This window comes from Bombina bombina, chromosome 5 (genome assembly GCF_027579735.1).
Source record: "Bombina bombina isolate aBomBom1 chromosome 5, aBomBom1.pri, whole genome shotgun sequence".
NCBI lineage: Eukaryota > Metazoa > Chordata > Amphibia > Anura > Bombinatoridae > Bombina > Bombina bombina.
Window position 1 is genome coordinate 44,008,932 of NC_069503.1, and position 72,089 is coordinate 44,081,020.

Genomic DNA, 72,089 nt, shown 5'->3' on the forward strand with positions numbered 1-72,089 from the left:
ACACCATTCCTTGAAAAAGCTCTTTTAGCGAAACGTACATCGGATACATTACTCTTTGGTGTCCTTCCAAGAATCTGCACACCAGTAAGGAGAGCAACATATACTGGACTCTTAAGGGGGAGGTTGTGTGGTTAAATTTCTGCACTCCTTACCACGGTCTCTGGTATTGTGTATAAGCTCAGTTTGAGAAAATACTCGATTGTATTGCCAATACTATTGTATTTGGTGGTCTTTGCAGCTCTTGTGGCGCTTTTTATATTTGTATTTTAAATAAATCTTTTTATTCAAAATCCTGTTCAAGCAACTGTTTACCCAACAGTATAACTTTGGGTGTGCGCATTAACCTGAGCTTGGCTATAGCTCCATCTCATGTGAGTAACCATTTGTACATACACATTCTGCATTGGAAAAAGATTACAGAGTTAAGCTATGTGGCATTTCTTCTTTCTTTTCATATGAGGATCGAAAGAAAAATAGAAGCGTGAAGATTTTGAAGAGAACACATATATCCTTATATGAACTTTTATAAGCATTTAGGCTTTACACATTACGTATATTTTATGATCACTTTTTTGTTTATTATTTCATCACATTTATTTCACATTTTTGCGTTTTTGTGATATTATGGTATTTGTTATCAGATACACTTATACATGCAGATACACAGACACTACATAGTATACACTTATACATGCAGACACACACACACACACACACACTACATAGCATACACTTATACATGCAGATACACACACACACTACATAGTATACACTTATACATGCAGATACACACACACTACATAGCATACACTTATACATGCAGATACACACACACTACATAGCATACACTTATACATGCAGATACACACTTATACATGCAGATACACACACACACTACATAGCATATACTTATACATGCAGATACACACACACTACATAGCATACAATTTTTTTTTTTTTAAATGCCTGGGGCAAATCGGGACAGATGGCTAGCAACTCGGGACAGAGGGCCAGACCCCTAAAATCGGGACTATCCCACGAAAATCGGGACAGTTGGGGGGTATGCAGTAGTTACCTTATAAATGACAATCAGCATAAACCACAGTGAGTGCACATTAAGAAGAACAAGAAAGCTGCACAATGTTTTGTTTTCAGAATGATTGTCTATAGGTTGTTTGTTACATTAAAGTTGATTAATAAAAAAAAAAAAGCTTTGAGTGTAGGTCATATGTTTCCTGTCTAGAGTGGAGCTCCAGTCTGCAGCTAGACTACTTTGCCCCTTTACACCCTCCATTCTGCCTGCTCCGCCCCTTCCTCTTTATAAAAAATGTTACTGCAAGGTGCACGCAGGGAAACATAACAGGAAATTACGTTTTTTAAGTAAAAATGAAACCAAAAATATTTCTTTCATGATTCAGATAGAGAATACGATTTTAAACAACATTCCAATTTACTTCTATTAAATAATTTGCTTCATTCTTTAGATATCCCTTGTTGAAGAAATAGCAATGCACATGGATGAGCCAATAACAAGAGGCATCTATGTGCAGCAACCAATCAGCAGATACTGAGCATATCTAGATATGCTTTTCAACCAACAATATCACGAGAATGAAGCAAGTTAGATAACAGAAGTAAATTGGAAAACTGTTTAAAATAGCATGCTCTTTCTAAAGCATGAAAGAAAGTTTTTGGCTAGAATGTCCCTTTAAGTAATAATGCATCCTCAGTGCAGCCAAGGGAACAGTGCTCACAGCAGCCCCCCAAAATGTCAGGCAGCCTCTGTGAACCCCTGTAGTCATGCTGCTGTGTAGGCTTGCTAGCCTAATTCAACAAACGTAGATCAATGATCATTGCCAGCAATATTTGTTTAACAAAAACACAACCTCACCTGTTGTTGCTCTGTCTGACTGCAGTGTTCAGTGCTGCCTGTGACTGTGAGTGCGTGTCTCTCTGCTGCAGCTGCCTGAGCCTCAGCCTGTGGTACTTTTCCCACCCGGCACCAAGAGGAAATTGTGTGCGCCAGCGCATGACATGCTCGTGTCCTCCCCCAATATGGACGCAGAGAAATAACAATGGGCCGGCCTCCTACTAAAAACGATCCTCTGGCTCTGACCCCTGTTGATGATCTGATCCCAAGTTTAGTCCGGCCGGGCCTGAATGATTATGTTTATACAACATATAATACTGGCCGGTATTACATGTTGCATAAACATAATAATTATAATATTCACAACAAATAATTTGGGCATTCGGCATGTGGGCGGGGCTAAGATGACCGGCGGCCCACCAGGCAAATGCACGGTATGCCCTATGGTCAGTCCGGGCCTGATGTCAGGTTTTGCATATTACCATTTAGCAGAAGCTCTGTAAGTATGAAGTCTCTCTGGTTCCTCCTGTGATATCACTGAGTGTTACACAGATATTTATACTAATGTGGGAGTGTCACCTTTCTCTGTGTGACTCACATGAGTACAACTTGTCAGTTGGGAGACAATGAGAGGGTCACACCTGGACTTTTGTTCTCATATAGATGTCTATTGTCCCCTCTGGTGTCACATGAATACAGAGTCCCTGCCTCCCCCTCAGGGTGTGATTATCATACGGATAAGTAAGGAGGAAACAAACTGTTTACTTAAATGTGAGAGATTTTTCTGTTGTGTCCTAAAATATCTCAGGATACAGCATTATATTATGTTTTTATTGATGGACATTGTTATTTAACAGAACTTAGTTGCAAACAGATGTATAATACTAACATGTTATTAGATACATATGAGATACAATGCTGAGTATTTCAATACTAATATTTTGACTTATTATTTGTTCACTAACTGTTTATCTAATCTTCCTTTTTTAATCTTTCTAGCATGAATTATATTTTTTCTGACTATATTTTATTCTACACATATAAATTGCTGTACCCTGCAACTAACTGTGAGATTTTGTTTTCATTGTGCTATATTTTATATGTAACATTTATTACCATACACATGCATATAATATATACATGTACACAAACCATATTGCTCTAAACAAATAAATCTAAATCCATACTTTGTATTAGCCTAAAAGCTAAAACTAAAGTTTCATATAAAATGTTAAGGGTTAGATTACAAGTGGAGCTATTTAGCATTTTAGCTATAGTAAAAACACAGCTAGAATTGTTATTTCTGCGCTAGTCAGATTGCACTGGTATTACAAGTTCATAGTAAACAGTTTTTCCTCTAGCAGTAACCTGACTAGAGTGGAAAATCTGAAGTTAGAATATCACGTGCGCGTTCATGTATTCCCATATAGAAGTCAATGGAGAAAACAATGAAACAAATATGAAAAACAAACCTAACACCCCAGTATCACGCAGACACAATCACATATTCACATTCCCTATAGAAGTCAATGGAGAAAACTATGAAAAAACTATATGAAAAACAAACCTAACACCCCAGTATTACGCAGACACAATCACATATTCCCATTCCCTATAGAAGCCAATGGAGAAAAAAATAAGCTGAAAAAACACCTGACTATCCTGAAAAGAACATAGCATATTCTCATTAGCGATAACCCGACAAGAATATAGGCATATTTTATATTACAATGTACTTTACATAAAGGAATATGTTCTATTTATACATAAATATTTATACATATATATGATGGTTTATTAAACACATATATATTTATACCAATATATATAGATGAGTATATAAAGATAAAGATATATATAGGAAAATCTATTTACAAATACATAGAATATATTCTGATATGTACAGAACATTGAAATGTGACATATTTACAGAAAAAAAACATGGTTAAAACCTTTATTTGTGTGTACATATATATGTGTTAATATGAGTATATATATTTGTGTGTACATATATATGTGTTAATATGAGTATATATATTTGTGTGTAAATATATATGTGTTAATATGAGTATATATATTTGTGTGTACATATATATATGTTAATATGAGTATATATATTTGTGTGTACATATATATATGTTAATATGTGTATATATATTTGTGTGTACATATATATGTGTTAATATGAGTATATATATTTGTGTGTAAATATATATGTGTTAATATGTGTATATATATTTGTGTGTACATATATATGTGTTAATATGAGTAAATATATTTGTAAATACATAATACACAAATAAACACATCCTGCCAAATGACCTGTTTTTGTGGTAACTGTACTCTTTCTAAGTCTCTCTATTGGTATGTGCCTGTAGTCTGTGAAATGTTATGTATTTTCTTTGCTGATATCTTGTCTTTAGCTATGTTATGATCAAACCTTGTAAATACCTGAGATCATTTCTAATTGTATAAGTTCACTAATGGTATAACTCCAGCCTCCTCCAAATTCTATTGTCTGTTTTTAACTTATTAGCCTTTTGACTGTCTTTGATCATGTCATTAACTAATTTATTGCAATCAGTTGAATGCTCTGGCCATTAAATGTGTTACTGCTATGGGGTAGCATTGCAGATTGCAGTATTGTAACATCATATGTTCAAATCCCTTAAAGGGACACTCATTTTCATATAACTGCATGTAACAGACACTACTATAAAGAATAAGATGCAGATACTGATACAAAAATCCAGTGTAAAACTGTTTAAAAATTTGCTTAGAAGCTCTCAGTTTAGCTCTGTTGAAAAGGTAGCTGGAAAGCCCACTGCAAGTGGGAAATAAGACACTCCCCCCCTCCCACTTCTTTTGCATATGAAAAGACCCTTTACATAAACAGGAGCAAGCTGGAGAAGGTAGCTGAAAGTATTCTCATAAAACTTTGGGGCTTGGTTAGGAGTCTGAAAATCAGAGCAATGCTATTTAAAAATAAGCAAAACTATACATTTTTAAAGAAAAAAAACTTTGTGGGCTATATAAATAGATCATCTACAAAACATTTATGCAAAGAAAAAAAGATTGTATAATGTCCCTTTAAGAACCTGTTGCTCATTGGATAACAGGAACAACCCCCACAAATGTATTATTGGACAGACCCCCTCAAGCTTGAAAATATGGTTTGGTTCTGCTACAAAAAATCATTTTACAGAATGTTATAAATCATTATGTATTAAATTAGCCTATTTAAATGAAAGAACTAAAAATTAAATGAATTAACACAGCATGAAAAAAAAATGCAGTGGCATTTTATATCAATTCAGTTTCTTATATGAAGTGACATATTTTATCTTTATCATAACAAAATACAGAACAACATTTTCTCATCATTATATAAAACACAACAGTGTGAGACTGTTAACCCTTTGAGTGCTAATGACGGCTCAGAGCAGTCATGAGCACTCTCCCACCTTGAGGGAGATCTGGGGGCTCCTTACTGCTCCTACCCCGGCGATCGTGCCTGTAGAGTGACAGACATCACCGGGGCTTCACGTGATGCGCAGTGACGTCAAGCGCAATTACGTGATGACGTCACAGCGTAACTTTATTTATACTTAACAATGTTAAGTATAGGAGGAGGGGGCATGCTGCTTAGAAGCCTGTTTATCTAAGCAGCTACAGACCCCCAAGACCCACTGTTGGAGAGGTAATAGCCTAACCTTTCCAACAGTGTAAGTCTTGGGGGTCTGTAAAAAAAAATCAAAAATTAAAATAAAATATTAGCACCCAGGTGGGAAATGGCTTAGCAGCCAAAGGGTTAATAAAGATTTATGTCAGGTTTGGCACATTACCGTTTAGCAGAAGCTCTGTAAGTATGAAGTCTCTCTGGTTCCTCCTGTGATATCACGGAGTGTTACACAGATATTTATACTAATGTGGGAGGGTCACCTTTCTCTGTGTGACTCACATGAGTACAACTTGTCAGTTGGGAGACAATGAGAGGGTCACACCTGGACTTTTGTTCTCATATAGATGTCTATTGTCCCCTCTGGTGTCACATGAATACAGAGTCCCTGCCTCCCCCTCAGGGTGTGATTATCATATGGATAAGTAAGGAGGAAGCAAACTGTTTATTTAAATGTAAGAGATTTTTCTGTTGTGTCCTAAAATATCTCAGGATACAGCATTATATTATGTTTTTATTGATGGGCATTGTTATTTTAACATAACTTAGTTGCAAACAGATGTATAATATTAACATGATATTAGATATATGTGAGATACAATACTGAGTATTTCAATACTAATATTTTGAGACTTATTATTTGTTCACTAACTGTTTATCTAATCTTCCTTTTTTTAATCTTTCTACCATGAATTATCTTTTTGTCGGACTATATTTTATTCTACACATATAAATTGTTGTACCCTGTAACTAATTGTGAGATTTTGTTTTCATTGTGCTATCCTGGCCCCCACAACTTCCTAGCCTTGCACCCCCATGTGTGCCTTTCAATAGACTTCAAAAACAAAATTCTGGTAACCTTAATCTCATTCCTCTTGCATCTAAAGCCACTGCCCCTTCACTTGTGCACTCTGGAACTCTCGCTCTGTTTGCAACAAGCTCACTTCTATCCATGACTTCTTTATCTCTCTCAATCTTCTGTCTCTCACAGAAACCTGACTCTCTCCTTCAGACACAGCTTCCTCAGGTGCACTGTACCATGGGGGTCTCCACTTCAGCCACACGCCTAGGTCTGATATACACATACACATATATACTGTATACCCTTTGGCGGGTTTATATTTCTAACACTCGAGAACGCATGCTGTGATAACTTTTGTGTGCAATATATTTTGTAATTTGACAGTGTTAATATGAGTGTAAGTGAACTTTATAATATAATTTTGAAGAGCTATCTGGAGTACACAGAGAGCTGCACAGTGTGTATTAACCCTTCACTAGCACAGAGCAGCACAGTGTGTATTAACCCCTTCACTAGCACAGAGAGCAGCACAGTGTGTATTAACCCTTCACTGGCACAGAGAGCAGCACAGTGTGTATTAACCCTTCACTGGCACAGAGAGCAGCACAGTGTGTATTAACCCTTCACTAGCACAGAGAGCTGCACAGTGTGTATTAACCCTTCACTAGCACAGTGTGTATTAACCCTTCACTAGCACAGAGATTTGCACAGTGTGTATTAACCCTTCACTAGCACAGTGTGTATTAACCCTTCACTAGAACAGAGAGCAGCACAGTGTGTATTAACCCTTCACTAGCACAGAGATTTGCACAGTGTGTATTAACCCTTCACTAGCACAGAGAGCAGAACAGTGTGTATTAACCCTTCACTAGCACAGAGAGCTGCACAGTGTGTATTAACCCTTCACTAGCACAGTGTGTATTAACCCTTCACTAGCACAGAGAGCAGCACAGTGTGTATTAACCCTTCACTAGCACAGTGTGTATTAACCCTTCACTAGTACAGAGAGCAGCACAGTGTGTATTAACCCTTCACTAGCACAGAGAGCAGCACATTGTGTATTAACCCTTCACTAGCACAGAGAGCTGCACAGTGTGTATTAACCCTTCACTAGCACAGAGAGCTGCACAGTGTGTATTAACCCTTCACTAGCACAGAGAGCAGCACAGTGTGTATTAACCCTTCACTAGCACAGAGAGCAGCACAGTGTGTATTAACTCTTCACTAGCACAGAGAGCAGCACAGTGTGTATTAACCCTTCACTAGCACAGAGAGCAGCACAGTGTGTATTAACCCTTCACTAGCACAGAGAGCTGCACAGTGTGTATTAACCCTTCACTAGCACAGAGAGCTGCACAGTGTGTATTAACCCTTCACTAGCACAGAGAGCAGCACAGTGAGTATTAACCCTTCACTAGCACAGAGAGCAGCACAGTGTGTATTAACCCTTCACTAGCACAAAGAGGAGCACAGTGTGTATTAACCCTTCACTGGCACAGAGCAGCACAGTGTGTATTAACCCTTCACTAGCACAGAGAGCAGCACAGTGTGTATTAACCCTTCACTGGCACAGAGAGCAGCACAGTGTGTATTAACCCTTCACTAGCACAGAGCAGCACAGTGTGTATTAACCCTTCACTAGCACAGAGCAGTACAGTGTGTATTAACCCTTCACTAGCACAGAGAGCAGCACAGTGTGTATTAACCCTTCACTAGCACAGAGAGCAGCACAGTGTGTATTAACCCTTCACTAGCACAGAGAGCAGCACAGTGTGTATTAACCCTTCACTAGCACAGAGAGCAGCACAGTGTGTATTAACCCTTCACTAGCACAGAGAGCAGCACAGTGTGTATTAACCCTTCACTAGCACAGAGAGCAGCACAGTGTGCATTAACCCTTCACTGGCACAGAGAGCAGCACAGTGTGTATTAACCCTTCACTAGCACAGAGAGCAGCACAGTGTGTATTAACCGTTCACTAGCACAGAGAGCAGCACAGTGTGTATTAACCCTTCACTGGCACAGAGAGCAGCACAGTGTGTATTAACCCTTCACTAGCACAGAGAGCAGCACAGTGTGTATTAACCCTTCACTGGCACAGAGAGCAGCACAGTGTGTATTAACCCTTCACTGGCACAGAGAGCAGCACAGTGTGTATTAACCCTTCACTAGCACAGAGCAGCACAGTGTGTATTAACCCTTCACTAGCACAGAGCAGCACAGTGTGTATTAACCCTTCACTAGCACAGAGAGCAGCACAGTGTGTATTAACCCTTCACTAGCACAGAGAGCAGCACAGTTTGTATTAACCCTTCACTAGCACAGAGCGCAGCACTTTTGTATTAACCCTTCACTAGCACAGAGAGCAACACAGTGAGTATTAACCCTTCACTAGTACAGAGGTCAACACAGTGTGTATTAACCCTTCACTAGCACAGAGAGCAGCACAGTGTGTATTAACCCTTCACTAGTACAGAGAGCAACACAGTGTGTATTAACCCTTCACTAGCACAGAGAAGCACAGTTTGTATTAACCCTTCACTAGCACAGAGAGCAGCACAGTGAGTATTAACCCATCACTAGCACAGAGAGCAGCACAGTGTGTATTCATCCCTTCACTAGCACAGAGAGCAGCACAGTGTGTATTAACCCTTCACTAGCACAGAGAGCAGCACAGTTTGTATTAACCCTTCACTGGCACAGAGAGCAGTACAGTTTGTATTAACCCTTCACTGGCACAAAGAGTAGCACAGTGTGTATTAACCCTTCACTAGCACAAAGAGTAGCACAGTGTGTATTAACCCTTCACTAGCACAGAGCAGCACAGTGTATATTAACCCTTCACTAGCACAGAGAACTGCACAGTGTGTATTAACCCTTCACTAGCACAGAGAGCAGCACAGTTTGTATTAACCCTTCACTAGCACAGAGAGCAGTACAGTTTGTATTAACCCTTCACTAGCACAGAGAGCAGTACAGTTTGCATTAACCCTTCACTAGCACAGAGAGTAGCACAGTGTGTATTAACCCTTCACTAGCAGAGAGCTGCACAATGTGTATTAATCCTTCACTAGCACTAACATTTAAACAGCAGTTACTATCTCATTGCCTGGCACAAGCAGGTAAATAACATGCACTAAAAGGACAACATTTATAAAAACTGATCATTTTTCAGCAGTTCAGAAATAAACACAAACTTATAATCACACAATACACACAGCCTGACTCACTCACCCAGCTGCAGCTGTACAGGAAGTAAGTAAGAGGAAGAATGCTATAAAACTACAACTCCCAGAATCTCCCTGAGAAGCCACATGTCAATCAGCAGCCAATCAGGCAAACAGAAAATGTGTCTCTATTTAAAAGACAGGTTGGATGTTTATTAAAATGTAAAGCTGCAAATTCATAAGAATGACAGAAACTGAGCACATTGTCCCTGTTATATTCTTCATTACCAGATAACAGTTACACAATATATATTATTAACACTAGCACATAACTACTACACAATATATATTATTAACACTAGCACATAACAGCTACACAATATATATTATTAACACTAGCACATAACTACTACACAATATATATTATTAACACTAGCACATAACAGCTACACAATATATATTATTAACACTAGCACATAACAGTTACACAATATATATTATTAACACTAGCGCATAACAGTTACACAATATATATTATTAACACTAGCGCATAACAGTTACACAATATATATTATTAACACTAGCAGATAACAGCTACACAATATATATTATTAACACTAGCAGATAACAGCTACACAATATATATTATTAACACTAGCACATAACAGCTACACAATATATATTATTAACACTAGCACATAACAGTTACACAATATATATTATTATTAACACTAGCGCATAACAGTTACACAATATATATTATTAACACTAGCACATAACAGTTACACAATATATATTATTAACACTAGCACATAACAGTTACACAATATATATTATTAACACTAGCACATAACAGTTACACAATATATATTATTAACATTAGCACATAACAGCTACACAATATATATTATTATCACTAGCACATAACAGCTACACAATATATATTATTAACACTAGCACATAACAGCTACACAATGTATATTATTAACACTAGCACATAACAGCTACACAATATATATTATTAACACTAGCACATAACAGCTACACAATATATATTATTAACACTAGCACATAACAGCTACACAATATATATTATTAACACTAGCACATAACAGTTACACAATATATATTATTAACACTAGCAGATAACAGTTACACAATATATATTATTAACACTAGCACATAACAGCTACACAATATATATTATTAACACTAGCACATAACAGCTACACAATATATATTATTAACACTAGCACATAACAGCTACACAATATATATTATTAACACTAGCACATAACAGCTACACAATATATATTATTAACACTAGCACATAACAGTTACACAATATATATTATTAACACTAGCACATAACAGCTACACAATATATATTATTAACACTAGCACATAACAGCTACACAATATATATTATTAACACTAGCACATAACAGCTACACAATATATATTATTAACACTAGCACATAACAGTTACACAATATATATTATTAACACTAGCAGATAACAGTTACACAATATATATTATTAACACTAGCACATAACAGCTACACAATATATATTATTAAAACTAGCACATAACAGCTACACAATATATATTATTAACACTTGCACATAACAGCTACACAATATATATTATTAACACTAGTACATAACTGTTACACAATATATATTATTAACACTAGCACATAACAGTGACACAATATATATTATTAACACTAGCACATAACAGTGACACATTATATATTATTAACACTAGCACATAACAGTTACACAATATATATTATTAACACTAGCACATAACAGTTACACAATATATATTACTAACACTAGCACATAACAGCTACACAATATATATTATTAACACTAGCACATAACAGTTACACAATATATATTATTAACACTAGCACATAACAGTTACACAATATATATATTATTAACACTAGCACATAACAGTTACACAATATTTATTATTAACACTAGCACATAACAGTTACACAATATATATTATTAACACTAGCACATAACAGCTACACAATATATATTATTAACACTAGCACATAACAGCTACACAATATATATTATTAACACTAGCACATAACAGTTACACAATATATATTATTAACACTAGCACATAACAGTTACACAATATATATTATTAACACTAGCACATAACAGCTACACAATATATATTATTAACACTAGCACATAACAGCTACACAATATATATTATTAACACTAGCACATAACAGTTACACAATATATATTATTAACACTAGCACATAACAGCTACACAATATATATTATTAACACTAGCACATAACAGCTACACAATATATATTATTAACACTAGCACATAACAGCTACACAATATATATTATTAACACTAGCACATAACAGCTACACAATATATATAATTAACACCAGCACATAACAGCTACACAATATATATTATTAACACTAGCACATAGCAGCTACACAATATATATTATTAACACTAGCACATAACAGTTACACAATATATATTATTAACACTAGCACATAACAGCTACACAATATATATTATTAACACTAGCACATAACAGCTACATGAAATATATTATTAACACTAGTACATAACTACTACACAATATATATTATTAACACTAGCACATAACAGCTATACAATATATATTATTAACACTAGCACATAACAGCTACACAATATATTATTAACACTAGCACATAACTACTACACAATATATATTATTAACACTAGCACATAACTACTACACAATATATATTATTAACACTAGCACATAACAGCTACACAATATATATTATTAACACTAGCACATAACAGTTACACAATATATATTATTAACACTAGCACATAACTACTACACAATATATATATTATTAACACTAGTATATAACAGCTACACAATATATATTATTAACACTAGCACATACCAGTTACACAATATATATTATTAACACTAGAACATAACAGCTACACAATATATATTAGTAACACTAGCACATAACACCTGCACAATATATATTATTAACACTAGCACATAACAGCAAAACTATATACAGAGTTTTACTAACCCTAGCACAACACAGCTGATATAACAATACTATTAGACATTAAATAGTGAGTGAGTGAAGTTATTTCTGTGTGTTTATTGAATTATTAGTCACTGTACGTCTGTGACACACAGTTAATATCCCGGCACACAGCTGATATAACAATACTATTAAACGTTAAATAGTGAGTGAGTGAAGTTACCTCTATGTGTTTATTGCATTATTAGTCACTGTACGTTTGTGACACACAGATAATATCCCAGCACACAGCTGATATAGCAATACTATTAGACATTAAATAGTGAGTGAGTGAAGTTATTTCTATGTGTTTATTGCATTATTAGTCACTGTACGTTTGTGACAAACAGATAATATCCCGGCACACAGCTGATATAACAATACTATTAGACATTAAATAGTGAGTGAGTGAAGTTATTTCTATGTGTTTATTGCATTATTAGTCACTGTACGTCTGTGACACACAGATAATATCCCGGCACACAGCTGATATAACAATACTATTAGACATTATATAGTGAGTGAGTGAAGTTATTTCTATGTGTTTATTGCATTATTAGTCACTGTACGTTTGTGACACACAGATAATATCCCGGCACACAGCTGATATAACAATACTATTAGACATTAAATAGTGAGTGAGTGAAGTTACCTCTATGTGTTTATTGCATTATTAGTCACTGTACGTCTGTGACACACACATAATATCCTGGCACACAGCTGATATAACAATACTATTAGACATTATATAGTGAGTGAGTGAAGTTATTTCTATGTGTTTATTGCATTATTAGTCACTGTACGTTTATGACACACAGATAATATCCCGGCACACAGCTGATATAACAATACTATTAGACATTAAATAGTGAGTGAGTGAAGTTACCTCTATGTGTTTATTGCATTATTAGTCACTGTACGTCTGTGACACACAGATAATATCCTGGCACACAGCTGATATAACAATACTATTAGACAATAAATAGTGAGTCAGTGACGTTATTTCTATGTGTTTATTGCATTATTAATCACTGTACGTCTGTGACACACAGATAATATCCGGGCACACAGCTGATATAACAATACTATTAGACATTATATAGTGAGTGAGTGAAGTTATTTCTATGTGTTTATTGCATTATTAGTCACTGTACGTTTGTGACACACAGATAATATCCCGGCACACAGCTGATATAACAATACTATTAGACATTAAATAGTGAGTGAGGGAAGTTATTTCTATGTGTTTATTGCATTATTAGTCACTGTATGTCTGTGACACACAGATAATATCCCGGCACACAGCTGATATAACAATACTATTAGACATTAAATAGTGAGTGAGTGAAGTTATCTCTATGTGTTTATTGCATTATTAGTCACTGTACGTTTGTGACACACAGATAATATCCTGGTACACAGCTGATATAACAATACTATTAGACATTAAATAGTGAGTGAAGTTATTTCTATGTGTTTATTGCATTATTAGTCACTGTACGTCTGTGACACACAGATAATATCCCAGCACACAGCTGATATAAAAATACTATTAGACATTAAATAGTGAGTGAGTGAAGTTATTTCTATGTGTTTATTGCATTGTTAGTCACTGTACGTCTGTGACACACAGATAATATCCTGGCACACAGCTGATATAACAATACTATTAGACAATGAAAGTATACGGTAAAGTTGTTTTCCTAGGAATAATTAGTCAGTTTATATTACAGTCTCAAGGTGTTTACTGTCCCTTTAGCCAGTTTTGCATAACCAGCACTGTTATATTAATATGTGTTTTACCTCTTTGATTAGCGTCATGTTCCTTGTGCTGAGAAGAAACGTGAGTGACATGACCTGGCTGGAACTGTTCTGGAGGAGGAGCAAAGCTGCGCCAGCATGCATGGGGGATTGAAGTGTTGCGGTGTGTAGAGCCGGCACTAGACACATGTTGTGGTGGGTGGGGGTTCCTTCCAAGTGTGAACACAGATCGGGGAAGCGAGCCGCCACTGTGCAGTTACCCTCAGTCATCATCTCACTCAAAATAAAAAAAACGGCTCAGAATAAAAAAACAAGCAAAATTTAAAAAATATGTCACACTGTTGTCAGACTGCCACGGCACACCTGAGGATCTCTTACGGCACACTAGTGTGCCGCAGCACACTGGTTGAAAAACACTGATCTATATGATACACATGAACTGGTACTGTCTAACTGTGAAAAACTTTCAAAATGCTCTGAGCTAGGAGGCGGTTTTAAACGGTTTAGAAATCAGTTTGAGCCTACCTAGGTTTAGCTTTTCAAAAATACCACCAAGGGAACAAAGCAAATTTATTGATAAAAGTCAATTGTAAAGTTGTTTAAAATCGCATGCCCTATCTGAGTCATTAAAGTTTAATTTTGACTGTCCCTTTAATGAAGATAACATTGTGACAAATCTAACAAGATATTTATTACCTAGAATATAATTTGTATTAATTATTTCTGTTATTAATTAAAGGGCTATAAAAAGATTATTAGATCAGTTTATTATTGTACCACTGATTGTATGTAACTATGATTTAGTTGAATAGTTGAAGTCAGCTTTATAAGAGACCCTAATTAGAGGTAGTATAAAAGGTTAATGGGGCATATATGTCAAGCCACTATGATCAGATAGTATATATCATCATATTTTTAAGGTCAGTGTATAAACTAGTATCAGGCAAATAGACTACATATAGTGACCAAATAAGGGATCTCTGGTTTATGTACACCCAAAATTGCTTCAAAGATTGCACTTGAAAAACTATCTCAAAAGAAATAGATAGAATACATATAAATGGCCAACTGAGGAAATTCTGGCTGATATACACCCAAAACTGCTCACGGATTTCACAATGATGCTATCTAAAAAGAGGATAAACCTCATACAAATTAAATCTCCCTAGTGCAATGCTGGAGCGGTGTAAATCAGTCAGAGTCCTAAGTAACGAGTGTCAATCAATAGTAACTATACCGGAATGTGAATAACTTGTTAAATGTATAAACAATAAATATAGAGAGAGGCAACCAGCTCTTAGACAAAGCGCCTGATGCACATTTTGCCACAAACTGGCTTTCTCAAAGGCAAACCCCACTTGGGGAAGCCTCACCGCTTATACATATGTCAAGAGCCAATCAGAGGTGTGAATTCTTACACACCCCAAGTATGAGCCAATCGTGTTAGTCCTCCTATCATTGGATAGATGCTGGTTACATGACCCAAATACTCAGCAACAAGGGGGCGTTTCACAAAGAACCGCAACAAGATAACTCCCATAATAATGTCACATACATTATAATATTAGGTGGCCGTGGTAAAGAACTATGGGGTATATTGAAATGAATATCAAATCAAAGCTAATCTGTATGCGCTGAGAATCGATCACGTGTTAAAAATAGAAACAGAAGATAGAGACAAATTACGTTGCATCAGAGGTTAAGCTTGAGACCTAATAGCATGACGTACATGGACACAAAAGTCATATGCCTTTATAATGAACGTGTTGTGTTAGAAACAGTCATAGTGATATCATGACATTTAATAAAGTATTTTGAGTTCAATATCAGAGTTTGTATATTCCACGAAAATTACATATCTATATCGAAATAAATGTGGACTATCGCATCCAAGATGTGATCCTGAAAGGGAAAAGATCAATGTGCAATACTAAGATGTAGATGTATTTTCACCAAGAGGAATATAATGAGTGAGTATAGTCAGGTACATTAATCTATATAAGATATTATACATAGAATGAGACTCTCAGTTAACAAAAGTTAATAAATAAAAAATATACAGACATGATTGTCACATCTAAATTCATTAAGCTTATTTTGTTACAAATGGTCATGATTGTACCATGTCATTTGGCTGATCGTATTAGGTAAATATCAAAGTTAGGTAACTAGAAGCAATATGTGTAAACAGCAATTTATGGGGACTATCACCCACACGGTACAATTCTGAAAAAGAGATAACAATATGTAACACCTAGGTATTAATATTACATACTAGCACAAAGAGAGAATGGGGTACATTCATCTATGCAAGATATTGTATAAAGGTCATTATCCTCAGTGGTGAAATATCCTGATTAGTTATACCAAATAGGCAAAGTAACAGAGTCTGTGTAAGACAATGTAAATTAATGCTGTTGTATTATGCGTTATGAATAACAAAATTATTTCTATAGCATATATTGGAGACACTTATAAGCATAATAAATAGATTATATGTTAATCTCCATATCTCGATTCCAATACATACGGTGATTGATTATTGGTGCAAAGGAAAGGTACCCATGAGAGTAAGTAGTATCTAGAATAAATAAGTAAAGACTACATATGGAAACGTTGTTTATGATACCAAACTAATCAAATCTCCGACCAAGGATCAAATATTACATGACAAGATAAATCATAAGAAGGAGTTATATCCATTTTGTTCATTCAGTCCAGATGGTGTTAGAGTGTTCAACCAAAAAATCCACCTGTATTCGGCTTGCAACAACATGGTTTCAACATTCCCACCTCTAATACCAAGTTTAATCACTTGTAGAACACAGACTTTAAGGTCTGGTTTGATTCCGTGTTTGCGAAGATAATGTCTGGCTACAGGAGTAAGGGACTTGTTCTTTTTGTGGTTATCAATGCAATTTTTGATACTAATATTGTGCTCTCCAAGTCTGACACGTAATTCACGTGCCGTGATCCCTATGTATCTCTTTCCACAGCCACATAGGAGGCAGTACACCACGTTTTTAGTTCTACAATTAGCAAAACAGAGCATTCTTTTCACACTACCTGTAAAGGTGGTAAATTATCTCTCATTGTGAATATACCTACAGAAACTGCAGGAACCACATGCATATGTTCCACATATATTCTTGTTACTTTGATTTTTCTTAGTAAAATGACTTTTAACTAATTTATTGCCAATTTTAGGAGCTCTTCTCCAACTGGTCTTTATTCTATCTCCAAGAAATTTGGATAGATCCTGATCCGACTTCAGAATATTACAATGACGATTCAGAATATCGTTGATCTTCACATGATCGGCATTAAAGGTAGTAACAAATCTAATTTCATTATTAGATTTTCTTAATTTCTTTTTCGGAGTTAATAAAGAGTCTCTTGGGGTTCTTTTCACTCTTTGGTATGCTTTACGGATCACCCTGCAAGTATAGCCTCGTTCTTTCAATCTTGCTTTCAGTTCTTTAGCTCTTTCATTGAAGATATTGAGATCAGTACAGTTCCTTCTTATTCTTAGGAATTCCCCTGTTGGGATCGCTTTTTTGGTCTCTATAGTATGGCAACTATCGCATTGCAATATCGAATTTGTCACTGTTTCTTTTCTATAGAGATCTGTTTTTAAGATGTTATCTTCCCCTTTGTAGATGGTCACGTCTAAAAAATCGACTTTAACTTTACTCAGATTGTATATAAGTTTAAGATTCATTTAATTGTTATTCAAAATGGAAATTAATTCCTTAAAGAGATCTTCACTGCCCGTCCATATTATGAAGAGATCATCTATATATCGACACCATAAGTTGACATGCTCAGTATAATTAGATAATTCTTCATTAACCCCTTAATGACAGAGGACGTACCAGGTACGTCATAGGAAAAACTCCCCTTAGTGACAATTGACGTACCTGGTACGTCCTCTGCCTTTTGAAGTGCTGGGAGCGATCATGATCTCTTCCAGCTGCTTACAAGGGATTGTAGTGATGTCTCAATATTGAGACATCACTTCAATCCCCTATATTACCCACCAATGCAGAAAGGGCCACTCTGTGGCCCTCTCTGCATCGGCCATTGATGGCTAAACATGTGTTCACGTTGGTGGGTGGGAGCAGCTTCCATTGGCATGTTATAGTGTTTGCCGTTGTAATATATTGCCTCTCTTACCGATCTTACATTGTCGGCGATTGTGGGCGGGTGCGGGCGGGGGGGTGTGTGCGAGCGCATGCAAAATGTGCATTTAAAGAACCCCAAAAACAATACAGATGAATGCTGATCTCTGTAGTTTAGTAAGGGATCTGGGAGGGGGAAGGATGTAGATTGTTGAGGGGGGCCAGCTACACTACAGAAAACAAATGCTTTATATAAAAAAGTTAAAAAAAAAAAATTTGGGGGGCAAATTGGGTACTGGCAGACAGCTGCCAGTACCCAAGATGGAGGCAAATATGTAGAGGGGGTCCAGGGGAGTGTTAGAGAAATGTATGGGGGGATCAGGGAGGTTGTGGGGTAAGGGGGGATCCATCACTGCAGACAGTATAAAAAAATAAAAAAAAAAGCTTTTTATTTCAGTACTGGCAAACTTTCTGCCAATACTTAAGATGGTGGTGACAATTGTGAGGTGGGGGAGGGAAGAGAGCTGTTTGAGGGGGGTCAGGGGGGATCAGGGGGTGGGATGTGTCAGGTGGGAGGCTGATCTCTACACTAAAGTTAAAAATTAACCCTACAAGCTACCTAATTAACCCCTAACTACTGGGCATATTACAAGTGTGGTGCGCAGCAGCATTTAACAGCCTTATTATTACCAAAAAGCAACGCCAAAGCCATATATGTCTGCTATTTCTGAACAAAGGGGATCCTAGAGAAGTATTTACAACCATTTGTGCCATAATTGCACAAGCTGTTTGTAAATAATTTCAGTGAGAAACCTAAAATTGTGATAAATTTAACAGTCTTTTTTTTTTATTTGATTGTATTTGGCGGTGAAATGGTGGCATGAAATATACCAAAATGGGCCAAGATCAATAATTTTGGTTGTCTACTACATACACTAAAGCTAAAATTAAACCTAAAAGCTCCTTACAAGCTCCCTAATTAACCCCTTCACTGCTGGGCATAATATACATGTGGTGTGCAGCAGCATTTAGCTGCCTTCTAATTACCAAAAAGCAACGCCAAATCCATATAAGTCTGCTATTTATGAACAAAGGGGATCCCAGAAAGGTATTTACAACCATTTATGCCATAATTGCATAAGTTGTTTGTAAATAAATTCAGTGAGAAACCTAAAGTTTGTGAAAAAATTTGTGAAAAAGTGAACAATTTATTTTATTTGATCGCATTTGGCGGTGAAATGGTGGCATTAAATATACCAAAATGGGCCTAGATCAATGCTTTGGGATGTCTTCTAAATAAAAATATATACATGTCAAGGGATATTCAGGGATTCCTGAAAGATATCAGTGTTCCAATGTAACTAGCGTTAATTTAAAAAAAAAAAGTGGTTTGGAAATAGCAAAGTGCTACTTGTATTTTTTGCCCTATAACTTGGAAAAAAAGCAAAGAGCATGTAAACATTGGGTATTTCTAAACTCGGGAAAAAATTTAGAAACTATTTATCATGGTTGTTTTTTGGTGGTTGTAGATGTGTAACAGATTTTGGGGGTCAAAGTTAGAAAAAGTGTGTTTTTTTTCAATTTTTTCCTCATATTTTATATATTTTTTAATAGTAAATTATAATATATGATGAAAATAATGGTATCTTTACAAAGTCCATTTAATGGTGAGAAAAACGGTATATAATATGTGTGGGTACAGTAAACGAGTAAGAGGAAAATTACAGCTAAACACAAACACTGCAGAAATTTAAAAATAGCCATTGTCATTAAGGGTATGAAAATTGAAAAATGGTCCGGTCATTAAGGGGTTAAATACAAACTCTCTCCCACCAGCCAAGATAAATATTGGCATAGGTGGGTGCACGGAAGACCCCATTGTGGTGCCTTGAATTTGAAGGTAAAACTTGTCATTGAAGACAAAGTAATTATGTCTCAATACAAATTTAAGCAAGTCGATAATAAATGCCTTCCAGTCAGATTTATCAGTAGATTGCATACTCAGAAAATATTTAACTGCTTCACATCCATATTCATGTTTTATTGATGTGTACAGCGATTCCACATCACAGGTGATTAATATTGTATCTTGTTCTAATGTTAGTTCATTGATCTTACTAAGGATGTCCATTGGATCTCTGGTATAAGAAGGTAAAGACCATACAATATCTCTTAAGTATAGGTCTAGAAATCTGCTTGCTTGTTCGCATAAGCTGTTGATACTTGATACAATCGGTCTGCCGGGTGGTGTCGTTTTGTTCTTATGAACTTTTGGTAGAAAGTATAATGTTGCTATTCTTGGGGCTTTGGCTTGAAGAAAATACCATTCTTTCTGACTGATTAAGTGGTTAGATTTGGCTTTATCAATCAAATTATTGTACTCCCTGGAGAACTGCATAGTGGGATTAGAGAATAAATGTTTAACATCTTATATCACTTAGTTGTCTCATAGCTTCTAAGATATATTTGTCTTTCTCCCAAATCACTATATTGTCCCCCTTATCCGATGGTTTAATGAGCACATCCTCCCAGGAATTGATTTCTTTAAGGGTCTCAGCTTCCATTTTGCTGATATTAGTAATTTCAAAAAATTCGACATCACCATTTTAAGAAAAATTTCAATTTGTGCAACTTTAGTCAAATATGGCATATACTATGATTTGAGTTTTATCTTTTTATCTAAAAAAGTTTCCATTCCAAAGTGCAATCAATGTGTCGAGAATCTGTAAGTCAGTCGTAGCACTGTCATCATGGGTGTTAAACATTTTCTTTAAGGCTAATTTTCTGCAAAAAAGATGTAAATCTTTTATCAATTTGAAGTTATCAATGGAAGGGGTAGGGGAGAAAGATAAACCTTTAGATAGAATTGTGTATATACTATCTGATCATAGTGGCTTGACATATATGCCCAATTAACCTTTTATACTGTCAATAATTGTAAGAAGAAAGGAGATTGCACCAATTCGTGCAGTCTCAAAGTCTAGGATAAAAAGCACATATAGAAGCAAAGACCAGCAGTTTAAATGCAAAAAGTATTTTATATTATATCACAAATTCATATACATTACATGTGCACACAATAAATAAAAACATCCGTACACACACATTCATTCATCCTAATGGGGTTCCCCCAATATGTAGCAGAGACTGAAGTGTAGGTGTGGTGCACCACAAAATAAGTCCAGAGGCTGTAGATCACAGAAGACACAAAAAGCAAATGTCAGATAGTAAGTTAGCGCAATGAATTGCGTAAGCAAAATGCAGATAAGCAAAGCTTTAGCGGATTATTCAAAAAGTTGCAAGCAAGATTTGGCAATGCAGTGAAATCGTGAGCTACAGTTCCAACCAGATATACTTGCTCTGTCAAAGGATTTTCTCAAAGTGGTGCATTCTATCACCAATATACACTTTTCCAAAATGAGAGTACACCAAGGCAAACACAAAGTCACTTGCAAGTCCCAACAAGATGGTGAATCAAGCAGGGTAGAAAAACACAGACAGGTAATCGGTAGAAAAACACAGACAGGTAATCACATACCAGCCGCAACGAGCGGCATACTTTGTTCCCAAAGCAGGGAAATCCTCATCCGTCTGTGTTACCGATTAGCATAATGGCAAGTGTTGTTTCATTTCCATGGGACTCTGCATACAACAGGGGGTCTTCCCAGCGGAGAGCAGTGGTGTAAGGTAGCGACCTACCAACGCGTCCCTGTGCGCGTTTCGTTCGGCTCTCGTGGTCGCTCGGAGCTTCTTCCGGGTCTGACGTCACTGCGGCAAACGAATCCATTTATTGGTTGTTCAAACCACATGATCTAGAGGCTTGTTTCATTAGCGTTACGTAGACGTATTCTATTGGTTGCAACAAACAGCAAAGTACAGCTGATAAGATATTAGGCAAATTCAGCTTATATTCTGTTATTTGGTAGATTCATGTAAACAAATACAGCCTCTGAAATAAATGATTATAAAGCTGCAGGACATACTATTACTACACCATTCGTTCAAAACAACATGCATTCATTTACCCTGCTAACCAACTGCAGGATATTATCACATATATTCACAGGAACTAATTAGTTACATAAGACAATTAGTTAAATGCTAAATGTAACCTAAGTTATTTAATAATTGATTATTGTACTTAGATCTCAGGTGGCCAATATCCCAAAATGTCACGGCTGTGAGCATACATTCTTTTAAATTTACAAAAAAGAAAATAGGAAACATAAAATAAAAATGATGAAAAATAATAAAAAAATTAAAAAATTAATGAAATGGAAGGAGAGTGTTAGCTCAAAAAGGAAGCAAACTATTTTTTCATTTAACCCATTTGGGGATAGGGTATTAAGATAATATATCCAGCGAGTTTCTGTAATAAAATTGTGTCAATGTCACCACCCCTCTTGCTGGCTTTTACCGTCTCAATCCCAATAAATTTTAAGCAATCTGTCCTAGACTGGTGATGCTGTGCAAAATGCCTAGCTATAGGACTGTCAATATTGAAATCTTTTACATCATCACGATGTTCAGTTATTCGAGAGCGGAACTCTCTATAAGTCTTTCCTACATAAAACAAAGGACAGGAGCATGACAACAGATATATAGCACCTGTTGTTGAACAGTTTACAAAAGATTTAATTTGGTAAGTTTTGTTGGTATTGCTTGCAAAGGTTTTTGTTCTTTTTACATATTGGCAACAAACACAATGATTACACGGGGAGCATCCCACAATTTTCTAAAAATGCGCCTCTAGCCAATTAGTGTTTCTAAAATGATTAAATTCACCCCTAACCAGAAAATCTTTCAAATTTCTAGCCCTTCGCGCTGTCAAGGGGATATTCTCCAACATGTTCTTTTAGAGCAGGGTCTAAAGAACGTAAGTGCCAATTTTTCTGTAAAATGTTTTTCCCCCAATGAGAGTTGTATCTCATGATGTATCTTATTTTATTGTCTGTTGTATCATTTTTAATCTCTTTATTTTGAAATAGGAGATCTCTTCTATTGGTATTCCTAGCTCTGAATAGAGCTCTTTTAACACATCTTCTAGAGTACCCTCTAGCATAGAATCTCTCAGCCATCTCACCAGCCTGCTTGCTGAAGATCCCTTCATCAGTACAAATTCGACGTAATCTTAAAAACTGCCCATAAGGGATGCTCTTTTTTAGATTTTTAGGGTGATGACTGGATCCCAGCAGCAGGCTGTTGGATGCAGTGGGTTTCCTGTAAACTTGGGTCACAATCAGATTCACCTTTCTGCCAACAAGTAGATCCAGAAAGCTTATTTCATTAGTATCATAACTGCAAGTTAGAAAGATATTTAGGTCATTCTGATTAAGGATAGAAACAAAGTCCAAAACCTCCTGTTCAGTACCATCCCATAAAATGAAAATATCGTCCACATAGCGGATCCAGAGGGCCACATGTGCATCAACCCACCCAGAGTGTTCACCAAACACAATGTTGTCTTCCCACCATCCAAGATGAAGGCAGGAGTAGGTTGGTGCACATGTTGCCCCCATGGCCGTACCGCGTTTCTGTTTGTAATATCTTCCATTAAAGAGAAAAATATTGTTGGTTAAAACAAACTCTAGAAGCTCAAAAACAAATTGGGTATGTTTCAGATATCCAGGCCCTCTGGTTGTCAAATATGACTTACAGGCTTCAATTCCAACTGAATGCGGAATGGATGAGTACAAAGACTCAACATCCAGGGATACAAGCAACATGCATGTGAGCTTTACTAACCGTTTTTTTTGTGTTTAACCTTTTATACTACCTCTAATTAGGGTCTCTTACACTCTGGTCTAGCTTTTTATTTGGGAACATATTTATTGAGGGATACCGATTACCTTCATTGCTCCAGTATTTCACTGACGGTCATATAATTGTACAAGGGTTTTTCTCCCCCTTCTCATTATAATTTTCTATAGTTCAATTTGTGAGCAGACTGGGTGTATATTAACCATTATTTCTCCTCTTGGCCTGACATATGTATCCCATTTACTTCGGGTGTTACTATACACTGTGAACCACTATATAATAGGTACATTAATTTCTAGGCATACCAGCTATTTTCCTACTAAGAGTTTTAATTTAAGTTTTAATACACTACACGGTTCGTTTCTACTTTTAATTTTACCCAATAAATGCTAAGTTTTATTACCTACTCGCCTTTGTCAATCCTCACCACGATATAGTTCCATTAATTGAATAATCTGAGTGCTCTGTGCTATCCATTTTCCTCTCTAATATTTTACCTATAGTAAAAAGCAGCATTACATGATATATGCACTCAATGGTATAAATATACCTAACACTTGTGCTCTTGATACAAAGGGATTTATCAGACATATAATGTTCAATTTATATATACAGTATGTGCTATTATCAGTTATTGTGGCTTTTAACTAACATGAAAACATCTAACAGACATAATATCAAGTTACAGAACATGACACACATATTACATACCCAGTATACATGTAGGTTATAGTAGCCATTTAAATTAAACTGATTATGATCACATATGTACTGGTTACTGATATTGTATCTCATTAAATAAAATCTGTTTCCCCTCTGTAATTCCTCTGGTATATAACATGTACAATACTAAGCATCTATAGCTATAAGAAAAGGTTTATCCACATGATGTGCACATTAAATATATCTCCCAGACATCAATCATTTGAGACTGATGTTCTTGTTTATATAATTCTCTAACACTTTATTCATTTAAAGACTCCTTTTTCTGTAAATGTAATTAATTTCTCCCCTATGTAAATCAAATGTACAACTCCAAACACTGGCATATTAATAAACAACACTGGGGGTGATTTGGTGGTGAATGGTTGTGTAAACTGGTCAGTATGAGGACAGATCTGTATATTTCTGTGTGGTGTTTGGATTCTATCACATTGATGTGAGAGAAACTGAGGTGCACATATATAGAGGAACAAAGGGCAGCAGGAGAGTACTTCCAATCTGGGGCTTTTATAACTGGGATTTAGAAAGTATTATTTACAATAGGATCCTTTTTGATGCTTCTATTTAGAGAGTTTGTACTCTTTAAGATAATTGTAAAATGGTTTGTACAATGTGTATATAAAATATATAAAACCCTTTTTTTCCCACTTTCTAAACATTTGAAAGGTTTCTTCCCTTGTGACTCCTTTCATGTTCTCTCAGATTACGCTTTTGTGTAAAACATTTCCCACACTCTGTACATGTGAAAGGCTTTTCCCCTGTGTGAATCCTTTCATGACTTTTCAGATCACTCTTTTGTGTACAACATTTCCCACACTCTGTACATGTGAATGGTTTTTCCCCTGTGTGAATCCTTTCATGCCTTTTCAGATCACTCTGTTGTGTAAAACATTTCCCACACTCTGTACATGTGAAAGGCTTTTCCCCTGTGTGAATCTTTTCATGAGTTTTCAGATTACTTATTTGTGTAAAACTTTTTTCACACTCTGTACATGTGAAAGGCTTTTCTCCCGTGTGAATCCTTTCATGAGTTTTTAGATCATTTATTTGTGTAAAACATTTTCCACACTCTGTACATGTGAAAGGCTTTTCCCCTGTGTGAATCCTTTCATGAGTTTTCAGATAACTCTTATGTGTAAAACTTTTTTCACACTCTGTACATGTGAAAGGCTTTTCACCTGTGTGAATAATTTCATGAGTTTTCAGATTACCCTTAAGTGCAAAACTTTTTCCACACTCTGTACATGTGAAAGGCTTTTTTCCTGTGTGACTCCTTTCATGATTTTTCAGAATACTCATATATGTAAAACATTTTCCACACTCTGTACAAGTGAAAGGCTTTTTTTCTGTGTGAATTCTTTCATGAGTTTTCAGACTATTTATTTGTGCAAAACTTTTTCCACACTCTGTACACGTGAAAGGTTTCTCCCCCGTGTGGGTCTTTTCATGAGATATGAGATTTCCCTTGGATGTGAAACGTTTCTCCCCTGTGTGGGTCTTTTTGTGACACTTAAGGCTTCCTTTAGATGTGAAACATCTCCCACATTCTGTACACATGTGAGGTTTCACAACTGTGTGAACTGTGTGGTGTTCAAGGAGATGCAAATTGCATGTGAATCTTTTCTCACATTCTGTACATTTGAAAGGTTTCTTATTTGTATGAATCATTTGGCTAGACTTAAGACTTTCCCCTTCTTTTAAATGTTTTGAAAACTCAGTAAATGTGTGTGGTTTATCCTCTGGGATAATCATTTCACTAGATAAGGCATAAATGTTGTCCTCTTGTTTGATGACTAAATTACTCTCTGTACATAATGATTGCTGCCCGGTTCCTGCCAATTCTCCATCTCCTTTAAATATCTGTTTTGATATCCCCAATGTTTGTGAATAGTCATTAGTGTCTAAGACTTTTGGAGTTTGTGGTATCATTCTGATGCTTCCTGTAGTGAAGGATGGGTATGAACTATTCAAGTGATTGTCTACATAAAAAGAAAAGGAATAAAGAAAGTTTATTCTTTAAAATGGAATCCATCGTCTTACACAAATCATATTATTTATTTACATTCCATAAAATGGCTTCTGTTTTGTATTTATTTTTGAATTGATTAACCTGTAAATCACAAATTTAAACAAAGAAAGACAAATAATGTAAATATTTCTACATTATAATAAACTAAACCACTGATTACCGATTAAAACAATTTATAGAGCCCCGTTAAATAAGGTGCAGGTGGATAATGTTCTTAGCCAGGGAAAAAAAATATATCTGTATTCTGGGCAAGATAGGTGGCATCTACCATCCTTATTTAACTTGCACAAGCAAATGCACATACAGCACTGCCCGGCTCATGCTCAACCAGTAGGGTCAGAATATGATGTCTTAATCATCACAGACTAATAATTAGTGTGAGATGTTTTAAAGGCTAAAGGAGCAGTGATCTTATGATACTTCTTCTTGTGGTTGCAGTTGTTTAATTTATATAATCAGCCAAAAATGTATTAGTTTAATAAGACTCACTGTGAAATTAAGCACACAAATCAGTGGCGGTTCTGGGGTGGGGAACACTTACTGGTGGAGTTCTGGGTGTTCCACATATGGGAACAAGGTAGGTGTAAGTGTAGTTATGGGTGTTCCATGAGTTGGGTCAGAGCAGAGGAAGGTAGAGTTGCAGGTGATCTGAGAGCCGGTGTTAAACATAGATATTGACGGCAGATAAGAGCCATAGGCCCAGCAGGTCTGCCCGACCTTACCTAACAGTATAAACTTATCTAGTTTGTAGGATAGCCTTATGCTTGTCCCATGCATTTTTAAAGTCCCCCACAGAGTTTGTTGAGGAAGTTTATTCCATTAATCAATCACTCTTTCTGTAAAGAAGTGCTTCCTCAAATTACTCCTGAATCTACTACCCTTTAGCTTGAGCTCATGACTCCTTGTTCTTGAATTTTCCATTTTATGTAAAATACCCACAGCCTCAGTTTTACTAAACCCTTTAATGTACTTGAAAGTTGCTATCATATCACCTCTTTCCCTTCTCTCCTCTAAGCTATACATATTTAGGTCATTGAGCCTATCCTGGTAAGTTTTATTTTTTAGACCATATACCATTTTGGTAGCCCTCCTTTGCACAGATTCAAGTTTTTAATATCCTTCTGAAGATATGGCCTCCAGAACTGCACACAATACTCAAGATGAGGCCTAACTAATGATCTATAAAGTGGCATAAGAACCTTACTATTTCTGCTGCAAATACCTCTACCAATACATCCAAGCATTCTGCTAGCCTTACTCGCTGCATTACTACATTGTTTACTAAGTTTTAAATCATCTGAAATAATAATTCCCAAGTCCTGTTCCTCATCTGTAACAGTCAGTAAAGTGTCATTGAGTCTGTAATTAACATTTGGATTTTTCTTCCCTAAATGCATTATTTTACACTTTGCTGTGTTAAACTTTAGATCCCAGTCGTTTGTCCAATCCTCCAATTGTTGTATATCACTTCTCATTTTGTCTACCCCCCCTGGAACATCCACTCTGTTACAAATTTTTGTATCATCTGCAAAGAGACATACTTTCCCCTATAGCCCTTTGCTGATATCGCAGATAAATATGTTAAACAAAACAGGCCTCAGAACTGACCCCTGAGGAACACCACTAGTAACAGCCCCCTCTGCTGAATGAACTCCATTTACTAAGACACTTTGTTTTCTGTCCTTAAGCCAGCATTCCACCCAGTTCACAATTTTTAAATCTAGACCAAGGAGATACAGTTTGTGAATTAGTTTATTGTGTGGGACGGTGTCAAATGCTTTGCTGAAATCTAGATATGCTACATCAACTGCTCCACCCTTGTCTAATAATTTTGTTACATAATCAAAGAAGTCAATTAGATTAGTCTGACTAAATTGTTTGTCTTTATGTAAGTCATAATTCTTTCTTTTAAGAGGCTTTCCATTAATTTCCCTACTACTGAAGTTAAACTAACTGGCCTGTAGTTGCCAGATTCTTCTCTACTGCACTTTTTATGAAGAGGTATTACATTTGCTCTCCAATCATCTGGGACAGTTCCTGTTAATAGTGACTGATTAAACAGATCAGTTAATGGGACAGTTAGCACTGATCGAAGTTCTTTTAAAACCCTTGGATGAATATTATCAGGACCCACTACCTTTTTAACATTTATTTTTGATAATGCTAACAAAACCTCATCCTCTGTAAAAAGATTACTGTTAAGCTTGTTTCTATTTTTCGTAGCATCCCTTATTGTAGACATTGTATCTTCACAATCTTTTGTGAAAACAGAACAGAAGTAATCATTGAGACAGTCTGCAATCTGCTTATCTCCTATTATTCTACCATCAACTGTTGACACAAATGTTCTTAAAAGGTGCAGATATAAATATAATAGTTTATATTTGTTTAATGAGTGATTTATTCTATTTTCCCAGTAATTAAAGTCAGCATAATATCTATTTTACTCACCTAACACATATGAGTTCATGCTGATAACAGGCTCCAATGTCTGTGCTCAGGAAGAAGGTTCCCTTATTAACTCCAGTTACATCAATACCTGATATCTCTCAGTGCTCTCGCCGTGTCTGTAAAAAGTATATTAAATGGTTTAGACAGATAATAATAAATAATGGTTCTGATTAACTGTACGTATGGTATAATTAAAGGCACACATAACAATTCATGTGATACAGATCAGCTGTTTAGGTTATTACATATGTGATGTTGATTCAGCACAAGCATTTAGTACAGTTAGCTCTGTGGGTGTTACAGTTGCACCTTAAATATTTATCTTTCCAGAACTTTACAAGTACAGTATAAGCTCAGGAGTAAACAATCTATTTATAAGTGGGAAATAACCACAACCTTACAAATATATTATAATCATTTTTTCCATTATTTATATCAAAGAGCAGCACTTACACAAATGTTAAATAAGAGTTGTTTATATGTAATTTAAATCTAATACTACAGTATTGATATTGTACTTTCTACAGATCCTCACTGTCAGACATTTTGTATTTACTAAAAATAAAATGTGTAACAAAAACCACACACAAATAGTGATAATAATACAGACCAATATGTAGTACCGACCAATATGTAGTAATATATCCAACGTGAAAAGAGTCTTTAATGGAGACAATACCACAAATACAAATAGTGATAATAATACAGACCAATATGTAGTACCGACCAATATGTAGTAATATATCCAACGTGAAGAGTCTTTAATGGAGACAGTACCACAAATACAAATAGTGATAATAATACAGACCAATATGTAGTACCAACCAATATGTAGTAATATATCCAATGTGAAAAGAGTCTTTAATGGAGACAATACCACAAATACAAATAGTGATAATAAATACAGACCAATATGTAGTACCGACCAATATGTAGTAATATATCCAACGTGAAAAGAGTCTTTAATGGAGACAATACCACAAATACAAATAGTCCATACGATGTTCCTCAGAAGGAAGAGAAAGAAACACACCATAGCATAATACTGTGTAATCTTCACTCCCCAGATGGAAGGCAGACCCAGAATACTCACATTAGTTAGAGCTTCAACAGCTCAAGATAATCAGGTTTATTGTGCAGACCCCAGGCAGACTGGATACAGACACAGACAAATGCTTAAAGGGACACTGAACCCAAAATTTTTGTTTTGTGATTCAAATAGAGCATGAAATTTTAAGCAACTTTCTAATTTACTCCTATTATCAAATTTTCTTAATTCTCTTAATATCTTTATTTGAAATGCAAGAATGTAAGTTTAGATGCCGGCTCATTTTTGGTGAACAACCAGGGTTGCTCTTGCTGATTGGTGGATAAATTCATCCACCAATAAAAAAATGCAGTCCAGAGTCTGAACCAAAAAAAAAGCTTAGATGCCTTTTTTACAAATTAAGGCCTAGATTTAGAGTTTGGCGGTAGCCGTGAAAACCAGCGTTAGAGGCTCCTAACGCTGGTTTTAGGCTACCTCCGGTATTTGGAGTCACTCAAAAAAGGGTCTAACGCTCACTTTTCTGCCGCGACTTTTCCATACCGCAGATCCCCTTACGTAAATTGCGTATCCTATCTTTTCAATGGGATTTTTCTAACTCCGGTATTTAGAGTCGTGGCTGAAGTGAGCGTTAGAATTCTAACGACAAAACTCCAGCCGCAGAAAAAAGTCAGTAGTTAAGAGCTTTCTGGGCTAACGCCGGTTCATAAAGCTCTTAACTACTGTGCTCTAAAGTACACTAACACCCATAAACTACCTATGTACCCCTAAACCGAGGCCCCCCCACATCGCCGACACTCGATTACATTTTTTTAACCCCTAATCTGCCGACCGCCACCTACGTTATCCTTATGTACCCCTAATCTGCTGCCCCTAACACCGCCGACCCCTATATTATATTTATTAACCCCTAATCTGCCCCCCACAACGTCGCCGCCAGCTACCTACACTTATTAACCCCTAATCTGCCGTCCGCATCCCACCGCCAGCTACATTATCCCTATGTACCCCTAATCTGCTGCCCTAACATCGCCGACCCCTATATTATATTTATTAACCCCTAACCTGCCCCCCACAACGTCGCCGCCACCTACCTACAATAATTAACCCCTAATCTGCCGACCGCAAAGAGCCGCCAGCTACATTATAGCTATGTACCCCTAATCTGCTGCCCCTAACACCGCCGACCCCTATATTATATTTATTAACCCCTAACCTGCCCTCCCTAACATCGCCGACACCTAACTTCAATTATTAACCCCTAATCTGCCGACCGAATCTCGCCGCTATTCTAATAAATGTATTAACCCCTAAAGCTAAGTCTAACCCTAACACTAACACCCCCCTAAGTTAAATATAATTTAAATCTAACTAAATTAATTAACTCTTATTAAATAAATTATTCCTATTTAAAGCTAAATACTTACCTGTAAAATAAATCCTAATATAGCTACAACATAAATTATAATTATATTATAGCTATTTTAGGATTAATATTTATTTTACAGGTAACTTTGTATTTATTTTAACCAGGTACAATAGCTATTAAATAGTTCATAACTATTTAATAGGTAAAATAGTTAAAATAATTACAAATTTACCTGTAAAATAAATCCTAACCTAAGTTACAATTAAACCTAACACTACACTATCATTAAATTAATTAAATAAAATATCTACAATTACCTACAATTAAACCTAACACTACACTATCAATACATTAATTAAATACAATATCTACAAATAACTACAATGAAATAAACTAACTAAAGTACAAAAAATAAAAAAGAACTAAGTTACAAAAAATAAAAAAATATTTACAAACATAAGGAAAATCTTACAACAATTTTAAACTAATTACACCTACTCTAAGCCCCCTAATAAAATAACAAAGCCCCCCAAAATAAAAAATGCCCTACCCTATTCTAAATTACTAAAGTTCAAAGTTCTTTTACCTTACCAGCCCTGAACAGGGCCCTTTGCGGGGCATGCCCCAAGAAGTTCAGCTCTTTTGCCTGTAAAAAAAAACATACAATACCCCCCCAACATTACAACCCACCACCCACATACCCCTAATCTAACCCAAACCCCCCTTAAATAAACCTAACACTAAGCCCCTGAAGATCATCCTACCTAGTCTTCACCATACCAGGTTCACCGATCCGTCCTGGGTCCAAAATCTTCATCCAACCCAAGCAGGGGCTGGCGATCCATCTTCCGGCGGCTGAAGAGGTCCAGAAGAGGCTCCAAAGTCTTCATCCTATCCGGGAAGAAGAGTAGATCCGGACCGGCAACCATCATCTTCCAAGCGGCATCTTCTATCTTCATCCGATGAGGACCGGCTCCATCCTGAAGACCTCCACCACGGACCCATCTTCATCCGGCGACGTCCAACTGAAGAATGACGGTTCCTTTAAGGGACGTCATCCAAGATGGCGTCCCTCGAATTCCGATTGGCTGATAGGATTCTATCAGCCAATCGGAATTAAGGTAGGAATATTCTGATTGGCTGATGGAATCAGCCAATCAGAATCAAGATCAATCCAATTGGCTGATCCAATCGGATTGAACTTGATTCTGATTGGCTGATTCCATCAGCCAATCAGAATATTCCTACCTTAATTCCGATTGGCTGATAGAATCCTATCAGCCAATCGGAATTCGAGGGACGCCATCTTGGATGACGTCCCTTAAAGGAACCGTCATTCTTCAGTTGGACGTCGCCGGATGAAGATGGGTCCGCGGTGGAGGTCTTCAGGATGGAGCCGGTCCTCATCGGATGAAGATAGAAGATGCCGCTTGGAAGATGATGGTTGCTGGTCCGGATCTACTCTTCTTCCCGGATAGGATGAAGACTTTGGAACCTGGATGGATCGGTGAACCTGGTATGGTGAAGACAAGGTAGGATGATCTTCAGGGGCTTAGTGTTAGGTTTATTTAAGGGGGGTTTGGGTTAGATTAGGGGTATGTGGGTGGTGGGTTGTAATGTTGGGGGGGGGGTATTGTATGTTTTTTTTTACAGGCAAAAGAGCTGAACTTCTTGGGGCATGCCCCGCAAAGGGCCCTGTTCAGGGCTGGTAAGGTAAAAGAGCTTTGAACTTTAGTAATTTAGAATAGGGTAGGGCATTTTTTATTTTGGGGGGCTTTGTTATTTTATTAGGGGGCTTAGAGTAGGTGTAATTAGTTTAAAATTGTTGTAAGATTTTCCTTATGTTTGTAAATATTTTTTTATTTTTTGTAACTTAGTTCTTTTTTATTTTTTGTACTTTAGTTAGTTTATTTCATTGTAGTTATTTTTAGATATTGTATTTAATTAATGTATTGATAGTGTAGTGTTAGGTTTAATTGTAGGTAATTGTAGATATTTTATTTTATTAATTTAATGATAGTGTAGTGTTAGGTTTAATTGTAACTTAGGTTAGGATTTATTTTACAGGTAATTTTGTTATTATTTTAACTAGGTAACTATTAAATAGTTATTAACTATTTAATAGCTATTGTACCTGGTTAAAATAATTACAAAGTTACCTGTAAAATAAATATTAATCCTAAAATAGCTATAATATAATTATAATTTATATTGTAGCTATATTAGGATTTATTTTACAGGTAAGTATTTAGCTTTAAATAGGAATAATTTATTTAATAAGAGATAATTAATTTCGTTAGATGTAAATTATATTTAATTAGGGTTAGGGTTAGACTTAGCTTTAGGGGTTAATACATTTATTAGAATAGCGGTGAGCTCCAGTCGGCAGATTAGGGGTTAATAATTGAAGTTAGGTGTCGGCGATGTTAGGGAGGGCAGATTAGGGGTTAATACTATTTATTATAGGGTTAGTGAGGCGGATTAGGGGTTAATAACTTTATTATAGTAGCGCTCAGGTCCGGTCGGCAGATTAGGGGTTAATAAGTGTAGGCAGGTGGAGGCGACGTTGTGGGGGGCAGATTAGGGGTTAATAAATATAATATAGGGGTCGGCGATGTTAGGGCAGCAGATTAGGGGTACATAGGGATAATGTAAGTAGCGGCGGTTTACGGAGCGGCAGATTAGGGGTTAATAATAATATGCAGGGGTCAGCGATAGCGGGGGCGGCAGATTAGGGGTTAATAAATGTATGGTTAGGGGTGTTTAGACTCGGGGTACATGTTAGAGTGTTAGGTGCAGACGTAGGAAGTGTTTCCGCATAGCAAACAATGGGGCTGCGTTAGGAGCTGAAAGCGGCTTTTTTGCAGGTGTTAGGTTTTTTTTCAGCTCAAACAGCCCCATTGTTTCCGATGGGGGAATCGTGCACGAGCACGTTTTTGAGGCTGGCCGCGTCCGTAAGCAACTCTGGTATCAAGAGTTGAAGCTGCGTTAAATATGCTCTACGCTCCTTTTTTGGAGCCTAACGCAGCCTTTATGTGGACTCTCAATACCAGAGTTATTTTTATGGTGCGGCCAGAAAAAAGCCGGCGTTAGCTACGCGGGTCCTTACCGACTGTAAGGTGTATAATCCCACGGGGGGGTGTCAGCGCAGGCCAAAGCCTGGGGCCTAGTGTACCACCTGAGGCATATGTAGATTATCTGATAAGGGCCCCTTAGAATGACTCAGACCACGCAGCATTATGATCGAAAGCCAATTCTGTTTATTGCACAGTGCAAGCCTTTCTTATAGTGACATACAGGGTTAAGGGGATGACACGTTAGGACCGCGTCATCTTACACAGTTATACAGAGCAATTTACAAGGAAAAACTGGAACATGAGTTTCTCATAACAATATTTACAGTCATAACAAACTACCATCTGCAGAGACAACCGAGTGTCTAAAGCCTCTTGTTTACATTATCTTATTCTATCTTACTTCTAGGCATTAGGCCAGGGTACATTGGCAAGGCCGAATAGCTAAAGAAACTCATAACATGCATATAATTCTCACTGCATAATACCCCAGTATAATAAAGTCTATTCATTACAAAATGGCTGCGAGGAACAAGATGGCTGCGAAGAACAAGATGGCTGCCATCAGGTTCATATTACCCCTAACACCGACAAAACTCTAAATCTAGCCGTAAGATAGCAAGAGAACGAAGAAAAATTGATAATAGGAGTAAATTAGAAAGTTGCTTAAAATTTCATGTTCTATCTGAATCACAAAATAAAAAATTTGGGTTCAGTGTCCCTTTAAGCAAATGAACAATTTATTAATAACAAAAGCTAAAGTTCTTGTAGATCACTAAGGGTAACAGGAACAAGCATACACAGATACTATGCGTGTGATAGTCCGTTGTTACAGACCGCATGAAGCTACACACTGTATCTGTAGTCTTTCTGTACCGGATAGGTACCCCTCCTTGTGACCAATTTGTACAATGCTTAACAGGCTCTACATTTTGCATTTGTCATGTGCTCCACCCCAGTCCTTTAAATTCTCTTGGTCAGTAGTGAGTTGTCTTAAATCACACTGCAAGGGGGTGGGGGGGGATTCAGAGAGACAGGCTTTAACTTTTAATTGTTTTCTAGGACAGAGATAAGAAAAGGAAGCCTTTGTGTTTACATAGATTGATAACATAATGAGATATGATCTCTCATCAAGCTCAGCCCATTTAAAATGTTCATAAAGTATATAATAACAAAATCAACAGATGCAAACTATCAATACAATTAGTGAGGCACCAACATGGAAATTCTGGATGTAATGTCCTTACATAGCAAACATTAACTCTTTATATGAATGATGCACTTGCAACTTCTAAATGTAAACTGGCACTTTATTTACTGGATGACATCAGGTGCTCCTGTAAGAAAAAATGGTTAAGCACATCTAATAAAAGCATATGTTTTTAAATGCACATATTGTGGAGTGCTGCCAAAGTGACCAAAATGTATATAATAATAAGAGCAGGTATTGGCGCACCTCAAGACACATGAGACCACAAATTATTTCACATATTTTAACTTTTTTCATTTTTTTCATTAATGCTGCAAAAATTGCCTTCTTAATATTTCATAATTTTTAAAAACATGTTTTTAAATAAAGATGGGATCTTAGTCACACAATATGGCCAGTCACCACTTTCAAGGTGTCCCAAAAGACTGGTCTTAACTCTAAAATTTTAGCCAAACTAACCTTAAAGGCCCACTAAACCCAAAATCTTTCTTTCATGATTCAGATAGAGAATAGAAATTTAAACAACATTACAATTTACTTCTATTACTTATTTTGCTTCATTTTTTAGATATCCTTAGTTGAAGAAAAAGCAATGCACATGGTGAGCCAATCACACAAGGCTTCTATGTGTAGCAACCAATCAGCAGCTACTGAGCATATCTAGATATGCTTTTCAGCAAAGAATATCAAGAGAATAAAACAAATTAGATAATAGAAGTAAATTAGAAAGATGTTTAAAATTGCATTCTCTTTCTAAATCATGAAAGAAAAAATGTGGGTCTCATGTCCCTTTAAGAATACAATTCTAATATATCAAAATAGAATTTCCAATCTCTCATCCAGACTGCATGGGATGAGGCTTTCTGGCTACATGTTATTACACATACTTCAAACTTGTTTCCCAATGCTGCAAAAAATGTCCTTTTCAACACCTCTTAACACTATGAAGTTAGCCAATAGAATTCTAATATACCAAAATAACATTCCAACATTACAATACTATACCTCTCATCCAGACTGCATGGGATGAGGTTTTCTGGCTTTATATACACACAGTTAAATATCTGTGTCAGGAACACACCTGAACTGGGTGGAGTGCTTTAAACCAAAGGGCTTTGGTCAGTGCTCCTGTAGATTTGCACACAGTAATATGGATAGATACACATATATAGTTCTTTTATAATGAATGGCTGCTGCACTCCTTATATTAGCAGTCCTGTACACTGTGTATGCAGCACTATAGTAATCCAGGGAAACTTATAACTGTATAACTGTAATATAACTTATAATGTGTAACTGACAGTTCTTACTCTTCCTGACTGGCTGATGCTGTATCCTCTGCAGTGATCTGTAGCTGACATTACACTTATTATTATTATTAGCACTTGTCAGATTCAGTCCTTGTACTTTATAACTGCATCACAAACTGTCACAAGATGGCTTCTCTGACTGTTCTGATTCTAAGCACAGCCCACTTGATGACATCATCTTTGTATGGAAGCCTCAATGTGCCATCTAACCAAACCAGGAAGTAAGCACAACACTACATGGACCGAAACCGAACCCGAAAATCCGGGATGCACTTGGCCGAAAACTGAAACCTATACCGAAAATTAAATTTATCAAATTATTTTCAAATATTTTTTTTTGCATAATTAGACTATTTAATGAAAAGCCCACGCTTTTATTGAAAGTAACACACTAAATTTGGACAAAAATATCTTAAAACAATAATATGCTACACAATAATTTTACCAGAATCAGATTTAACAGTTTTTTTACCAATTATCCAAAAAAAAAAAAATAGTCCTAGAAAACTCATTATATTCAAAACAGTAAGTCAAGTAATGAACTTTAACAGAAGCTCTAGGTTAGCATCAAATTTGAAACTTGTTACACAAAAATTTTACCAAAAATAACAGGCAAAAAAACCCGAAAACCGAAATAGCCAAAAAATGCCATTTTCGGCCGAAACGTTTCTGCGGCTGACATTTCGGTGCATCCCTAAATACAATGTAATAAAACGTACTATGAATTTCTAAAGAACAGTAGATTTATTACTGACATTTTGTTATGCACCTGTGTCATGTGACAGCGATCATTCACTATGGAAGCTCACAACACAGAGATTAACTACCTAGATGTTACATTGTTGGCTAACATAACTACCAACAGGATTGAGACTCGTACATATCGCAAGCCTATAGCGAAAAACAACCTTCTTCATAGTTCAAGTAACCACCCTAAAAATATGGCTAGAGCGATTGCCAAAGGGCAATTTATTCGAATGAAGCGTAATTGCTCAACAGAGGCTACTTACTATGAAGAATGTGAGAGACTAAGCAAAGATCAAATACAGAGAGGTTACAGTGCAAAGATTATCTCAAAAGCATGTAACGAAGTAGACTGTATTCCTAGACAGCAAACTCTAGAAGACAACATTAGAAATTGCCATCACATAACCAAAAGTAATAACCAGGTAACTTTTGTCACAAATTACAGTGACCAGTACTATGAGATCTGCAAAATTGTCAGAAAACATATGTCAATTCTGCTAGCTGACACAAAGCTTAAAGGAGTAGCTAACCTAGGATGTAGGTTTTCCTATCGGAAAGGAACCACTCTGGCTAATATTTTGTCACCTACAGTGCTCCCAAAAAGAAGTGGAGGTAGTAGCTGGCTTACACATAGAGATACTTTCAAGTGTTGAAGCACAAGATGTAAAGCTTGTGATTATATCTTAGTAACCCCCCATTTTGAATCATATAGAACAGGCAAAATATATAACACCTCACAATGTATAAATTGCAGCATGTCTTATATCGTCTACCTTATTTCATGCATTGAATGTAAATTGCAATACGTGGGCCTCACCACTAGGGAGGTGAGGTCCCGTATTCGTGAGCACCTAAGCAATATCAACTGTAAAAAAGAGTGCTCGGCATTGGCAACACATTTTATACATAGACATGGCCAGTCAGTCAATACCTTTAGATGGCAAGCAATCGAACTGGTTAAAAGTCCGAAGAGGGGAGGAGATAGATACAAAGAATTAATTCGTAGAGAAGCATTCTGGATATTCAAACTTGAAACCAGATATCCTGGGGAATTCAACTCTGTATATGATATCGTGAATCATTGGGAGAGATAAGAGATATTATTAAAGTGGTCTCATCACCAAAAGATATCATAACATATGGTTTAGCCCCACCTACATTAAGCTGAAAATTAGTAACATGTCCATTATTATGTACTAAAACTCACACATTTAAAAACTTGAGAACTTAAGACTAGCCAGCTAATATGTAGCCCAACCCCCCCCCCCTCTTCCCCTTGTATAAAATAATACATTCTATTTGTCAATTGATATATGGCTTCTACTAACAATACAATCTTTTCAGTTTTCAGCTCTCTGAAAATATTCTAAAAATACTCCAGAATAGGAGATTATAGAATAAGATGGTTGTCGAGTAGTCTCCACTTATTAACACATTCTCTCTGCACTCATGTTCTCTAAAAGTGTTAACTCACAGATGTAACTTATGGTTACAATATCCTGATATCTTTCATATATAAGTAGTCTCCGCTTATTAATACATCTTTTCTGCACTAATGTCTCCTAAAAGTGTAAACTCACACATGTAACTTAAGGTTACAACATGCTGAAATCTCTCATATAAAATAACACTATCCGGTTGTCTACAAATTCGCGTAATATAGTGAATTTAATTTGTAGTCTTAAGAAGTATTTATAGTTCTTAGTATTATTTTATGACATTGATAGTTTATTTTACCAATCTAAAATAAGACCCATATTTGGGTAGTATTCTTAGTAACTTACGAAGTTTTCAGCTTAATGTATGCAGTTTTACCTTATCGTCACAAAATATATGACAACGAGTTCATTATATAACTTACTTAGTATTCAAAGTTAGATAACATAAACCAATATGGAGTACATTGGAGTATAAAGCAATTGTATCACAGCATCTATACTGAGCAATACTATTATAGTTAATCCTATGCAGTTAATGCATCCTTTAATTTGTTGAGGCTCCCTTTAGAGTTAGTCCTATCATTGTCAACGAAATAGTGAAACATATCCCTGATCCCTGACAATGTATCTACAGCAAGTCTGTGTTTTATTTGTGTGCACACATAAATTTGGCATATTCAAAGATTTGAGTTAAGCAGTTGTAAAGACACATTGTAGTGATATATCAATCGCTACTTATTTACATAGCGTTGTTTCATTTCCAGCTAGAGTGCTAGTTAAGGCATATCAACTAATATAAATATTAACTAAAATGTACTCAAAGGGTAAAAATCCGTCTAACTTGCAAGACTTCAAATAATGGACAGGTGTAGCTTGTGCCTCTAACAACATAAGAGTGAACAGGATATCCCTCACAGTCATGTGTGAATACGGGGCAACCCGAAACGCGTCCTGTGAGGATGTGTGTCTAACCGTTCTATTTTTTTTTAACCTATTGTTCTAGTTGTGTTTGTACCAAACCCTCATTGGTGATATATTTTAAGCACATCTTCAAATAAAGGATTCTCTTTTTAGCCGCTCTAGCCTTTGCTGTTTGCTTTACCTGCCTGATTTTGGACGGCTAATGGGCTAATGGATCCGGTAAAGGTGTCAGGGCTCTGACAAGCATATTGTGGAAGCGGCATTGAAACACAGGGGAGGTATCATCTACACCCCCGACAAGAGCCAATCAGCAGAAGGAGTAAAACACAGAACGTGTGATCCAAGTAAGGTTTTCTGGCTGACCGGTAAACTGCATTATCGTAAGAAATGTGAGTGAACTTTCTATTTTTATTTTCTAAGTGTGCCGCTTACCAATAATGATAACACTGACCCTACTGTTATAAGACTGGGATCTATTTACAAGCGAAGGGGTATACTTTAGTGCTATGGCTCAGCATGTTTGCACTCAGCGATCAGCCAATAACAGACTCATATCTGTATATAATATAAACTTGTGCACATGCTAAGTAGCAGCTGGTGCCACATAACCTGTATCATGTGACAGTGATCAGCCAATAACAAACTCATATCTGTATATAATATAAACTCGTGCACATGCTAAGTAGCAGCTGGTGCCACATAACCTGTATCATGTGACAGCGATCAGCCAATAACAGACTCATATCTGTATATAATATAAACTCGTGCACATGCTAAGTAGCAGCTGGTGCCACATAATCTGTATTTTATAAATATTGTGTGCAATTTGTTCTGCACCTGTATCATGTGACAGCGATCAGCCAATAACAGACTCATATCTGTATATAATATAAACTCGTGCACATGCTAAGTAGCAGCTGGCGCCACATAACCTGTATCATGTGACAGTGATCAGCCAATAACAGACTCATATCTGTATATAATATAAACTCGTGCACATGCTAAGTAGCAGCTGGTGTCACATAACCTGTATTTTATAAACATTGTGTACAATTTGTTCTGCACCTGTATCATGTGACAGCGATCAGCCAATAACAGACTCGTATCTGTATATAATATAAACTCGTGCACATGCTAAGTAGCAGCTGGCGCCACATAACCTGTATCATGTGACAGTGATCAGCCAATAACAGACTCATATCTGTATATAATATAAACTCGTGCACATGCTAAGTAGCAGCTGGCGCCACATAACCTTTATCATGTGACAGTGATCAGCCAATAACAGACTCATATCTGTATATAATATAAACTCGTGCACATGCTAAGTAGCAGCTGGCGCCACATAACCTGTATTTTATTTTTTTATTTTTTTTAATAACTTTATTTATAGTAATAGGATCCATTACACTCAAACAATTGGTACAAAGAAATAACATGGATACATTTGGAACGATTTGATCTGATGAAGTATGCATACAATCAGTGTCCTTGTAAAACTATTCATAACATACATCACAGTCCAAACGTCCTTTTTGTTTCTGTTGTAGGAATCATAGTACAACAGGTAAGTATCAAAGAGCGGTCTGGATCCCTTTTTTTCAATTTTATCAAGAAAACAAACAAACAATGCAGAACATAAACAAAATTATAACTTACCCACAACAACCCCAGACCTTCCTCCGCAGACCAGGACCCGAGATAATAGTGTATGATTTATTTAGAGAGGGAGGTTAGTTAGAGCAGCTGGAGAGACACCAGTTACCTCTCAAATTTCCTTTAAGGATATAAAGGCTATTTCTAAAAGGATAGATTACTCTGTCTCTGACGGCTGTTGGTAAATTTAATAAATATGGTTCCCATTTATGCAGAAATCTTTTAATTCTCTTTTCTGGATCCCCCCTAACAGCTGCTTGTTCAATTAACATTTGGAGGTGATTTTTTTGTTTTAAATGTTGAAAGGGGGGAGATTTATTCTCTGCCCAACCAGACAAAAAACTGCCTTGCAAGGATAATAACTTTAGAAATGAAGTCGTCAGAACTGTGCTTCTGTCCCCCTGAAATTAGGAATATAATTTGCTGAGGAGAGAAACGTATCTGTGTCTTAACCAGTTTAGTTAACCAGAAGGCTATTTTGTTCCAAAAACTAGACAGCTTGGGACAACTGAAAAACAAATGAATCCAGTCTGGAGAGGGAAGACTACATTTCACACAGATGTCTCTGGCTTCTGGTATCCATTTAGAACGCAAATTGGGAGTTATGTATGCCTGTTGTATGATTTTTAAATGTGTTTCCCTCAGGATCGCTGAGATAGTTATAGACTGGATCTTGGTCAAGCTGGCCTCTATCCCTTCCTCATTTATTGCCAGATCTACATACCCCGACCACTTGGATATAATCCTTTGCTCTATATGGCCCTCACAGCGCTGGAGTAACAGATTATAAGTATTAGCAATAGTATAAGATCCCATCCTAGCCAAAACAAACAATTTATCTATGTTGGTCACGTCAGTGGTTAGCGTACCCTCGGATTTCAGCTTAAGTATGTAATGTCTACATTGAAAATAAGCAAAGCTGTCAGTGCTAAGGAGATTAAACATTTTCCGTAACTCCTGAAAGGGTATAATATCTAAAGTCAGCGGATTAATTAACTGTCTGAGTGTGATAAATCCTCTCTGCTGCCATATTCTAAATGCTTCTGTAGTGTACCCCGGGAGAAATTGTAGGTTACCTTGAGTTGGCAAGTATTTACTCACAGTCTTTTGTATACCACAGAATTTACAGATCCTATCCCAGGCTCTCAGGGGGTCCCGATACAAAATATGTGTCTGTATATATATTGGCAGGGAGGAGAGATCTGCATGTGGGATAAATTCGATGTTTATTGGATTGATTAGACATGCCTCAAGAGCAGGGATCGTAAAGTGATTGTTTCCCACAAGCCAGTCTATTGTTAGCTTAGTCAAAGTCGCCCAATTATACCATACAATATTTGGAAGCCTGAGTCCTCCTCTACCGAATGGCATGAAATGAAAGGATTTCCCTATTCTAGGCTTTTTCCCCTTCCAAATGAAGCGTCCCATAGCAGCCTGTAGGGAATTAGCATCTCGACGCGTGATGAGAAGAGGAAGCATCTGCAACTGGTATAAAAGCTTAGGGAACGCCACCATTTTAAAAAGCTGAACTCTGCCTGAGAGGGAGATTGGCAACTTCGCCCATCCAACAAGCATCTGGATAACCCGTTTAACAGTGTCCCCGTAATTTAGTTGGTATATTTTGTTAGGATTAATATGTATGCAGATGCCTAAATATTTTAAAGAGCCATCCATAACTCCAAGGCCTCCATATTAAATTGCAGTATTTTGTAAGTTTTGCAACCATGTTATCTCTGACTTGTCTATATTGACCTTATAGCCCAAGAAGGACCCAAAGTCATCAACCAATGCCAAGATTTTACCCAGATTAGCACCTGGGTTTTCTATGAAAAGTAACAAGTCATCCGCATATAATGATAAATGTTCTCTGTGACCTTGTATATGAAGACCCTCAGAGTTCTGCTTGATATGGCAAGACAGAGGCTCTATAGCCAAGTCAAACAACAAAGGGGAGAGTGGGCAACCCTGTCTCATACCTCTTTGCAACACAAAAGAAGATGAAAGACCTCCATTAATTATCAAAGCAGCCTTAGGAGTCATGTATAGTCTGCGGAGAAACTCTGGAAAATGCCCTACAAAGCCAAATCTCTCTAAAGCAGTGTGCAGGTGGTCCCACTCAATCCTATCAAAGGCCTTCTCGGCGTCAAGTGCTAAGAGACAAGCGTCAGGGAGGCGAACTGGCTTAGTGGCGTGGATATTGTACCAATAATGGGCTGTAATTGCCAAAGTTTTACGTATATTAGTCACAGATGAACGGCCTTTAATAAAGCCTGTTTGATCCGTATGCACTATGGAAGGCATAATCTGAGATAATCTGTCTGCTAATATTTTGGTCAGAAGTTTATAGTCTCCATTGAGTAGAGAAATTGGACGGTAAGAGGCAGTGTTAGTAGGGTCTCTGTCAGGTTTGAGTATTAAGGAAATATTGGCCTTAGAGAATCTGCTGTTTATCATCGTAGTTCCTTGTAGGTAGGCTGTGTACAGTGAAGAGAGAATGGGCGCTACATCGTCACTTAGCAATTTGTAGTATTCTGAAGGTAAGCCGTCTGGTCCTGCAACTTTCCCTAGCTTAATATTGCGTATTGCTTTAATAACCTCTTGCACACTAATCTTATCATTTAAAGATGTCTTTTGTTCTTCAGATAGGCTAGGGAGTTTTAAAGAGTTCCAGAAGTTCTGCTTTTTGTGTAAATCCATTGCTTGACTAGAGTACAGGGAAGAGTAATAATTCACAAATTCAGCCATAATTTCTTTAGAATCTGAAACTAACTGCGTCTGGGACTTAATGGCTGAGATATAAGATTTCGGTTTATAGGCTCTAACTATATTTGCCAGAAGTTTACCCGATTTGTTCCCATGCCTAAAATATCTCCCTTGTCTGCATATAGAAAATCCAAAATCACGCTGTGCCAAGAAGGTGTTCCTAGCTAGCTTAAGGTCATAATAATGTCGCCTAGTTAACGGTGTGGGAGTAGCTAAATAATTATTATATGCATTTGTGAGGTTAGCAAGAAACTCTTTGTCAATCCGTTTGAGGTTTTTGTTATGATGAGCAGTAAAGGAAGTAATGCATCCCCTCATCACTGCCTTTGAAGCTTGCCAAAATAAGTCTGGGTCATCAATGTGTTGTGTGTTATCTGTCATATAATGTGTTCAGGAGGTTTGAAGATGTTTGCGAAACTCTACATTACTATAAAGGTACAAGGGAAACCTCCATGCTTTACTTGAAGTAACGGCAGGAGCAGGTTGTAAAATCAGTGAGATCGGGGCATGGTCTGAGATTGTCACTTGGCTTATAGAAGTGCGGGGGATCTGAGGAGTGAGAATCTGAGAGGTCAGAAAATAATCTATCCTAGACATTGAGTTATGCGACTTTGACAAAAAAGTAAAATCTCTATCGTCAGGATTACAGGATCTCCATACGTCTGTTAAGTCCAGTGTGTCCTTAAATGACTGAATTAATGCCACCTCTCTTTTATATCTAGTCAAGTGTACCCTAGCCTTTTTAGACAAGGTCGGGTCTTGAAATCTATCTAACGGTAAGGCCTGAGCCAAGTTAAAGTCTCCCCCAACAATGTAAGGAGCATCATAGGATGCCAATTTTGCCAACAAATTAGTCCAGAAGCTAGGGCCATATTCATTGCAAATTGTGTATGTGAAGGAGTCTACTTGTAATAACGCTATGATATACCTACCCTGCTTGTCTACTACCACCCGTGTAAAAGATACTGGAAGACCCTTACGCACCAGAACAGCTACCCCTCTCTTTCTACCCTCTGTAGGGGAATACAATATCTGCCCAACCCATCGACTTTTCAATTTCTCATGCTCTTCCATGGTTAACTTAGTTTTCTGTAGGAGCGCTATGTCTGTATGTAAATTTTTTAGCTGTTGCAAGATCATGCTCCTCTTTGCCGGAGACGTAATTCCTCCCACATTCCACGAGGTCACCTTAAGAGACCTAGCCATGTATGGTTACTATTAAGGCAAAGGGGCGTAAGATATAATTGTGCATAGGAAATGGCCATAAATTACAGCTGGTGTAATGGGGGGAGGTGGGAGTATAACCCATGATTTCAAACCTGATATGTGGAGCTGAGTGAAGTCTCGGAGGGTCGCAGTCTGCGGAGGTCAAAACATCATGTAGCCAGGATTTTCCTTGGTACAAATGAAAGAGAATAACAGCTGTAAAAAAAATACAACCATGTGTGGTATGTCGTATCAAAGTAAGCAATGTATATCACAGGTTTAATCTTTAGGCTTAACCTCTGCCAGGGATATTCTTTTAATGAGGTCTGGGCAAGGTATATGAGACTAAATGTAAGGAAACACACTGAATCTCTAAGAGGATGATATATCTGGGTTATGCATGGGGACTGATGAGCCAGAAATATAAGGCACACTGTATGATATAACGGCAAGCAAAACTGAACATTAAACTGTGTAGCTCTCTCCAATAACCAATCAGCAGAGAAAAAACATGGTAAGTACCGCCCACTCTTTAGAGGCTCCAAGGTACATGCTGCATTGCCACCATAGGAGATGGCGAGCGAGGCCCAATTAGGCTCACCCACCTTTCGGGGTAGCTCATGTGAATAAAGATTATATGCAAACTCAGTCATCTCCCTGGTGTAACTTGCAAGTATGGTACATAATAAACCTATCACTGAAACTTTATATAGCAATAAAAACAATAAGAACTCCTGTATATGAAGGTTACTATACATTTTGTGGTATTAATAAGGTAAAACAGTGCTGCTACATATACTTAACCATTGTCCTGCCTCCTTTCAGAGGTTAAGTAAGCTTGGACTGCAGCTGGTGAGTTAAATATCTTGGGCCCTGAAGCCGTGAGCAGTTTCAGCTTAGCTAGATATAACAGGGCAACCTTACATCCCTGCTCATGAAGTTGTGAGCAGAGAGGAGAGAATTCCTTGCGTCTTTTTGTTACATCCATTGAAAAATCTTGGATCAACAGAAGGCATCGATCTTCATGTGTGTGTTCCTTAATATTTCTGTAGGCTCTCAGTATGGCTAATTTGCCTTGATAGTTCAAACACTTAAAGATGACTTGACGGGGTCTTTCCTTAGAGTTCTCTAGGAATCTGTCTGGGCCTATTCGATGGGCTCTTTCAATGTCTAGGGGTTGGTAATCTGACGACATTTCTAGCAATTTGGGCAGTGTGGATGTCACAAATTGCAGTAAGTCTTTTTCCTTGATCGATTCTGGCACTCCCACTATCCTCAAGTTGTTTCTTCTGCTGCGATTCTCAAGGTCTTCAAACTTGTCCTGCAAGTATTGATTTTGTTTCAGGAGGTTTTTGAGAGAACTATTTGATTCTTGTTGCCTGTCTTCGACCTCTGAAATTTGATGTTCAGTAGCAGTGAGGCGTGTGGAGAATGCTCTCATCTCACTTGTGATTGTATCCACCCCAGCCTGCAATGAATCCATTTTTGTCAGAAAGAATGTTTTAAGTTCTTGTAATAGAGATCCATGGTCATTTGAGAAGCTTCTGCTAGCATCCATCTGAGATGGTTCACCAGCCTGGACATCAGCGACTGATTTAAGTTTTCTATCTTGTGTCCTTGACCTATGGCACATGGTGTCTGTTTTAGGCGGAGACAGCCTTGGGAAATAATTGTCAACTTTCATAGAATCCCAGACAAATGTATGCTGGATCTAGAAGTTCTTATAGTAAATGAGGTGTTAATACCAATGAATCAATGTATGTTCCAAGAAACAGCCCAGTATCTGCAACTATTCAAGAAGGCAGGCATCACACAAAAGAATTGTGCATAGAGGTATAGCTTGCAGGTCACAGCCCAGTTTAACATATACGGTAAATACCAATCAATGAAAAAGGAAACACATTAATCATGTATAGGCTCTTTTAGGAGTGGGCGACAGGCAATAGTTAACTGAAGTGTCTCTTTTTACCTTCTCTCAGCCGGGTGCTTTGCGGGACTCATACAGCTTAGGCCCCACGTGTATGTCGACTTGCCATAAATTACACTGCAAGACTGCAGGCAAAACTGAGGTACATGAAATCGTTAAACAGCGGTTGAATTATTATGTCTGGAGTCCTAGATCAAGTTTTCTAAACAGCCTAGTATCTGCAATGGTTCAAAAAGGCAGGCATCACATGTAAGAATTGTGCATAGAAGTATAGCGTGCAGGCCACAGCGCAGCTTAAAATATATGGTAAATACCAATCCATGAAGAAGAAGGCAAATTAATCATGTATAGAATTAAGAATAAGCAACTAGCGCCTTGAATCGTTTACCTGCTACACTATAAACAGACCCCCTAATAAGGTCCTATAAGAGTTGCAATGTATAAGATTATGTATAGGAGCGCCTAAAAAAGGCTAAGGTAAAGAGCAGGTTTCTTCTCCAACAACGCCCAAAAATCTCTTTAGGTGTATCTGATTAGTAACTGATTAATTAGCACTCATCTGACATAATAGAGTGGGTTAAAAGTTTAATTCACACATTTAAAAACACATTTAAATCTTACACAAATGAATCTTAAAACATTTGGTTATTTAAACCATTTGGTTTGAAATCTGATGGTTCTCTGATCTCTAAGAAACTATATATAACACAGACCTATTACTAATGAGGATCAACCAAGAACTGTAAATAATTACCAATAGATTAATGGATGTCAGTAGGTTTATCCAATTAATCGTGAATTAAGCCCATTTATGGAATTAAAAAAGATCAGTAAAATCTCAGAAATATATATATAGCAACTGCAACGTGTTAAAGTGCAAGTAGTTACCTTACTCAAAAAACACACAATAATAATCAACACACAAGCTTATAAAACAAAAATTGTGATTTTTGAATTGAATCTAGAGAAATCTCTGAGGTCTTTTTTTCCAATTATCAGCAACTTTATTCCAGCATAGAATCAAATGAATTGAATCAAGAAATGTTTTGGGCTAAGATAAAGATGCCTCAAATACATGCGGACGATTTAACGTTAATTAACGCACCCATTTCTATAGATGAAATAAGAAATGCTATAAACAATCTTAAACTAAACAAAGCGTCAGGGCCGGATGGGCTGCCAGCAGAGCTTTATAAATGTATTGGTGAAGACCTTCTGTCAATTTTGGAAAAATTGTTTAATCATTATTTTGCGGCTGATGGTACTATTTCGAGTTTTTTTTCTGCAGCTAATATATCTCTGATATTAAAGAAAGGTAAAAATGCGGAAGATCCAGCATCTTATAGGCCAATCTCTGTGCTCAATTCAGATTACAAGATTTTAATGACCATTATTTCTTCTAGGCTTTCAACGGGCCTACATAAAATTATCCACCCTGATCAGACAGGATTCATGGTTGCCAGAAATTCCACGAAAAATATCCGTAAGCTTATAAATTTTTTGGATTATGCTTGGAATATAGATCAAAACAGTAAGAAACCCCTGTTGCGAGATGTTGCTATTTTATCACTGGACGCAGTCAAAGCATTTGACTCAATTGTATGGCAGTATCTATTCAGGGCATTAGATAATTTCGGGTTTAATGGCAACTTTATACAATTTATATCTAAACTTTATTCAAAACCAATATCTTTCTTGCTTATTAATGGATTTTTGTCTCCTAAGATAGTTTTACAGAGAGGTACCAGACAGGGCTGCCCCCTATCGCTGTTGTTATTTAACATTGCGCTTGAGCCATTAGCGATCCACTTCAGAGATATTTTGATAGGAGTCCAGATGGGCCCTCTGAAACTGAAAACGTTACTTTATGCGGATGACTTTCTGATCTTTTTAGCTAATTGTCAGCAATCCATACCGGTTATTTTACAAGCTCTTGATGATTTCAGTTCCTTTTCAGGGTACAGGATTAACTTAGAAAAAATTGAGTTAATGTGTTTAGGCAATATTCCTTCTATATCTAATATACCGTTTAAAGTGGTCGATACTATTAAGTACCTGGGTTTAGTTTTGCACAAAAATACGACTCAATGGTATAAAGCTAATTTTGAATCTTTGTTTCAAAAAATTGAAAGAGATCTTCAGATATAGGCGGTATTCCCGTTGTCAATTATGGCTAAGATTAATTTAATAAAATCTATTATATTTCCCCGTCTTCTGTATCCTCTTCAGAATCTTCCATTATTTATTTCAAATAAAGACTTAAAGAAGATTTATACACAGTTTTCAAGATTTATCTGGAATAATAAAAAACCTTGTATATCGCTTCTTAGACTAATGCAAAAATTTGAATCGGCTGGCCTGGCTCTCCCCAATCTTAAACTATACAACGTGGTGGCAATGGTTAAAATAGTGGCAGACTGGCTTGCAGGAACTAATATTGTTTCTTCAGAAGATTTGGAAACCTTTCTAATCACGCCATTTTCTTTAAAGGCCATTTTGCATTTTCCGGCACGCAAGATACCTCAGAACGTTTGTGGACTTTTTACAATTAAAAATATAATTATTGCTTGGCAAAAGCTTTGTAAATGCCTGGATATAGATTTCACATTCTCTGAATTTTTACCTATTATAGGTAGTCCTAGCTTTTTACCAGGGATGTATCAGGAAGTATTTAAAGAATGGGCTCAAAAAGGGCTAGTTTTTGTGAATCAGTTATTAGATGGAAACTATCAAATACATACGTGTCGATCTTTGTTTAATAAATATGAGCTACCCAAGGCGAATTTGTTTTCATATTTCCAAATTCGCCATTTCTTTTTCTCACAAAATTGGCTGTTCCCTTTATCATTCGCATGGTCAGATATTAGACTTTCTATTAAAACATTTCTGGCAGGAGATTCATCGATCTCATTGTTATATGATATTATGTTGAATAAACAAAGCTTGCTATATTTGGCAATATCTTTAATTTTTGGTCTTCACTAATGCCTACAATGGATCATAAAAAAATAAAACAGAGTTTTGACGCTCTTCATAAATGTAGAGTCCCAATGGGCATAAAGGAATCTCACTTGAAGTTGATTAATAATTTCTATCTATCTCCACTTAGATTATCTAAGTTTTATACAACAATGGTTAGCAGATGTCCACGCTGTTATTATAATAAAGCGGATACAGGTCATATGTTTTGGTTTTGTCCTAGAGTGAGACAGCTCTGGCTAAAGATAATTTTCTGGTTTAATAAACTATACAAAGTTTCGATAGGACTGTCCTTGGAGGAAGTGTTCTTGGTTCCTTCACAAAATGCTATCAGTAATAGTACTAGAAACAGCCTTAATACTATTATACTCCTGGTTAGAGGCTGCTTGCTTAAAAATTGGAACGCTAAGCACGTACCAGGGCTAGCTTTGATCTTCAAATCTATACAGGAACAAATAGTATATGAATCATATCATAAGAATGCGGCAGAAAATAGGATTAAGAACTTCTTATGGAAGTGGACTCCAGATATTCTAACTTATCCAAGACCACTCCAAAAACGGATTCTCTACCCATTTTTGCAGTCAATTAGTTTTGCCGAATTGACACTATTAAATGTCTTTCCTCAGTCATGGATTGAGGGTCTTTGAAAATGTACGCTGGGTAGGTTGCAGGGGGGTGGGGGGTCTGTGGGTTTTTTTTTCTTTTTTTTTTTTTTCCTCCGTCTTCTTCTTTTTCTCCGTCTTTCCTCTCTCCCTTCTTTTCCCCCTTTCTGGTTCCTGTTTTTTTTATTTGTTTGTCCCTGTGCCATTTTCCCCTTCCAGGGGAAAAAGAAGAATTTAAAATCCAGCAGTTAAACTGATTTTTGAGAAAATTACTAACTTTAGTACAGAACTTTGTTTTTCTTTGTTACGAGACTGTATGATATAAAATACTTTGACCCTGTGTGGTGCAAAAAGTTAAGATTGGGAAAGTCTTGAATTATGTTTTTTTTTACTTATTGATTTTGTTCTGTTATATTTTGCTGGATTTAAATAAAAGAAAAAATGTCTGCAAAAAAAAAAAAAACAGTTACACAATATATATTATTAACACTAGCACATAACAGCTACACAATATATATTATTAACACTAGCACATAACAGCTACACAATATATATTATTAACACTAGCACATAACAGTTACACAATATATATTATTAACACTAGCACATAACAGTTACACAATATATATTAATAATACTAGCAACTAACAATTACACAATATATATTATTAACACTAGCACATAAAAGCTACACAGTATTTATTATTAACACTAGCACATAACAGGTACACAATATATATTATTAACACTAGAACATAACAGTTACACAATATATATTATTAACACTAGCACATAACAGTTACACAATATATTATTAACACTAGCACATAACAGTTGCACAATATATTATTAACACTAGCACATAACAGCTATACAATATATATTATTAACACTAGCACATAGCAGCTAAACAATATATATTATTAACACTAGCACATAACAGTTACACAATATATTATTAACACTAGCACATAACAGCTACACAATATATATTATTAACACTAGCACATAACAGCTACACAATATATATTATTAACACTAGCACATAACAGTTACACAATATATTATTAACACTAGCACATAACAGCTATACAATATATATTATTAACACTAGCATATAGCAGCTAAACAATATATATTATTAACACTAGCACATAACAGTTACACAATATATTATTAACACTAGCACATAACAGCTACACAATATATATTATTAACACTAGCACATAACAGCTACACAATATATATTATTAACACTAGCACATAACAGCTAAACAAAATATATTATTAATAGTGATGTCGCAAAACCTAAAAATTTGGGTTCGCAAACGTCAAACGCGAACTTCCACAACTGTTCGCGAACGGGCGAACCAGGCAAACCGCCATAGACTTCTATAGGCAGGCAAATTTTAAAACCCACAGGGACTCTTTCTGGCCACAATAGTGATGGAAAAGTGGTTTCAAGGGGACTAACACCTGGACTGTGGCATGCCGGAGGGGGATCCATGGCAAAACTCCCATGGAAAATTACATAGTTGATGCAGAGTCTGGTTTTAAGCCATAAAGGGCATAAATCACCTAACATTCCTATATTGTTTGGAATAACGTGCTTTAAAACATCAGGTATTATGTTGTATCGATCAGGTAGTGTAAGGGTTACGCCCGCTTCACAGTGACAGACGAAACTCCCCGTTTAAAGGGACAGTCTACACCAGAATTTTTATTGTTTTAAAAAGATAGATAATCCATTTATTACCCATTTCCCAGTTTTGCATAACTAACACATTTATAACAATATACTTTTAACCTCTGTGATTATCTTGTATCTAAGCCTCTGCAAACTGCCCCTTTTTTCAGTTCTTTTGACAGACTTGCAGTCTAGCCAATCAGTGCCTGCTCCCAGATAACTTCTCGTGCATGAGCACAGTGTTATCTATATGAAATAAGTGAACTAACACCCTCTAGTGGTGAAAAACTGTTAAAATGCAATTTGAAAGAGGTAGGCTTCAAGGTATAAGAAATTAGCATATGAACCTCCTAGGTTAAACTTTCAACTAAGAAAACCAAGAGAACAAAGCAAAATTGGTGATAAAAGTAAATTGGAAAATTGTTTAAAATTACATGCTCTATCTGAATCTTGAAAGTTTATTTTGGCCTAAACTGTCCCTTTAACGCACCACAAACAACAGCAAACAGTCCATTTGCACAACCGCAAACTCCCCATTTGCACAAGGTTGGATACCAAGCTAGCCATGTCCCGTTCCTTGTCCTCACTGATGTCATTGAAGGTCTCTTCCTCCACCCAGCCACGTACAACACCAAGGGTCCCCAAAAGGTGACAACAAGCCCCCTGGGACGCCTGCTGTGTTTGGTCTTCCACCTCCTCCAAAGCCACCTTCCTCCTCTGACTCCTCTTCTTCAGACTCCTCTCTCTGCGTTGCCTCTCTCTGCATTATTATAAGGTGTGTTAAGTATTACTATTCCTATTAGTTTAATCCCTGTTACGTCCCCTATCAGGGGACTTGTATATGGCATTGATTTTAGGAACCGGGAGATGGAAAAAGATTCTTGGTCGGTCCTCCTACTTCAAATTTGGGGCACTGCACGTGCAATCTAATGTGCCACCAGATAGGAATAGTACTACTTAACACACCACTCCTATCTGGTGGCACATTAGATTGCACGTGCAGTGCCCCAAATTTGAAGTAGGAGGACCGACCGAGAATCTTTTTCCATCTCCTGGTTCCTAAAATCGATGCCATATACACGTCCCCTGATAGGGGACGTAACAGGGATTAAACTGATAAGAATAGAACTACTTAACACACCACTCCTATCAGTTTAATCCCTGTTATGTGCCTTTTTTTTGGTTTGGTTTTTGAAGCCACAGTGCAGCACCAGAGGCCAGAAAAATTAGGCACGTACACATGCCTGAAAAATTAGGTATTGTTGCAGCCGCTGCTGTAGCAGCGGCCAGAAAAATTGATGTTTGTTTCCCAGGCAGAAAGTGCCCTAAAACATTGCGGATTGAACCCTAGTTGGTGGCGGATAAGTCACGCAAGTCATCCGGCATTCAGAGATAAAATACAGCAGCGTGTGGAACATTTTTAGCCCAAGGCAGCTCATCTCATCCTTCCTTTTTTTTTTTTTTTTTTAATTTCAAAAACTTTATTGAAGCTGAAACAAAGGTACAAGTCAAGGGGTTAACAAAAAGAGGGAGGGGGATAAACCTGCCTCCATTACATCATATTTCAACAGTGGTTAGGGCAACCCCATACACCAAAAGTAATATCCATATTAATAGATAATAAAAAATACTTAAGATACTTGTTACTTAATGGGAGGGGACTCTATTGCCCCAAAGTATTCTAATCCAAGAGAGGGTATAGAAAAGGAAGGAAGGGGGGAGGAGGGGGGGAGGAGGGGGAGAGTATCAGGTGAAAATGGTTGTTATTAGTGAGATAAACCTGTCACATGTCCGAGCTAGCAGTCTGTGATGTCTAGGTACTAGAGGTCAACACATTAGGCTTCCAGATTGTGTCAAAGGAGTCTTTCCAGTCTGTCCAGGTCAACTCAAAGAGGTCTGAATTACCCAGTTTATAGAAAATATCTTTCTCCATGGTGTAAAGGTAGGCCATAAAGGAGCAAACCCTAGACCAAGTGGGGGGGGGGGATTCTTTCTTCCAGTCACAGGCAATTAAATGTTTTATGGACATAAAGAGATATATACATATATATGCATGGTGCTTAGGCAGGGCATGTACCCCGATATGAAGTAGAGCTATTGTTGGCGTACTACCTAGAGATATACCTAGACTGGAAAGCACCCGGAAGCATCTGGTCCAAATGGGGTGAAGTTTGGGGCATTCCCACCATATATGCAAAGAGTCATCTCTCTGGCCGCATCCCCTCCAGCAGTGAGGAGATGCAGAGGGGAAGATTTTTGCCAGTCTCACAGGGACATAGTACCAGTGAGCCAGCAGTTTGTAATATGTCTCAAATAAAGTTTTACAGTGAATGGCTTTCTGGGTGCGTTCTAAGGCACGCCCCCAGATGTCGCCTGTAAAAGTCTTACCAAGCAGGGATTCCCACTTCAAAAGGTGGGTTGCCTTACCCGATTGCGAGGCAAGACCCAGAAGGTTATAGTGACGGGAGAGAGGTCTAATGAGCCTATCTCCCTGAATCCATGTGGATTCCCATTGGATTAAGGGGCGAGACGACGACGGTTTGAAGCCCCAACTATAGAGGAAACTTTTAATCCTATGGTATTCAAACTTCAAGTATTGTGGGATGACCCGTTCTGTGTCCAGCTGCGAAATAGGTCGGAAACAAACCCTTGGAGAGGAAAGCCAAAGATCAGAGACCGTGTCAACTCCCATCTGGGCCCATTTCAACAGGTGAGTGTCCTGCAGACCAGACAACAGTCCCGATAGGGAGGTAATGGGTGACGGGTGAGGGGCGACATGGTCACAATGTCGAATCCTATCCCAGAGGTGTAGGCATTCCCGGATAATGGGATTTAGGAGTTGGAGTTTCCTCCGGTGGTGCGGTGGAGTCCAAATTAAATCCCGCAAATTTAGCAAGAAAGGTAAAGAGGCTTGTTCAATGGAGTGCCACTTGCAGGAAGACTGTTTGACTCCCCATTGTGAGATGTGGGTGAGCATTGCGCCCTCATAGTATCTCAGTATCGATGGAGAGCCTAGCCCACCGCACGCCCGAGGCAGTTGAAGCACTCTCTGTGCCACTCTGGGGGGCCTGCCCTTCCAAATATGTTTGACAAATTCGCTTTGGAATTGTAGGAGTATTTGTCTTGGTACCCTGATAGGGAGGCAGCGGAATAGGTATGTAAGTCGGGGTAGGAAGGACATCTTTAGAGCAGCAATGCGTCCCATCCATGAAACATGGGATAGATTCCAACTCTTATTCAGGGAGCGAAGCTCCGACAAGAGAGGGAGATAGTTGTCCCTTACGACTCGGGATAGGTCATCAGAGAGTTTGACTCCTAGATGCATTACTGAAGTTTCCGACCACCGGAAAGGATATTTGGCTTTAAGCGGGTTTAAGGCTGTACTCCCGAACCCTTGGGTATACACCTCTGTTTTGGAGATGTTTAACTTATAATAGGAATGGGCGTTGAACTCCTCCACTATATGCATAAGCCTAGGGAGGGTAATTGTAAGGTCGGATGAGAAAAGGGTAATGTCATCCGCAAATAAAGCAATACTATGTTTAGTGCCACAAAGGGTTATACCGCCCATATGAGGGTCAGACCGGATCTGTTCGGCCAGGGGCTCTATGGCCAGGGCGAAAAGCAGGGGAGACAGAGGGCAGCCCTGCCTAGTCCCATTAGATATAGCAAATGGACGAGTATGGAAACCGAGGCCCCTAACTGATGCCGAAGGGGAAGAATATAGGGCCTTTATTGCTCTAATGATGCATGCAGGGAAGTGGTTATTTTCAAGTACTTCCCATAGGAACCGCCATCTCACCCGATCAAAAGCTTTTTCGGCGTCCAATGATATGACCGCCACGGGCTTGTGGAGGCTGGAGGAGAGACTCATAACATTCAGCAATCTTCTAGTATTGTCTGGGCCCTCTCTCTTTGGGATAAATCCCACCTGGTCTGGGTTGATCAAGTGGGGAAGTAGAGGGGCTATGCGGTTAGCTAAGAGTTTTGAGTAGAATTTGATATCGGTATTGATTAAGGAGATTGGCCTGTAGCTAGCACAGAGGGTCGGGTCTTTATTGGGTTTGGGGATTGTTATTATGGTGGCTTCCAGGAATTCTTCCTTAAATTTACCCTCCTCCCGGGCTAAATTATATAGTCTGAGAAGTAGTGGGGAAAGTTCTTGGGAGAAGATTTTGTAAAAGTGTACTGGGAATCCATCAGGGCCTGGTGCTTTAAAAGATTTCGAATTCCTGATTACTTGCTGTACTTCTCTAATTGAAAATGGGGAGGTTAGGGAGTCTCTTTGATCGGGTGAGAGGGACGGCAGGTTCAAGGTCTGTAGGTATTCGTGTACTTTCTCGGCTGGGGTCGATTGGGGACTTTCGGACTTGTCTATGTTATAGAGATTGGAGTAATATCCAGCAAAAGCTTCTCCAATCTGCGTAGGGATTTTTAGAAGGGAGTTAGCTACGGTAATACTATGGATACGCAACGCACAGGTCCTATTTCTAATTTTATTGGCCAGGAGAGTATCCGCCTTGTTACTCTTGTAGTAATACAGTTGCTTTAATCTAGTTAGATTATCCTGAGTTCTCTTGAGCTCAATGTGTGAGATATGATTTTTAAGGTCAGTTATCTGGCCTGTTAGGGAGTGAAGGGGCCTGGCTCTGTTCTGGGCTTCTAAAGACCTTAATTTAATGTGGGCTTGCGATAACGGGAGTCCCGCCTGTTTTCTGAGAATGGCCTGTTTAGAAATCATAATCCCCCTTATGGTCGCTTTTGCTGCTCCCCACAGGGTGTCGTCACCAACTTGAGAATTGTCATTAGTATGTATATAGTGGTTAATTTCTGTGCGTAGGCTTTCTCTGAACGGGATATCATGAAGGAGGGTGTGTGGCATGCGCCAGGGGGCTCTAGCTCGCGCAGAATTAGTAGAGATCAGATCTGTTATAACACAGTCATGGTCAGACCATGGGCTTAGAGCTATTATAGCTTTAGTGGTGAGGTCAAGCGAGTCTGCAGTCGAGAAGATGTAGTCCAATCTAGAGTATTGGCGATGAGAGTGTGAGAAGTGTGTATAGTCGTGTTCTCTGGGGTGGGTAGCCCTCCAAATGTCATAATAGCCTGAGCTGGCCATGAGGGTGCGGAATGTAGTGGCTAGTTTCTCTGCCGCAGAGTGATTCTTGTGTGAGACCAGGGACTTTCTGTCTACAGTCGGGTCCCAGACCATGTTAAAGTCTCCCGAGAGTATAACCCTACCCTGCTGGTACTGATCAATTACATGAAGGATATGTTTCAAATACTTAGGTTGCTTCAGATTGGGTAAGTAGATAGAAGCTAACGTGTACAACACATGATTAAGCCTGCAGACTAAGATAATATACCTAGCCTGTGGGTCTTTGATGGACAGAATGGGCTCAAAAGCAAGTCTTTTATGTAACAGGATAGCTGTGCCTCTAGCCTTTTTAGAGAAAGGGGCATGCTCTATGTGTGTGTATGTCTTAGAGGAGAGCCTAAGTGGCTCGTCTGCTAACCAATGTGTCTCCTGGAGAAAGGCGACATCAGGATTATGATGCTTCAGGGAGAGTAGTAGGAGACTCCTTTTGAATGGCGTATTGAGCCCTCTAACATTGTTGGTAAGGAATCTTAAGGAGGAGCTAGCCATGTAACCTAATAATTAAGGTCAGAGTATATGAAATCTGAGTTTCTGTCCTGGAAGACAAAAAGGAGGAAGGGGGGAGGGGGGGTCAGTAAGGGAAAGTGGGGGAAGACACTAAAGAGTGCCTCAAGAGTGGTGGAAATAGTCCACCTCAAAAGAGCCCGAACGTGGGCTTCAATGTAGGGGGGAGCCTATGGCTCAGGAGCTAGCACAGCAGGGTGAAAACGCCAGCCCCGCTCTGAGATAGACAAAACAGTGTCTGGTCAACATAAATCAACAAATCTAGAAAGTTCTAGATCTAGAAATAACTTAAACTAAAGTGCTAAACATGGGTGAATGAATAACAGCAAACAACTTATTCCTATAGTATAACATACAACTTGTTAAGTAAACATAGTTTGAAAACGAGCCAGAGAAAAACTTGAGTTTTGAATATGGTTACTTCATGTTTGAACCACAGAAATTAAGGTTAAGTTATGAGGAACCTCTCTATGCTCCCCATAAGTACTACAAAGTTGTCTCAGGTTGCTCATCAGGGTCTCGTGGTTGGAGCATCCTGGGTCTCTTTGGTCTCTGGTCCTTGGCTGACCATTCTGGAGCAGAGGCTCTTAGGTTGGTCGGGGGTTGGGCCCGCATGTTTAAGGGCTCCATCAATAAACCCCAAGAGGAAAGGAGAGTCAGACCCTGTGAGGGTGTGGTAATTACGATATTCTGGCTATCTTTAGTTACGAGGAGCCTTGTTGGGAAGCCCCAGCGGTATCTGATGTTGGCCTTGCGCAGAACAGAAGTGACTGGCTGGAAATGTCGTCTTTGTTGAAGGGTATGGGCCGACAAATCGGGCAGAAGCTGGACCCCCTCAAACCTTCCACTGAGGTTCCGCTTTTTATAAGCTGCTTGTAAAAGTCTGTCCTTGTATAGGAAGCTGTGGAAGCATGCAATGATGTCTCTAGGCTTGTCCGAGCTCATCGTCCTGGGGTGGAGAGCCCTATGTGCTCTCTCCATGGTGCTGGTCAGACCCTCTGGTGCACCTATTAGTTCCCGGAAGAAATCCTGGAGATATCCGTGTATGTCAGCAGGTGATACAGACTCTGGGATACCTCGGAAGCGTATGTTGTTGCGCCTCAATCTGTCCTCCACATCAGCCAGTTTGGCTTCCAGCTGTGAAATCTGCTCTGCTAAGTTTTCAGCATAGGCTAGAATATTAGATTGGTCAACTGCCTGGTCATCCTGCTTTCGTTCCAGTGCATCGACCCTATCTCCAATTTCAGATATCTCCTTTTTCAGTTCTGCAGAACTACGTTGAATCTCTTGGGTGATGGACTTGGTCTGGGTTGCCAGGAATTTCTTAAGAGACGACTCGGTAATAAAGTGCTGCGAGGCGGCTGTAGACTGCATGCTGGACTGAGACTCTTCATCTTGAGATTCAGGTTCACTTATTTCGGCATTCGGAAGAGGGACAGGCTCTTTAGCAGAATGAGCAAAGTGGTCGAACACTGTCTTCCTAGGTTTTGGGTTCGATTTTAAATGCTTCCTTATGGAGTGAGGCATTTTGTAGGTTAATAGTCGAATGCTGTGTCCAGGGGGAGCAAGAGACCACTAAAAATAGAAAAGTATGTACCGCTGTTTGAGGGAAAAAGGTATTGTTAGTAGCACAAAAGAATATAATTATCATTTATTTTTAGGCTGGCATACTGTATGAGCAGAGCGGGGCTGGGCTGCACTTGTCAGAAAAAACTACATAGTAAACGTAATGTACAGCTGTTGCAGATGTAAAGGACACCTAATTTGGCCCCTCACCTCAGGGAAGCTGAGGGATACGACCCAAGAGGAAGGGGAAAGGGAATTGGAAGTGACCCACCCAGACAGGCTGGGCGGGAGCGGGGAGGTGAGGGACAGACAACCAGGAGCCAAACTTTTAGGGTACCATTCAGAAGATAGAAATGTAAAATGTAAAGTATGAGCAATCTAACTCAAAATGGCAATCAACCGAAAACCTCAGCAACCCCTCTCAACTCAGGGAAAGGGGATACACCCAGAAGGGAGGGGAAAGGGGAAGTGGAGGTGACCAGCCTAGACTATCTAGGCCGGAGAGGAAGAGTTTTGAGGGGATAGTGCTGAAAAGTTCACTTGTCTGGGTAACAGTTAAGGCTAATTGTATTACAGTAGACCTGCAAAAAGAAAATAGTTGTTAGATAAGCAATGAGAAGATATAAAACTCCACTTTAGACCAGGGGCCCAAAGACAAATAAGCTGACGCAGCAGCACTTGCCCAGTTAATGAAATGGACTAATGTTCCAAGAGAGTCTGACCAGGTAGCCCAGGTAGGCAAGTTAGTATAGGCTCCCAATGTGTATGATAGTTCAAGTGAGCACAAAGGTACTTTGGGATTTACAGACCTGAGAGAAAGCTACCCTATTGTGGGTTAGGCTCAAATGAACTATTTTCAGCTTCTGGCAGTACTTGGGAGTGTAGTAGGGTCCCACTAGGACACAAAATTGAGCAAATAGGGCAAATTAAGGCAAATTAATCTTGTTTTTTGGGTTATGATCTGCTGCCACAGCGGACAGCAGGAAAGGATGGGGGAGAGCGCAGTACAGGCAGCTATAGGTCGTGAAGTGATTTATCAGGCGTCTTAGAGAGTTACTTTTTTAATATTCCTTCATTTCTGCAGCAAAGGAGTTATATTTGAACTGATTAAGAGCCCTTATATGTTATTTTTAGTTTGCAAAGAGTCCTTTGTTAAAAGTTCTTTTGGGAAAATTGTGGACTGAGCTCTTCTACTTGTTCACTACGGGTTGTTAAGCTTGGGGACGTTTGTTATATAGGCAGTCCACAGGTCCCTTTTATTATCTCCTTAGTCTGACCACTCTGTTAGCTTTCACTTAGACTCCCTGTTTATTATTCGGTGGCTGAGCTGTTCCGGAGCGGGTCTCCTACTCCCCGGAACCAAGTGAGATAAAAATGAGCTCAGGCGTTAGAGGCCTCCAGGTCCCCTCACAAATAAAGTTATGTTAGGATGCCAGATTGTCCGCACATTAACAGTGTCTTTACCTGTTTCACTTCTGTGTCGGATCGCAGATCTCTGCAGCGCTTTTTCTTGTAGGGTATAGCGGAGCCTTCTCTTTCACTGCTGCTTGGTGACGTCAGCCTGTAATGGCGCTCGTTCGCGCCTTTCTGTTTGTAGGTCACACAATCGGGCAAACCGCTCAAGTACTTGAAATGCTGATACACTTCTCTCTGTCAACTTGTATTTACTCCCTCAGGCAGCCGATCAGTCCACAGCCAGCCTGGGAAGTAGATAGTGCAGTCTTTGGGGTCAGCTCTATATGGTGTTCTGTCCCAGCTCCGCTTGCAATATGGTCCCTGTTACGGTACCAACTGTGTACCAAGGGTTAACCCCAGATGAACAATGTCCTGCATAGACAATCAGCAATTCACAACCCAGCCAGTTTCAGGTTTAAAACAGAATGACATTTATTAAAAGGCAGCACACAGATTTATACAGGTTTTTGACCCCCCCTCAGATGGGGGTTGAAAGAATGTTGTACATTAGATAAAAGGGAGAAGCGCCCTTGACATGATACAATAGAATTATATTACTTAAATACTTTACTTAGGCAGATAACAACTTAAACACATTTGGCTTGTCTTATCACCTAGCGTCTGTTCTCTGAGGGTGATTAAACAATGGCCTGTTTATTACTTAAATGTAATTATAGCACACAATAGCTGAGGCCAGAAAACCTGTCTTTAGAAATTAGATTCTTAAAGCTAAACACAGTTAACTCTTTCAGTCCTGACAGAAGGGTCTGTCACATAGCTCCCCCCTTGTGGAACACTCCGGCAGACCCGGCTTGACCCTTTTGCGGGTCAACCTGGGGATGACCGGACTAGGAGGTGGTAGGCATGTCAGTTTGCTGGGACAATCCATCTGTATTCCCGTTATGAGAGAGAATCCCTGTCTGTATAAATAAGGGTTCAACCTCTTCAGTGCCCCGACTAGGGCTAAACAGTCCTTCAAAATATCATCGGCTTCTTTACGTGGTTTTTGTACCTGCTCTTTATAGATATCCACAATCCCTTCATACTGACATAGGGTGCCCTTGAGTTGCTGCACTTCACTATGAGCCAGCGTCAGCTTCTCCTCCAGTGTCACTAAGTTTGTCCTTAATGTTTCATGTTCCACTCTCAAGCTGGTGTTTTCTGCAGTCTGTCGGTGCAGCTTGTCTAGCAGAGATTCCTGTTCTAAACGTGCTTTTTCCTCTGCACTCCTCTTCTCTCCCGCTAGCACTGTTACATGATTATTTAACGTGACCATTTTATCCTCTACGTGACTCTTCTCCTTCATCAGCGCATTGTAACGTGACTCCCACATATCAATAGCGGATAGAGATTTACTGAGCTCAGCGTCCTGGGGCTTAGCAGCAGGGGGGTCAGTCTCTGCTGCACGGATCTGAGCACGGGTAGTCACAGGGTTAACATCAGCGGGACCCATGGGAGCATAGGCAGAAACAAGGGGGACCAAGGTATTTCCAAGGAGAACATCAGCTGGTAAATCCTTCATGACCCCCACATTCACAGGTCTAGCGCCCCCTCCCCAATCCAAATGCACCCTGGCAACAGGTAGGCGGAACACAGTGCCCCCTGCTACCCTCACAGCCACAGTGTCTCCTGTGTGCTGTTTCTCAGACACCAAGTTCTTTCGAAGCAAGGTCATGGTAGCACCAGTATCCCGTAGACCACTGACCTCCTTCCCATTCACTTTAACCAGTTGCCGGTTATTCCGGTGGGCAGCTTGCACAAGGTCTGCCTCATGTAGGATGCCCCAGCATTCTTGCGCCTCTACATAGCGGGCCGCAGGCTGAGGATTACGTGGGATTCCGCTAGCGGGTCTTCTCCAGGACTGTGCTTGGTTCGCTGCGTTTAGGGGACACTCTGGTCTTTTGTGCCCTAGTTGCTTACATCCAAAGCACCGAATAGGTTGTGAGTAGCCCCGCGAATTGAACCAGGCTCTCTGAGGGTAGTTCGTGGCCCGAGACCGTGTGGTATAGCGGTGCGCTGGGGGTTGGTAACTGGCAGGTGCTGGGGTGACTGGGGGTCTGTACTTCACTCTGGCAGGGGGCTTAGTGGTAGCAGTGTCCAGTTTGCGGGCATCCGTATACTCATCTGCCAAGCGAGCCGCTTCATGCAGGGTGGAGGGTTTACGGTCCCGAACCCACTCTCGAACTCCTGCGGGTAACTTGTCGAAGCAATGTTCCAACAGGAATAGCTGCAGCACCTCTTCCCCAGATACGGCTTGGCACCCCGCTATCCAGTGAGCTGCTGTGCGGTGCACCTTACATGCCCACTCAAGGTAGGAATCACCAGCCAATTTAACAGTGTCTCTGAACCGCCTCCGGTATGCCTCCGGTGTAACCGCATACCTGGAGAGCAGAGCCTCTTTTACAGTATTATAATCCCCGACTTCCTCATCTGGAATGGCCCGAAAAGCCTCACTGGCCCGGCCGGATAATTTTCCGGATAATATCGTGACCCAGTCCTCTGCGGGTACCTTGTGTAGTGCACATTGCCTCTCAAAATCCGCAAGGTACCCATCAATCTCTCCTTCTGTTTCCAGGAAGTTTTTAAAAGCTGCAAAATTTACTTTTCCCTTTTCCACTGGGGCTTCTGCAGCGCCGCTTTGGCGAAGTAGGTTGGCCTCCACAGCTGCTATGACCCGGTCGATAATTTCGGCAGATGGGTTGGGGCCATAATATGCCAGTCTTATTTTAACCGCCCGATCAAAGCTTGCTTCTTCAGGGGTTCTGTCTGATATGCTGGGCCCATTGGTTCCTTCTGTCCCTGGTACTCTTTCCATCTTAGTCAGTATTGTAATAATCCCCCTCTTCCTGAGGTTACTGGCTTGTGTAGTTGCTCTTCTGGGCGATAAGGTTCATTCCGTCGCTTGCCACCAATGTTACGGTACCAACTGTGTACCAAGGGTTAACCCCAGATGAACAATGTCCTGCATAGACAATCAGCAATTCACAACCCAGCCAGTTTCAGGTTTAAAACAGAATGACATTTATTAAAAGGCAGCACACAGATTTATACAGGTTTTTGACCCCCCCTCAGATGGGGGTTGAAAGAATGTTGTACATTAGATAAAAGGGAGAAGCGCCCTTGACATGATACAATAGAATTATATTACTTAAATACTTTACTTAGGCAGATAACAACTTAAACACATTTGGCTTGTCTTATCACCTAGCGTCTGTTCTCTGAGGGTGATTAAACAATGGCCTGTTTATTACTTAAATGTAATTATAGCACACAATAGCTGAGGCCAGAAAACCTGTCTTTAGAAATTAGATTCTTAAAGCTAAACACAGTTAACTCTTTCAGTCCTGACAGAAGGGTCTGTCACAGTCCCAAACAGTGGATATGAGCAGTGAATCACCGCTTCAGAGTTAATATGGGACTTCACACACTTCGTTAACTGAAGTGACTTAGAAAATAGTAAAATAAATAAAAAAAAAGGCTTTTAAAATCCTAAATGTATTAGAATTATGTAGGAGCTCTGTCACTTTGCTTCTGCTCCGTTCACAAGCTAACTCCGCCCCCCTCATCAGGCCTTTTTTAGTCGAATGTATCGCCCACTGTCAGTCCCTTCGGGATCCATCCCTCATTCATCTTAATAAAGGTGAGGTAATCTAGACTTTTTTGACCTAGGAGACTTCTCTTCTCAGTGACAATACCTCCTGCTGCACTGAAAGTCCTTTCTGACAGGACACTTGAAGCGGGGCAGGCCAGAAGTTGTATCGCAAATTGGGATAGCTCAGGCCACAGGTCAAGCCTGCACACCCCGTAGTCAAGGTGTTCATCGCTCCTCAGAGTGTCGAGATCTGCAGTTAAGGCGAGGTAGTCTGCTACCTGTTGGTCGAGTCGTTCTCTGAGGGTGGACCCTGAAGGGCTGTGGCAGTGCGTAGGACTTAAAAAGCTCTGCATGTCCTCCATCAACAACACGTCTGTAAAGCATCCTGTCCTTGCCGGCGTGGTGGTGGGAGGAGGAGGATTACTTTCACCTCTTCCCTGTTAGATTCCCGTTGTGCTGTGACATCACCCTTATACACTGTGTAAAGCATACTTTTTAATTTATTTTGGAACTGCTGCATCCTTTCAGAATTGCGGTAATTTGGTAACATTTTAGGCACTTTATGCTTATACCGGGGGTCTAGTAGCGTGGACACCCAGTACAGGTCGTTCTCCTTCAGCCTTTTTATACGAGGGTCCCTCAACAGGCACGACAGCAAGAAAGACCCCATTTGCACAAGGTTGGATGCCGAGCTACTCATGTCCCGTTCCTCATCCTCAGTGATCTCACTGAAGGTATCTTCTTCCCCCCAGCCACGTACAACACCACAGGTACCAGATAGGTGACAACGAGCACCCTGGGATACCTGTTGTGGTTGGTCTTCCTCCTCCTCCTCAAAGCCACATTCCTCCTCTGACTCCTCTTCCTCACAATCCTCTTCCAGCGTTGCTGCAGGTCCTGCAAGCGATGCTGATAAGGCTGTTTCTGGTGGTGATGGTGACCACAACTCTTCCTCTTCATGCTCATCTACGGCCTGATCCAGCACTCTTCGCAGGGCACGCTCCAGGAAGAAAACAAATGGTATGATGTCGCTGATGGTGCCTGCGGTGCGACTGACTAGGTTTGTCACCTCCTCAAAAGGACGCATGAGCCTACAGGCATTGCGCATGAGCGTCCAGTAATATGGCAAAAAAATTCCCAGCTCTGCAGAGGCTGTCCTAGCACCCCGGTCATACAAATAGTCATTAACGGCTTTTTCTTGTTGGATCAGGCGGTCGAACATTAGGAGTGTTGAATTCCAATGTATCGGGCTGTCGCAAATCAAGCGCCTTACTGGCATGTTGTTTTGCCGCTGGATATCTGAAAAGTGCACCATAGCCGTGTAGGAATGCCTGAAATGGCCACACACCTTCCTGGTCTGCTTCAGGACGTCCTGTAAGCCTAGGTACTTATGCACAAAGCGTTGTATGATCAGATTACACACATGTGCCATGCACGGCACATGTGTCAACTTGCCCAAATTCAATGCCGTCACCAAATTTCTTCCGTTGTCACTAACCACTTTGCCGATCTCCAGTTGTGTGCAGAGTCAGCAACTGATCCACCTGTGCGTTCAGGGCGGACAGGAGTGCTGGTCTGGTGTGACTCTCTGCTTTCAAGCAAGTCAACCCCAATACGGCGTGACACTGCGGTATCCGGGATGTGGAATAGTACCTGGGGAGCTGGGGGGGTGCCGTTGATGTGGAGCAAGACGCAGCAGCAGAAGAGGACTCAGCCGAGGAGGTTATGGAAGAGGATGGCGTAGGAGGAGTAGAGGAGTTGGCAGCAGGCCTGCCTGCAAGTCGTGGCGGTATCACCAACTCCTCTGCAGAGCCACACATTCCATGCTTGGCAGCCGTCAGCAGGTTTACCCAATGCGCAGTGCAGGTGATATACCTGCCCTGACCATGCTTTGAAGACCAGGTATCAGTGGTCAGATGGACCCTTGCCCCAACACTGTGTGCCAGACATGCCATTACTTCCTTTTGCACAATCGAGTACAGGTTGGGGATTGCCTTTTGTGCAAAGAAATTTTGGCCGGGTACCTTCCACTGCGGTGTCCCAATAGCTACAAATTTTTTGAACGCCTCAGACTCCACCAGCTTTATGGTAAAAGCTGGCGGGCTAAGAGTTCAGTCAAGCCAGCTGTCAGATGCCGGGCAAGGGGGTGACTTTGTGACATTGGCTTCTTACGCTCAAACATGTCCTTGACAGACACCTGACTGTGGGCAGATGAGCAGGAACTGCTCAAGGTGAGACACGGAGTGGCGGATGGTTGAGAGGGGGCAAGGAGGACAGCAGTGGTTGACGTGGCTGAAGATGCTGGACCAGGAGGAGGATGGCAGCTTTGAGTTTGTGTGCTGCTTGTACTCATGTGTTGATCCCATAGGCGTTTGTGATGTGTGATCATGTGCCTTCGCAAAGCAAATGTACCTAGGTGGGTGTTGGACTTCCCACGACTCAGTTTCTTTTGGCACAGGTTGCAAATGGCATCGCTGTTGTCAGAGGCAGACACACAAAAAAAAATGCCACACTGCTGAGCTCTGCAATGACGGCATTCTGGTGGTGGCAACAGCATGCGTTGATTGGCGTGCTGTCTGGCTGACCCCAGGTGCCAATGCATGCTGTCTGACTGTGCCACTAGCTCCTTGCAACGACCCCCCCCCCCTCCTTCCAACTCGTCTCCTCCTCCTCCTCTCTGTCTCCCCATCTGAACTTTCCCCCTCTTCTTCTTCTCTTCTAGCGGGCATCCACGTGACATCCACGGACACATCATCATCATCAACCACTTCACTTGTATCTGACAAGTCAACAAAGGAAGCAGCAGCGGGTACAACATCATCATCATCACACCGTACGTCCATGTGTGGAATGCTGCCTGACTGAGACATATCCCTGTTATCTACATCCTCTGGCAATAATGGTTGCGCATCACTATCACTCATTTCTTCCAACTGATGTGTAAATAACTCCTCTGAGAGATCAAGTGAAGCGGCTGTTGGACTAGTGTTGGTGGTGGCGGCAGGCGGGCAAGTGGTAACTTGAGAGGTGCCCGAAGCTAAGCTGGAGGAGGATGGTGCATCAAGGTTCTGAGCGGAAGCTGTAGAAGATTGGGTGTCCTGTGTTAGCCAGTCAACTATGTCCTCAGAAATGTTCGAGTTCGGGGTATGTGGCCTCTGAACACTGGGCATTATTCTAGGGCCAAAGGGAATCACAGCCCCACGAACACGACGGCCCCTGTGGGGTGGCCTGCCTCTGCCTGTGGTACTATGCGTGCAAGCTACTGTGACAACAGATATGGGTGGCACTGTGCACTGGCAGAAGTTGGCAGAGTAGACGCTGTAGGCCTGACACACACGCTTGCAGACAACTAACTGCTATTGAATCTATTACAGTCAAATTTTTTTTTTTTTTTTTTTTAAATGTACACTACTGTTACACCAGATATGAGTTGCACTGGTGTAACAGTGTGCCCTGGCAGGCACTGAAACGCACACGTGTGAAGGAAACTGACTGCTATTATTTAACACAGTCAAAAAAAGTGTTTTTTTTTTTTAAATCTACACTACTGTTACACCAGATATGAGTTGCACTGGGGTGACACTGTGCCCTGGCAGGCAGGCACTGAAACGCACACGTGTGAAGGAAACTGACTGCTATTATTTAACACAGTCAAAAAAGTGTTTTTTTTTATAAATCTACACTACTGTTACACCAGATATGAGTGGTGGCACTGGGCAAGTGGGCACAGTATACGCTATGCGCCTAACACACACGCTGGCAGGCAGGCAATTGCAATTAGATTACACAGGGAAAAAAAAAAAAAGCAGACTGATGTTCTAGCCCTAAAAAGGGCTTTTTGGGGTGCTGTCCTTACAGCAGAGATCAGATGAGTCCTTCAGGACTGTAGTGGACACTGAATACACTAGCCTAGCTATCGATTTCCCTATTCAATCAGCAGCAGCTACACTGTCCCTCCTTTCTCTAAGAATGCAGCTTCCAAATGAATCTAAAATGGATGCTGTCCAGGAGGTAGGAGGATCTGGGAGGGAGGGTCTACTGCTGATTGGCTGGAATGTGTCTGCTGACTGTGAGGTACAGGGTCAAAGTATTACTCAATGATGACGAATAGGGGGCGGATCGAACATTGCATATGTTCGCCCGCAACGGCGAACGCGAACATGCTATGTTCGCCGGGAACTATTCGCCGGTGAACTATTCGCAACATCACTAATTATTAACACTAGCACATAACAGTTACACAATATATTATTATTAACACTAGCACATAACAGTTACACATTATATATTATTAACATTAGTACATAACAGCTACACAATAATTATTATTAACACTAGCACATAACAGCTACACAATGTATATTATTAACACTAGCACATAACAGCTACACAATATATATTATTAACATTAGCACATAACAGCTACACAATAATTATTATTAACACTAGCACATAACAGTTACACAATATATATTATTAACACTAGCACATAACAGCTACACAATATATATTATATTATTAACACTAGCACATAACAGTTACACAATATATATTATTAACACTAGCACATAACAGCTACACAATATATAGTATTAACACTAGCACATAACAGCTACACAATATATATTATTAACACTAGCACATAACAGCTACACACTATATATTATTAACACTAGCACATAACATTTACACAATATATATTATTAACACTAGTACATAACAGCTACACAATATATATTATTAACACTAGCACATAACAGTTACACAATATATATTATTAACACTATCACATAACAGTTACACAATATATATTATTAACACTAGCACATAACAGCTACACAATATATATTATTAACACTAGCACATAACAGCTACACAATATATATTATTAACACTAGCACATAACAGTTACACAATATATATTATTAACACTAGCACATAACAGCTACACAATATATATTATTAACACTAGCACATAACAGTTACACAATATATATTATTAACACTAGTACATAGAGAAATTGTGGGTGGGGAGCGCTCAAAAAAAGAGCTATGAGTTGGAATATCTAAATATTGTGCACTTGGTATAGTGACTATTTATTAATTTATATCTGTGACTCTAATAGTGTCAATATATTATAACGTAGGGAAAATTCCTTGAGTAATTATATTCTGACGTTACGAATATAATCTTCAGTGACGATAATAATGTGAATATTTTGCGTGATGACGCCGGCGAACTATTCGCAACATCACTAATTATTAACACTAGCACATAACAGTTACACAATATATTATTATTAACACTAGCACATAACAGTTACACATTATAAATTATTAACATTAGCACATAACAGCTACACAATAATTATTATTAACACTAGCACATAACAGCTACACAATGTATATTATTAACACTAGCACATAACAGCTACACAATATATATTATTAACATTAGCACATAACAGCTACACAATATATATTATTAACACTAGCACATAACAGCTACACAATATATATTATATTATTAACACTAGCACATAACAGTTACACAATATATATTATTAACACTAGCACATAACAGCTACACAATATATAGTATTAACACTAGCACATAACAGCTACACAATATATATTATTAACACTAGCACATAACATTTACACAATATATATTATTAACACTAGTACATAACAGCTACACAATATATATTATTAACACTAGCACATAACAGTTACACAATATATATTATTAACACTAGCACATAACAGCTACACAATATATATTATTAACACTAGCACATAACAGCTACACAATATATATTATTAACACTAGCATATAACAGCTACACAATATATATTATAAACACTAGCACATAACAGTTACACAATATATATTATTAACACTAGCACATAACAGTTACACAATAACATAATTTATGTAAGAACTTACCTGATAAATTAATTTCTTTCATATTAGCAAGAGTCCATGAGCTAGTGAGGTATGGGATATACATTCCTACCAGGAGGGGCAAAGTTTCCCAAACCTTAAAATGCCTATAAATACACCCCTCACCACACCCACAATTCAGTTTAACGAATAGCCAAGAAGTGGGGTGATAAGAAAAAAGTGCGAAAGCATATAAAATAAGTAATTGGAATAATTGTGCTTTATACAAAAAAATCAAAACCACCACAAAAAAGGGCGGGCCTCATGGACTCTTGCTAATATGAAAGAAATTAATTTATCAGGTAAGTTCTTACATAAATTATGTTTTCTTTCATGTAATTAGCAAGAGTCCATGAGCTAGTGAGGTATGGGATAATGATTACCCAAGATGTGGATCTTTCCACGCAAGAGTCACTAGAGAGGGAGGGATAAAATAAAGACAGCCAATTCCTGCTGAAAATAAT

The 72,089-nt window shown here is 38.7% G+C and overlaps 1 protein-coding gene across 1 annotated transcript; it reads right to left on the reverse strand.

Moving 5' to 3' along the window:
- Nucleotides 1–21,520: 21,520 nt before the first annotated feature.
- LOC128659797 (gastrula zinc finger protein XlCGF26.1-like) lies at nt 21,521–47,923 on the reverse strand. The gene is made up of 3 exons (XM_053713369.1): nt 46,319–47,923; nt 29,466–29,581; nt 21,521–26,964 (listed from the first exon to the last, which is right to left on the reverse strand). Exons 2-3 carry the CDS (start codon nt 29,482–29,484, stop codon nt 25,637–25,639), a joined length of 1,347 nt encoding a protein of 448 aa, XP_053569344.1. The 5' UTR covers nt 29,485–29,581; nt 46,319–47,923; the 3' UTR covers nt 21,521–25,636.
- Nucleotides 47,924–72,089: the final 24,166 nt, after the last annotated feature.